General features: G+C 51.1%; 9 protein-coding genes across 11 annotated transcripts in view; 6 read left to right on the top strand and 3 right to left on the bottom strand.

Moving 5' to 3' along the window:
* Positions 1–4,888, top strand: part of LOC131208289 (uncharacterized) — a 6,732-nt gene extending 1,844 nt beyond the window's left edge. Inside the window, exons 2-5 of the mRNA XM_058200969.1 lie at positions 2,547–4,164; positions 4,235–4,414; positions 4,480–4,605; positions 4,681–4,888. Coding sequence (XP_058056952.1) covers positions 2,547–4,164; positions 4,235–4,414; positions 4,480–4,605; positions 4,681–4,832 — 2,076 coding nt within the window. The 3' untranslated portion in view covers positions 4,833–4,888. The remainder of the gene's footprint in view (positions 1–2,546; positions 4,165–4,234; positions 4,415–4,479; positions 4,606–4,680) is intronic.
* A 1,925-nt stretch (positions 4,889–6,813) lies between these two features.
* Positions 6,814–10,408, top strand: LOC131212282 (major facilitator superfamily domain-containing protein 6). The gene is made up of 10 exons (XM_058206084.1): positions 6,814–6,974; positions 7,040–7,303; positions 7,363–7,596; positions 7,670–7,805; positions 7,990–8,325; positions 8,389–8,550; positions 8,615–8,884; positions 8,952–9,048; positions 9,117–9,200; positions 9,267–10,408. Exons 1-10 carry the CDS (start codon positions 6,814–6,816, stop codon positions 9,698–9,700), a joined length of 2,178 nt encoding a protein of 725 aa, XP_058062067.1. The 3' UTR covers positions 9,701–10,408.
* Positions 10,409–12,515: 2,107 nt separating this feature from the next.
* LOC131211941 (glycerol-3-phosphate acyltransferase 3) lies at positions 12,516–23,596 on the top strand. 2 transcript variants are annotated; one of them, XM_058205630.1, is made up of 7 exons: positions 12,516–13,311; positions 17,560–18,207; positions 18,498–18,734; positions 20,225–20,458; positions 20,588–20,703; positions 20,766–20,906; positions 21,007–23,596. In XM_058205630.1, exons 1-7 carry the CDS (start codon positions 13,159–13,161, stop codon positions 21,302–21,304), a joined length of 1,827 nt encoding a protein of 608 aa, XP_058061613.1. In that variant the 5' UTR covers positions 12,516–13,158; the 3' UTR covers positions 21,305–23,596. The 2 variants fall into 2 exon arrangements, with proteins under 2 accessions (XP_058061613.1, XP_058061614.1); XM_058205631.1 differs by lacking the exon at positions 18,498–18,734.
* A 5,149-nt stretch (positions 23,597–28,745) lies between these two features.
* On the top strand, positions 28,746–34,655 carry LOC131208629 (uncharacterized). 2 transcript variants are annotated; one of them, XM_058201429.1, is made up of 4 exons: positions 28,746–28,813; positions 29,385–29,602; positions 33,525–33,645; positions 33,708–34,655. In XM_058201429.1, the coding sequence occupies exons 2-4, from the start codon at positions 29,443–29,445 to the stop codon at positions 33,904–33,906; spliced, it is 480 nt and encodes a 159-aa protein (XP_058057412.1). In that variant the 5' UTR covers positions 28,746–28,813; positions 29,385–29,442; the 3' UTR covers positions 33,907–34,655. The 2 variants fall into 2 exon arrangements, with proteins under 2 accessions (XP_058057412.1, XP_058057413.1); XM_058201430.1 differs by lacking the exon at positions 28,746–28,813 and adding an exon at positions 29,148–29,290.
* Positions 34,656–35,210: 555 nt separating this feature from the next.
* Positions 35,211–37,210, top strand: LOC131209877 (SAM50-like protein CG7639). The gene is made up of 6 exons (XM_058203029.1): positions 35,211–35,425; positions 35,482–35,651; positions 35,717–35,898; positions 35,967–36,105; positions 36,168–36,838; positions 36,924–37,210. The coding sequence occupies exons 1-6, from the start codon at positions 35,405–35,407 to the stop codon at positions 37,073–37,075; spliced, it is 1,335 nt and encodes a 444-aa protein (XP_058059012.1). The 5' UTR covers positions 35,211–35,404; the 3' UTR covers positions 37,076–37,210.
* A 108-nt stretch (positions 37,211–37,318) lies between these two features.
* On the bottom strand, positions 37,319–42,129 carry LOC131212881 (OTU domain-containing protein 5). The gene is made up of 8 exons (XM_058206945.1): positions 41,761–42,129; positions 41,488–41,573; positions 39,874–40,393; positions 39,640–39,796; positions 38,692–39,562; positions 38,495–38,610; positions 38,247–38,423; positions 37,319–38,180 (listed from the first exon to the last, which is right to left on the bottom strand). The coding sequence occupies exons 1-8, from the start codon at positions 41,899–41,901 to the stop codon at positions 38,032–38,034; spliced, it is 2,217 nt and encodes a 738-aa protein (XP_058062928.1). The 5' UTR covers positions 41,902–42,129; the 3' UTR covers positions 37,319–38,031.
* A 1,770-nt stretch (positions 42,130–43,899) lies between these two features.
* LOC131210707 (protein kish) lies at positions 43,900–44,589 on the bottom strand. The gene is made up of 3 exons (XM_058203988.1): positions 44,483–44,589; positions 44,305–44,414; positions 43,900–44,234 (listed from the first exon to the last, which is right to left on the bottom strand). The coding sequence occupies exons 1-3, from the start codon at positions 44,483–44,485 to the stop codon at positions 44,129–44,131; spliced, it is 219 nt and encodes a 72-aa protein (XP_058059971.1). The 5' UTR covers positions 44,486–44,589; the 3' UTR covers positions 43,900–44,128.
* Positions 44,590–44,887: 298 nt separating this feature from the next.
* LOC131208489 (U3 small nucleolar RNA-associated protein 15 homolog) lies at positions 44,888–46,749 on the top strand. The gene is made up of 2 exons (XM_058201264.1): positions 44,888–45,020; positions 45,087–46,749. Exons 1-2 carry the CDS (start codon positions 44,931–44,933, stop codon positions 46,569–46,571), a joined length of 1,575 nt encoding a protein of 524 aa, XP_058057247.1. The 5' UTR covers positions 44,888–44,930; the 3' UTR covers positions 46,572–46,749.
* LOC131208488 (uncharacterized) lies at positions 46,654–53,484 on the bottom strand. The gene is made up of 6 exons (XM_058201263.1): positions 53,169–53,484; positions 48,172–49,601; positions 48,052–48,112; positions 47,853–47,992; positions 47,504–47,778; positions 46,654–47,429 (listed from the first exon to the last, which is right to left on the bottom strand). Exons 2-6 carry the CDS (start codon positions 49,561–49,563, stop codon positions 47,279–47,281), a joined length of 2,019 nt encoding a protein of 672 aa, XP_058057246.1. The 5' UTR covers positions 49,564–49,601; positions 53,169–53,484; the 3' UTR covers positions 46,654–47,278.
* Positions 53,485–67,434: the final 13,950 nt, after the last annotated feature.

Below are 67,434 nucleotides of genomic sequence, written 5' to 3'. Positions count from 1 at the left end.
AGAAGCGCGGGTAGCTGATTGGAATGATCCCCGTACGATCCCTCGGGAGAGCTCGGGTTCGGGATGCGAACCCGTTCCGTTTTAGGCTAAATATAGACCGAGCCTGCCACCCGGTCTAACCACTTCTCCAGAATTCCTGGGCTGGACACGGCGTTCAACCCATCCCATAATTTGCTGCCCACTTTCTGCGTAATCGGCGCCTTGCGCAGCCACCCGGTCCGTGGAGTCCCGACCGCCCGGGGCAACCCCCGGAGTGCTATGACCCACCTGTGAGGGGCAACCACGCGTACGCCGCTTTCTATACACGTTCACGTTACGCGCAAGAGCGAGCTGACCTTGACTTTGAGACGGCATGCTGTAAGTGCGTACACTTGCTATCTGGCGGGCGAAGTGGCCGGTACACGACCGAGATGCGATTCACGCAATCTTCGGACAAGGTCCAGTCCCGCCCCTGGGCCCCCTGTCGGGTCTGTGCCGTTAGCAGTTTACGGCCGGCATGTTGCTGTAGCTCGCCGGTTGTCCGAAAGCCCTCATGTTCCAGCGAACATTAGCCGCGCCGAAGCCGAGGCACCGGCGCCAGATGCCAGGCGTGATTGAAATGCATAAAACGGTTTCGCTAACGACACGAACTAGTGGCCGGCTGGGTTGATGAAATTCCGATGGTTCCGGGCCTCGGCACCAGAATATGTTTCGGACGGGGTTGGGTTGGATGATTCTGCCCGCACCTGAATCGTTCCAGATCGTCGGTCCACGATCGCACGCCCCATGAGCAGGTGACTCACTCCCGCATGCTGATGGCTGGCATCACGTGTGTAGCAAGTTACCAGCTTTTCGGCCAGTTTTTCGAAAATCCCCACCAAATCATGGTCACCCGTTGGCGGACGGGGTAACTGGCCACGGAAGAGAAACTCCGGGCCCGTCAGTGGGTGTTAATGAGCAGAAACTAAGGCGACTTGGGGACCGGTTTCGTGCGACGATGATTCACCTTTTCGGGATCTGGCGTTTAGGACCATTTTCGGAGAATAAATCTTTACTCTTTGGAGCTACGTTACGGGCGAAAGCAGTGCAAAGGTGCAGTCTCCATCCGAACCCGCTGGAACTCATGATGGTCCGCATAAAGCGGGGGCCAACCGGAAGGCCCATTCCACTGCGACATAAAACGGTCGCGACTGCGTCAAAGCGGCGACCGTAACCGACCGTCACGCTGACGAATGGCGTGAAATTCCCCAAAAAAGGCCGCCAGTATAATGACTGGAGTGCAAATATCTCTTCTCTCTCTCTCTCCCGGGCTTAATCTGTTACCTTTGTGGTGATTGCGATAAGATAAGGGAACGAGCCCCAAAAATCGAAGCGTAACCACGTGGAAGAAGTACGTTGCAGAATGTAAGAGGTGGACATAGTCAGCAGTGGAAGGCCATCAGTCACCGGGTGTCAGGGAGTCCAGTTTCCACTGCTTAGTGCCGGTGGCCGATAAGTGGCCAAAACGGGATGAAGTAATCGTAGCCTCCCGGCGCCTGTGTGATTTAACGCACGGAACGCGTTGTCTCGTGACCGGGCTCAAGTTTCTCTGGGGCCGACGAACGTGAGGCGTGATAAATTAGCTGACATCAGGGACACCTGCAGATTCGCAGGGGTTGATTTCCGCACCAGGCTTGACGCGTTACTCACCTATTGGGTGGTCAAAATACGCATTTATCATCTTCGTTTGTCACAGTTATCAGTTATGTTTTCGGCGAAAACCAAGGCGTAATCACGCGTCGTGATCGGCACCGGACACTAGCCACGTGTTCGATTCATTGTGGAACACACTTATCGATGCAAGTGTTTAGAATTTATGGGACGAAAATGAAAAACGATTAAGCATTTTTTGTAATAATTAATAATCTATATATATATAAATGGTTGTTTGTCTGTCTGTACCTCTTTTTCTCCAAAACCACTGAACCAATCCGCGTGAAATTTTGCACAGCGTAGTTTTGTCACCCCGGATTGTGAATAGGAAAGTTTGACCCTCCCACACCTCCGGAAAGGGGGTGCTCCCATACAAACGTAACGTAACGTAACGTCTCATACGTAACGTCCCATTCCAACGTTTTCGAGCAAATCGAACCAAATTCGGTAGGCGGGGGTTTTAGGGGTGGGGAAATGTTCTGGTGAATGTTTGAAACCTCTCCCCTCTTTAGAAAGAAGGAGGAAAGGAAAGGAGTTAAACTCGGATAGTTTTCAAGCCATTTGAGCCCAGCCTGGTGCGAGTTTTGACATGTATCCAACGGGAATCGGGAAGGGAAGCCGATCATGTACGTCACCGGGAATCGCGATTGTCTGAAAAGGATTAGTAACGGGAAATGAAAAGGGAAGCTGATCGTACGAAACGGAGGAATAACGGGAGGCGGGAAGGGAAGCCGATCGGACGTCATCCTCCGGAAGTCCGATCCTCCGAAACGCCGGATAGTCGAGAAATGAGAATGAAATGAGGCTCTCTGGCACCTGCTAGTAGTTAATAAGAACCCTCCCGATTGCTCTTGATCCACCTGATCCTGCCACAGATGCCGCCACAAAACTCGATCGAGTTGACCACCAAACCGGACGCGGATGGGGCCAACGGTAAGCTGCTGCCGCCGGGCGGTGCCGACGCCACCGCCGGCAACGGGACGGCGAAGGGCGACGAGCCGCCACCGACGACGACCCTGATCGTGCCGCCGGACGGTGGCTGGGGCTGGCTCGTCATGGTGGCGTCCTTCTTCTGCAACGTCGTCGTCGACGGGATCGTGATGAACGTGGGCAGCTTCCTCGGCCCGATCCGGCTCGAGTTTGGCGTGAGCGAAGCGGAAGTTGCCCTCGTCAGTTCGCTGCTGAGCGGCTTCTATCTGCTGACCGGCCCCTTCGTCAGCGCCCTGGCCAATCGGTGGGGTTTCCGGATCGTCACGATAATCGGTGCGCTGGTGGCCGCTTTCGGATTCTTCGTCTCGCAGTACGCCACCAGCGTGGTGTTCCTGTACGTGACGTTCGGGTTCATCGGTGGCGTTGGCTTCTGCTTCATCTACGTCCCGTCCGTCATCACGGTGGGCTATTACTTCGAGAAGTGGCGTGCCGTGGCGACCGGAATCGCCCTGTGCGGGTCCGGTGTCGGGACGTTCATCTTTGCCCCGCTGAACGCGATGCTTATCGAGTCGCTCGGTTGGCGCGGTGCGCTGGTCGCCCAGGCTGGCATCATCCTGTCGTGCATCGCGTTCGGGGCTATCTTCCGCCCGATCCAGCCTACGGAGGTGACCGTCACGAAGGACGAGGACACACCGGCCGAGAAGGGCATCCGGTTGGGTGAGGGGTTGCCGGTGGTGTATACGAGGCCGTTGCCCGAGGGTCGCTACGCGTACTCGATGCCCAACAGTTCGCACAACACGTGGATGGGAGCGAACCCGAACTATCAGTACCCGACGGCGGCCGAGATCTTCCGGCAGGGAAGCGGCCACAACCTGGACCGACGGCCTTCGCACACGGCGGGCCAGCTGGTCAGCCACAACCTGCAGAGCACGACGAAGAAGCTGGAGAAGATCCAGAAGCGGCTCGCCGGCCAGATGACGCCGGACGATACGATCCACGCGCACGGCTTCGCCACGGCCCACCACGAGCTGAATCCGGTCGGCGAGGCGGACGAGGAGGACACGGAGAATGGCACGCTGCTGGCGGTGCCACCCGAGCAGACCACCGTCACCGTGACGACGGCCTCGGCCCGACGCCACACCGTTTCCGGTCGCCGGCCGAACGAAGCGGCCAGCTCCCGGCATGGCTCCCGCAGGACACTCCACGACGGCGCTCGGCCCATGTATCGGGATGACATCTTCTTCACCGGGTCGCTGGCCCGCATCCCGCAGTACCGCTCGCAGACCTCCCTCGGTTATCACCTGTCAGTGACCCACCTGCCCACGAAGGCCGACGTCGAGGAGGAGGTGGAGGAGCAGTGCATGATGTGCCCGGAGGCGGTCCGCCGGACGCTGGCCACCATGCTGGACATGTCGCTGCTCAAGTCGCCCTCCTTCATGATGCTGGCGTTCAGTGGGTTCCTCACGATGATGGGCTTCTTCGTGCCGTTCCTGTACGTGCGGCAGCGGGCCGTGGCCGGCGGGATGCCCGAGGACGTGTCCACCTTCATCGTGTCCGCCATCGGTAGGTAGGTCCGCTACCGACTTGAGGACACCGACTGACCCACGCCCCGGCCTTTCCCGGGTCTTTGCAGGTATCTCCAATACAATCGCTCGTGTCGTTTGTGGACTGCTGACTTCGTTCAAAAACGTTAACGCGCTGCACCTCAACAACGTGGCCATCACGCTCGGTGGCATCGCGACGATGGTGAGCGGTATCTACGTCACCGAAGCGTTCCAGTTCACGTACGCCGGTGTTTTCGGGATCGCCATCGGTAAGCTCGGTGAAACGGGGGGTCCTGTGGTGGTCATCGATTGATCGTTTTTTCCCCACATGCAGCATGCTTCTCGGCGCTGCGCTCGATTCTGGTGGTCGATCTGATGGGATTGGAGAAGCTTACCAACGCCTTCGGAATACTGTGCCTGTTCCAGGGCATTGCCGCCTTTCTGGGGGCTCCCATTGCCGGTAGGAACTTTTGGAACGGACCGCGGCCCGGGCTGTGGAACTTGAGCTCATGTCAGTGCTGTCTTTCCGTTTTAGGATACTTCACCGAGCTGACCGGGTCGTACAATGCTTCGTTCTACATCTGTGGTGCCCTCATCACACTGTCTGCCGTGCTCTGCTACCCGCTGAGCTACGTCAATCGATGGGAAAAGCAGCGAGCCGCCAAACTGGACTCCCAGAAGGTTTAGGCGAGCGGCGGCGAAGAATACATCGAATGGGGTTTGTGGCAGCTGGATCACCTATTAGACCCCTGTGCGTGCACGCGCCTCGAGACAAGGGGCCGTCAGCCAGATAGCTTCTACGCACGTGTGTAGCTTTGCTCAAAGGAATTGCGATTCGCTGCGCTGCTAGTGTTCCGAGCGCCGAATGGGCATCGAGTGCCTTTGAAGGACCAACTTTAACGTTAAGCACGTAGCAAGTAAGCTTATTATTGTGGAAATTATGATTTATTTGTTTGTCAAATCCTCGAACCTTGAATTGAGCAGAGGATCATTATTAGCCCTACCACGTCACCGTCGAATACGCAATACGCAGACTGAAACGTCCTCCCCTTAAGGTCTATCTCACGCAACGCATTGGATTCCTACTGGAAAGACTAAAGTACTATAAAGAAACACTAGAATAACACCGTCAGCAGTTCCTCCCTTTGCCATATCGAACACGAAAGACCATTGACCATTGGAACCTCACACGAAGAAGAAACCGTTGACATCCTTTTTGGATTAGTCGCCCCGACGCTACAAAAAAAGGATGGCCGTACGTTGCATGAAGAGAGAGAGTAATTTTAGGAATTGAGGTTAAAAGAATTTGAGCAACAATTAACTCCCCCACTAAGAAGCAAAAAACAATAAGAGAATAAATTATCTGTGATATCAGCATATATATATTAAATACTTTCATATGTTGTTGATATTAGCAAACGTTTCTGCAGTCTCTCCGGAAGGGCTGGTTCCGGCTTTACACCCAAAACAAGGCGCACATCAATAGACCAAAAGACCAAGCAAGGACTTAAAACAGAACTAGAGAACCTATTTCCAGGAAGCAATTAAGAAACACTAAACAATAATCGAAGCAATAAATCTAGTTAAGACTTTTGTGCCTATTTTCAAAACAGAGTTTTTTGTTTCTATTTCCGCTGCTGTCCTTTTTCAATTCTTCTTTAATTCTTCTTTAATTTCTATTTTTCTTTTTCTTTCTATTTCTTTAATTTCTTTAATTTCTATTTTTTACCACACGGTCGACTCTCCGTGCAATGCCTGTTGCATACATTCAGGAGCTTCTCGCTCAAGATGGCTGCGTTCTGAAGATGCTACTATTTTGAAATTAACGGTGGCAGTAAGTATCCCGCACAATTCGTATCCCGTGGCTTTCCGCCGATCCGATCCGTGTGACGGAATTTCGCCCCGACGGCGGCGCCATTGCGCAGGTCCTTCACCAGGCGGGCTCCCGCTCTCTCTCTCTTTCCGTGGATTGTGGATGAAGCTTGGATTGTGGTTGAATTTTTGCGGAACGTTATCGATTGTCTCCCGAATCGCGTGCCTGTGCGAGAGTGTGTTCGTTGACGGTGGAGCTATCGACGAGCACTCGCCAGTTGTGATCCGTGCCGTGGTTGTGCTTTTCCACTTGCGGGGAGTTCGCAATAGAGCAGGGAACTAGGTAGCTTTCGATTCCGCGCCCGAAATATAGTCAACCCAACGCTATCTCTTGAGTCCTTGAGGCGGGATAACGCAAAACGGTTCCGTTGTCGAGCGACTCAGTTGGTGTAGTGGTGACGGAAGACAGAACTAGGAAAATCCCACACAGGGTCGGCGGAGGACTCTACGGTGTCGGGATACGAGAGTTATGTCATTCATAAACGCAAAGTGCTTCTAGCCTGTGACGAGGGGCTTATTAGTAGTGCCACCGTGCCGCGAGTAAATCGATGCCCTTGTAGAGAGCGTACCGTGTGTAGGTGGGCTCTCGCGTACGCCAAGCGCCAACGAGCACGCCAACAGCTTGCACAGGAGAAAAGCGTTTCGAGTGCGTCGTCAGTCGTCACAAGAAAAGTGGGACCACCGAGTGATTAGATCGAACGGTCCGGTTTTAGGAGGTCAAGTTTCGGGCGAAAGCGTGGAAAAGCGTTATCGATCAGCTTGACAGGGAGTGCTGAGCGAGAGCAGGAAGCGCACAATGCAACCCTTTTCGAACGACTACGGTGGAGGCTATGGAGGCAACGGCTACGACCAGCAGCAGCAGCAGCAGCCCGGACAGGAAATCCCCATGTATCCGCAGGGTGGTACCGCTCGGCCGATGGTGGACCCGGAGGCGATGGGCGAGGTTGACCCCAATCAGTAAGCCCCGGGTGTTGTGGCCTCTCCTCCCGCAGCTCATGGCTTTTTCCGGCGTCCCGTTGTAGGTACCCGCAGGCAAAGGAATCGACGCACAAGATTCGCGGCAAATCGGACATCCTGGAGATGGTGTTTGGGTCGGTCGACCAGGAGTTGCTGCCCGTGAAGACGTTTTACTTCTTCTTCTACTCGGCCTTCGGCTCGCTGTTCCCGCTGATGGGTGTTTACTTCAAGCAGATGGGCATGAATCCGGGCCAGTGCGGGCTGCTCATCGGCACACGGCCCTTCGTGGAGTTCCTGTCGGCCCCGTTCTGGGGCAGCTATGCGGATCGGTAAGTGGCAGCGGACAGTGGCAGACGTGATCCACAACTGATCTCGCCTCTCGATTCAGCTGCAAAAAGGGCAAAATGCTGCTGCTGGCTTCGCTCGGAGCGTGGATCATCTTCACCTTGCCGCTGGGCTTCATTCAACCGCCGGCCACCAGCTGTATCGAGCGGAAGAATGCGACCGATTTTGAGCTCCGAACGCCTCAAGTACCGCGCATACTGAAGCGGTCCATCGACGAGAGCATCGAGCTGGAGATGGAGCTGGCCTGTGCGAATGGGAGCGAAAACCCGTACTCCAGGTGAGCTTAGCCAGGGGGTACGATTTTTGGCGAACCTGGGAACTCACGCGCGATTCTGATCCTTGATGGTTAGGGACAAACGAGCGGCACGACCGGTGGCGGCGGCCGGAGTATCGCCACTCGGCGTGAGCTACGCGAACAACTTCAACGAGAAGCTCCACAGAGACTGGGTTTCGCCACTGTTTTCATCGATCGTCTATCGCACGGCAGTAAGTGTCAAAGAAGAACTTCCGCTGATAGTGAACGTAGAATCCTAGTAGTCCAAGAAAAATGACCGGATGAAGACGAGAGAGCGTGAGACGGGAAGATTCTTCTCACTATGCATCCCAGCTCAGCTCTAAAGTAGTGCCTCCATTCTAAGTCTGTTTATTTTCTTTCATACGCCATGGCCAGGATATCCAAAAAGCGTTCTTCTTGCTGCTGCTCCTGGTCATCATAGGAGAGTTCTTCAGTGCCCCGGCCATAACGTTGGCCGATTCCGCCGTCATCACCATTCTGGGTGAGGATGCGGACCGCTACGGACATCAGCGGATGTTCGGCTCACTCGGATGGGGACTGGCCATGTTCTTTGTCGGCATCGCGCTCGACCACTCGACCGCCTTCCCTGACCACCCGTGCGGTCCGGAGAAGCAGGAGAAGAACTACACCATCTGCTTCGCCACGTTCTCGGTGCTGATGGGCGCGGCCCTCATTTCGGCCACCCAAATCCATTTCAAGTATGACTACTCGGTAAGTGCTGCGGCGATTGGATAGCGGCTCTGGGCGTCTTCAACACTTTCGCCTCCACCACAGGAAGCACAGGAGCAGCCACAAGCCGAGAAAGTTCCCCAAGAGCTGACGCGCGAAGAGCAGATGCAAGCCCAGCTGGCCCAACAGCTGCAACTGCCATCGTTGGCAGCCAGCGGTGGAGGGATGGCCAGCGCAGCACCACCACCGGCTGCTCTTGGTGCCCAGGTGCGACCCAGGTATGACCCTGTTCCAGTGGCAGTCCTTAACTTTTAACTTCTCCCCGTAACAGACGAAAATGTTCGCCCAAACAACGCGCGAAATGCCCGAATGGGTCACGGTGTTGAAACAGTTCAAGAACCTGAAGTGCGCCTCGTTCCTGTTCGTCGCTTGGTTCATGGGTTTTGGCATCGGACTGATCTTCACGTTCCTGTTCTGGCACCTGCAAGACTACGGTGGCTCGCCGACCCTCTTCGGGGTGGCCTCGGTCATCAATCACATCTCGGAAATCTTTGCCTACTTCTTCAGCTTCCGTCTGATCACGCAAATCGGCCACGTTAAGGTAACGGCTCGCGGGGTCCCACACGACGCAGAGTTTGGAGACTAATCTATGGCGCTCCGTTTCGCAGGTGCTCTGCCTCGGGTTGGTCGGTAACATTCTTCGGTTCCTGTACATCTCCTACCTGAAAAACCCCTGGTGGGTCCTGCCGTTTGAGTTCATGCAAGGTACCGCTCCGATCTGAGACAGTAAACGGGGCCCTATCGATCTGACCACTTTCTTTGCTATTGACCAGGAATCACTCACGCTGCGGTATGGGCGGCCTGCTGTTCCTACATCGCGCACAACACGCCACAGCATCTGCGATCTTCGGCACAAGGTATGATCGGCGTGCGCTGGGGAGTAGCGTAACTCGGCGTGATCGAGTGTTTCTCTGGTTTTGCAGGCGTCCTGCAGGGACTCCACCACGGGCTGGGCAGAGGCTGCGGGGCCGTTATCGGGGGAATGTTCGTGACGTACTTCGGCACCACGGCCACCTTCCGCGGGTACGGCATCATCTGCATTCTCGTGCTGGCTGCGTTCGTGTTCATCAACTTCTACCGCAAGGACGAAGGTTTCATCTCCGAGATTCCGACGACCGAGGATCCGCATCAGGTGGCGGAAGAGACGGCCCACCTGGCTCCACACGGCGTACCGAGCAATCCGATACCGCGGGCCCTCTCGAGCACCCGGCTGAACGAGATCGGTCAGCAGAACGTCGACAATGGGTACGGCACCTACCAAACTACCGGTGGTGCTCTGGACGTTCCCGGCGGAGCTCCAAAGAACCCTTTCGGGGCCTCGCAAGGTACTAACGTGTACGGCGGAAACCAGTACTAAACCTCAGATGGCCGACAGTGAGGCCACTGCTGAATATCAGCCGTGTGGCAGTGGCGACGTCTGCCAAGAAAAAGGATCAAAAATCGATCAAGAACCTAAACCAAAACAAAAAAAAAACAAAAACCGTGTAAATGAGCTCAATTGCATCCCATTCAGCCATTCCGGTCCAAGAGCAGAGCAGGACGTTACACGCTGCGCACTAGCAACGTCCGCGGCGGCCGTGAGGTTTACGGAGGCATAGCCTTGGTCGTGGGTCGGTTGCTGGCAGCGAATCATATTAGAGGTATCCCGGGGACGACAGATCCGTTGTAATGCGCCTCGTATCTCACTCGTTTAATCGATCCTACCCATCGATCACACCGACATCGACAGGTGTTGTAGTGTTGTTTAAGTTTAAGCTAGCTTGTCACTCTAGGTCCAGAGCTCCTCCTGAAAACGATCAGCAATCATTACGGCCCTGCGCGGTTTTCCTATCTCAGCATTTTAACCTAAAACCCTCTACTATCTTATCGCCACCACGCTGGCCGGGCACTTACCACTAGAGAGACACTAGGGCGCGGCGTTCAAGCATTACTCTACCTGTCAGCGTCTTTCTCTTCGTTGGTTGTTTTTGACCGTTGGAACTATATCACTAGAGCGCCAGCTTTCCGGACTGTTACTTAGGAGCTACACTTATCGTATCGCCCACTTTAGAGTCTATCAGAGAAAAAAAACACGAATCGATCGATGGATCGTGATCGTACTTTAAGTAGGAGCAACAGTACTACGCCAGATAACGTCCGGCAGCGAATCTAGAGTCTAGAAAAACATCGGAACAGGACTACACGGTCCCTTGCGGCAGGGAACCAACGGTGGCAATTTAGCGTTTAGGTAACTGTAGCTATGACGTTGTGGTTGTACGTGGGATCTCTCTCTCTCTGTATGTACCCAATCTATGTTCGTCTGTGTCGGTGTGTCCGTACGTGTACTCCCCCAAACAAGTGTTGAACGTGTAAAGGTTAACTAACATCCTAACGATCGATCGATCGATTGAACAACTCGCTGCGAACGGAACGCGATACGTGTTAACGGGCCAACTGTGTTGCACCTTAGTTTAGTTACTTAGTTACTTGCCACCGAAATCAAACGAAACGAACCGAAAACAGCCCATCCCACGAGGCACAACGAATAGCATCTTTAAGTTCGGGACCACCTTTTCCGGGAGGATTCGGTCGGCGGTAGTCGCAGTTCCTCGTTGAACCCTGTAGCAGTAGTTAGCTCCGTTCCCAAATACGTGGGTAGCGCTCGAGTTGCGCCTGTTTAAGTTCCGCGATTTGCCTTTTCGTATGAAAGCTCGACAGCAGCAACGCAACGATAGTAGCAAACATAACCGAACAATCTGATAGAACAGAAAAGGCAGTGGAAATTTACAAAATACACACGTACGCAAAAGCTTTATTAACTCTAGCCGAGAGACATCAGCAGCGCATATCAGTTTTCAACCTTACTACTTGAAAAGTATTTTATTCAGAGGAAACTATATTTAAAGCAACACGTTTGAAGCAGCGGTATCGGAGTTGATGGAACAAAATGTGGTGTGCGAAACAATGTGTAACGCGTTAAATAACGATACCGGTTACGGTCCAGCCCGTAGCTCCTTTGAATTCAATCACATTGCACATACCCAGAAAGAGAGAGACAGAGAGAGTATTTACTAAAGATTACAAAGTATGTATACACATTATAAGAAGAAAAACTTGCACTCACTATGGAGGGAAGAACTGTTATTATTTTCCAGTTTGGATTAGTTGTTTGTGCTTTGAGCATTGAAGAATTACGAGATACGTTAAAGCGATAGATTTCGGTGTTTCCTCGCGATAGCTTTATTTAGATTATTTCAACCGCGAAAAGTATTATACTCGTTTACCAGGTGTTTGGATTGATTCACGCATATGTTGCGCCATTCCTCTAGTTCTGTGTGTTGCGAACCACACCGTAAATCGAATTCCTGAATATACCTATAAATAACGATAACAACATCTACCGAAACTAATAATAACGATGCTGGTATTAAACTGACATATTCAGAAAAATCAAGAATCAGACAAACTAAATGAACGTAACCGTTGGCCCGATAGCGGAAGCCCATGATCAATGTACAGCACTTACTATTATTATTATGATTATGATTGTAGAATTAAGTGTAAGAACAAACCATACAACACAACGGTATCGTAAGAATTGCACCGCTAAACAAGCAAAACAACAATAATATGCTGTAAAGATGTATCTTTATTAAACAACAATCTCACCAACATCATGGGCAAATAAAAACAAACGTTAAATAAAACGTAGGCGCCCTTTCGTTGATTAACTGTGGAACTGAAATCGCCGATCGAGCACCGATCCTAACGGCTAATTACAATGATTAAGTTATGTGCGCCGTAATTTTAACCCATTTCCAATCCTCTGCCGTTTTCATTCATGCTATTGCTGCATTTTCGCGCTACGACGCAAAAGTTCGTTAAAAAACTTGGCGTCGCTTTGGCTGTCAGAGTAACGGAACTGTTGTTGTAGACGCCGAACTCACAGCCTGGCAGTTGCACCCGCAGCTGTCAACGCTCTTCCCTCGGATTCCGACGTTTGGTTCCTCGAAAAACCCGATCTAAGTAACGATTTCCCCCACTAACAACCCGATCATAGCAACATTTCCCCTCCGCGAAAAAAGAAGAAGAAGGCAGAAGAAGCAGATTTGACGTCCGGCGGAGGTGCGTAGTTTTCTTGTGTTTGTTTGTTGTGGCCCAGGCGAGCGACTTGTCGTGAAAGTGTCGTAACTGGCGTGCGTGAATTCTCTGTCCTGCGGTCGTGCGTTCGATGATATTCTTTGTCCTGCGGTCGTGTGATTTCTCTGTCCTGCGGCGGCCGTGCGTTTGATGATAGTTGCTGTCCCCACACGAGTGACCCAATACGTGCTAATGTAGGAGTTGTTGCTGCTGCTGCACTCGGCGTGCGCTGCTGACGACGATAATGGTGATGATGATGTCGGCAAACAACATTCAACCGACCGTCGTTTGAATGGCCGGGACGTGGAAAACCTCAAGGACGAGCACCCAGTGAGAAGCGTACGTCGTGTCGCAGGCCGATACCGCATGCATATTTTCCCCGCGTAACCTCGCCGGTGATGTTGAAAGTGAGAGGCAGCAAGTGTCGCAAAAGAACTGCTAATCCAAAGGCCACACGATAAAGGATTGATTAGTCCGTCGACAGCGCAACAACAACCGACAGCGCAGAGAGCCAACGGGGCAGAGAAGTGGAGGAAGAAATCAGAAAATCATAGTGACTGATTACGCAGTCGGTGACCGTCGCTGCGCTTCGAGGACGCTTCCAGAATATTACGTAGCCCCCCGGAAATCACGGGCGGAACAGCGAGAACGTAGGGCGGACTCGCAGCCGGAGCAGGACCCAGCAGCAGCGCCAGGATGGGTGGACTAATGGCGATTGGGTCCATCTTGTCGATGATAACGCTGACCCCGTTCTTTTTGGTCGTGTTTACCATTGTGTTTATGGCATCGATCGGGAAATCGTTCGGTGTCCGGCGTCTGTACGTGAGCCTGCTGGTGAAAATCTTCGAGGTGAGTCTTGCCACGTCTAAGACCCGCATTAGGATGCGTGCGTTACGAAATCCTTAACGCACCGGTGGAGATTGGCCGGCGGCAGTCTGCGCCCAGCGTGGGAGGATATGTCTGGAACGAAAATCGATAACCTCGTTTGTCTGCCCTAGACTGTCCTGTCGCCGTCTAGAGGAATCTTCATCCGATCGATAAATCTCTACTGTACGCCCTCCAGGAAGCCTTCAAAATACTCAAGCACAAGCTGTTGGATATGTTCAGACCCCGCCGACGCCTCTTGGATAAGCGTTTAATGATCACGCAATTAATTCAGCGGCAGTACCGAGTGAAGCGCACTTGGCAGCTCATTCCGCCCGTCGGGGTTTTTATTCTTATTTTAGTCGCGCTTTTGCTAGGGAAAAAAAAGGTCACATACCGGAGCGAACGAGTTGGATGGAAGGATAAGCGAAGGGGAGGTCCGGAAAGGGTTTATCCATCAATCCGTCGGTCGGCGTTTGATTCCATAATCGATAAGCGTACCATCATTACTGCGCCTCGCACCATGTGCGGCGGTCAGCAAGTTTTCGGGTTACTTTTTGCTTTGTATAGACGCAACAACAGTCTCACCGGGTGCACTATGGGCCTCGCAGTCGATCGAAATGTCCACAAAACACCCTGACACCACAAAGAGAACTACTCCTTTTTATGCGATCTACTACGGATCGATTGAGGCCACTAGTGGCCACGGTGTAATTTTCTTCAAAGTTGCAATAGCAACCATCATTTGGAAAGTTTCAGCAAACCTGCTGTACCGCAAACACAACTACAGTTACGGCACTACCGGAGGAATGCTTATTGGCACCGCCGAAAGGCCGCCAGGACGCGCATATAGCTGAATCATCATTGTGCCTTATCAAATTCGCTGCTGAGCCCACCGTTGCGTTGTTGTTTTGTGCCGTTCTGTCCTAATCGGGTTGCCACTTTTCGGCGTCATGGAGCTCAAACCCGTGCATTTTTTTTAGGTCGGCTTGTTATCGAGGACCGCATTTTAACTTGCTAATGAAGTTCAATCACGGTCTGGTGCTGCAGTGACCATGTTCGTGGCCACCTTCTGGGCGTTTGTGCGTTCAGAAGCATCAGCAATAAGCCTACCGCAACACGGCCATCGTACCTGCAGACACTGGTCGAACAGGCTCCGTTTGTTATCGTTATTTTGCTCAACGGAACAGGAAGCCGCTAATGCTGGCGTTGGTTAAGACCATACGATAATAGGGGTCACAGAATGGAGTTATTGAGATCCTGAAACACCTCTGACACACTGCGACTAACTTCCTGTGCAGGAAGCAACGCTCCCCGCTAATCTCGAGCGAGAGTGGTTCCGGTGCACTACGGTTCTGCCGGCCTGGGTCTATTATCTATAATGCTTGGCCGTGAAATAAAATAATCAACTGTAACCACGCGCACAAACGCTCCTCGTTCCGACCAGCCGGCCGTTGTGCGTGCGGGTTTCCTTGCGGTGTCCACACAGCGCACACGCCAGCGATGGACGGCGGTCAAGGACGCGTCGGCTCCGTCGTTCGTTCGTTGAGATTTCACCACAGCACTGCACTTCCAGTGTAGTGTATTTGCAGGGACGCCGGTGTATTAAGGACAAAGGCCCGAGACCCCAGTCCTTACTGACGGCCTTATACAGATAATGCTCCGAATGCGGCAGGATGATTGATACGATGCAACAAGCATCAGCTGAGCTGGTTTGCATCCAGACCCACCCTGGTCGCTTTAGTGATACGCGAATTCTACGAATCCGCATCGAGCGGTCGAGCCCCTCGTGTGTTTACAGCCGTAGCCAGTGAACCGAGAAAATCGGATGATCTAGTTGATGGCTCGTCGTACGTACGAACTGAAGGTTTTAAACACATTTTCTACGCGGAGCGCGCGACTCGGTTCGATTCGATGCATGGACGCGCTGAGTGGGGTGCATTTCCATTCCGAAACTCTCGTCGTGTGATGGCCATTTACCCGTTTTCAATGTGCGACCTTCTCGGCCGCGGAGTGGCGCCCGGTGATGGTCAACGTAGTGTGTGCCGCAAAGGGCACGTGCCACTTGACTTGTCGTTTGCTGGCGCTTTTGCTGCAAAATTCATGCATCGTTACGTAGAAGCGTTGCGCCATAAGGTTGCATTATTTTTAGGCTATGTTTGTCCAACACCCCTGGTGGTCACCTGGTGGGTCACCAATCGGGGATCCGTTGCGGTTTTTGGGTCGCCATTATTGTGTGGCCATTATCTTTCGGGTGCTTATCTTCGCACTCTATGGTGTGTACGCAAAATGCAACTCGTCTTCCAGGAGGAAGACGCGGCGTTAAACGATGGCATCACTGACCTGGAGTTGGGAGGGCTTCTATCAAGCCGGTGCGGCAACTGCGCGACTAATTTTTCTAGTTGCACTTTATTGGTCCCCTGCGGCGGCGGCGGCGGCAGCAACCCTTTGGACCCAATCGAGCGGCTGGCTTTTGCGTGGTACTTTATTTTCTGTTTCTGGAAACGACGGGAACTGTTAGTTAATCAACGGTCTGTGGCACGATAAGATAAATGGATAACGCTGTTCGAACTTTCGCCAGCCGACCTGTGTTTGCCGTTGTTCGTTATCGTCCTCGGTTTGCATTAAAGAAACGGGTCCCCTCCGCCCTGCACACGATTAATCGGAATTTTATTATGCCACACATGAAGCGGAACGCGAACGCTCAAATTAACTTACCTTATGTTGGGCGATGATTGGACGTTTTCTTTCGTTCGATAACAATCAATTGCGATAGCAGAAACTAATCTAAAGTCTCGAAAAAAATGGGAAAGCTTCTCGAACACCCACCCAAGATGTGCTGATATCGACGCTAGGCAACAATTTCGTCGGTTGCCCGTCGCGTTCGCAATACCGGGTAGTTTACCTTCCAATTACTTTATTTATTTGCTCGATTACCATCCCGATGCGCAATCAGCCTCAGCAACCGAACCGGGACTGCACACTCCACTCGAGTGCAACGACTGCCCCTCGATTTCAGACGAATCAATCTCAACGGAGTGGCACGGAAATGAACGTTAGACTCGAAACCTTATGAGAAAAAATCGCGCAGATCACTAGATCTGGTTGGGACGCGGTTGTCGGTTAATCGGAAAGCATTGAAAATTCGAACCAATTCCTTCAGGAATAGATGAAGATGTTTTTGCTGCAGCATGTCGCCCACGCGTTGGCCGAGGTCGCTTTTTCTAGTGAGCAATCCGTCACACCCTTTCTTTGTCACACAGCGCCTCCAAGTCACGTTTGTGTGCGTCGAAATCATTGTGAAAATACGACGACATCACTTACTCGAAGAGAACAAAGCAATCGGTCTGTAGAGATAAAAATGGATCTTATCCATGAAAACAGCACATTGACCCAAGAAGTTCGATTGGTCTTTCAGTGGTACTAATACTTACTTGAATTGAATAGTGTTACAAAGATTTCCCCTTAAAATTATTTTCTTGAAAATAACATTCTAGCTATGGCCGTAAATGGCACTCGATTTGTCGAATGTTTGTCCGGTTTTCGATGATTCGATGATGATTTGATGATTCGATGAGAAAAGAAACGAGACTATTAATGAGCTTCGTACGTTTCGTCATGCCAAACACCAAAAGGCACCATGAGTCGACGTTTTCTTGATTGTAGAATATTGCAGCCAGCAACCAGTTCGAGAGTAGCCTTCATTGCGCGCGAACAAATCTAATGTCGGGGTGCGTGGAGCACCGTGCGTTTTTCGGTCAACCGTTCGGTGGAACACCATGACCTAAACGACCGATTACGTACCCTTCGGCGTAGAAAAAGTCTCGCCACCTTGATTCTATCGTTGTGCATTTTTTTTTTATTAGATAGTGTCTTTAACATTCAGAAGACATGATCGATGACCTGCGTAAAATGATCTACGTAGGAATGTGCGATATTAACTCTGCAAAAAGTTACTAATTAACATTAACCACTTTTTGTAAATCATATTTTTCATGGTTCTTTATATCGTAACATGAATAAATGTAACACAGAGTCCTGATTCCGTAGAAACTTCATCGATAAAAGTAGCCCCGGAAAGTAGCCCATTTCATCATAGCAATCCAGGGGACTAAGAATCAAAGCGAACGCTGTCAGTCCCAAAGATTCTCTTCAGAGCATTCGCCGTTATTCTTTATTCAATTGTTAAAGACTATAAGACTCATAAAACTTGTTCATGCCATTTCTTTGTAGTTCGGTCGCCAGAACATCGAAAACGTGCGGCAACAGCAGTACGCAAACATAACACAATCGGAACCAGAAGAGGAACCCACCACTACTGGGAGCAGCACGGACGCGGGCGACAGCACCGGGAAAGTGAATGGAAACATTCCTAATGGTAGCAACAACGCGGCCAACCACGGCACGCGGCTAGCGAACGGTACCGATACACCACACATCGTGAACGGTGGCAATTCAGTCATTAGCCGGGCGGAATCGCTTATCCTTTCGCCGGAAGTAATCGATGATCCGCGCAGTAAAAGCACAGAACCGAGTGGGGACGGTGTCCACCACCAGCGACACCCGGCACAGTCCGGGAGCGATGGCGAGGAAGGAGAACACGAAGCCAGTGAGGTGGACTCGGAAGGCGAAGGACACGAGGCGGCAGGATTCAAGCTGTCGAACTGCCTCGACTATGTGAAGTCCGGCATGGAGGCCATCATCGAGGACGATGTTACGAGCCGCTTCCTGGCGGAGGAGCTGAAAAACTGGAACCTTTTGACGCGCACCAATCGCCATTACGAGTTCATCAGCTGGCGGTTGACGGTCATCTGGATGATTGGCTTCCTGATACGCTACTTCGTGCTGATGCCGATGCGGGTGCTAATCTGTTTCATTGGGGTAAGTTGAGGCGAACCGGAAGCCGGCGGAACCGACACTATCGGTTCAACGCGACTCTTCGTCGACAAAAATCGATGTTCGTGTTTGGTAGAAACGTCCCCGGCGATTCCTGTGGTGGTTCTATCGACATCGACCAAAGCGAATCGGAGCAAGGATGTGGTACTAATTGGTTCAACCTTTTCCTCTTGTGCGATGGGATGGTCTTCTTTCTCTTCTTCTCCTTTCTTCACTCTGAAAATGTTAAAACTCGGGAACGCGACTCAATTAAAATCGACGCTCCGCTCCGGAAGGTGGTATACTGTGTCATTGGCTTTGCGATCGTGGGCATGATTCCGATGTACGGGCCGCGCCGGCTGTTGAACGATATCGTGTTTAAGCACACGTTCCGTATGATCACCCGGTCGATCTCCGGCGTCGTACGGTTCCACAACACGCAGTACAAACCGAGGAACTGTGGCTTTTGTGTGGCCAACCACACGACCCCGATTGACATTGCGATTCTGTCGACGGATTGCACCTACTCGCTGGTGAGCCTTCAATCTCCAGAGTTCCACCCTATACTGAGTGGAGATCTCTGGAGCGTCCGTTGTCCGTGTCGTCCACTATTTCTCGTTGGGCCATATGTGGGATATGTCCCTCTGGTGCCATCAACTCCATTCTACTGTATATATTTCCATCGAATACGTGTTTTTCTCCTATTCGAGCTCTCCATTACCCGAATGGTTCATACATCGTTCCATCGCACCGCAGCAAGAAATCCATCATCGATTAGCAAACCGCTGGCCCCTGCCTGTCGGCCGGTTCATTTTTCTTCTGCTTCTCATCCGCCAGCGTTTGCATGTTGATTCGTGGCGCATGTTTTAACCGCCAGACTACTACTTATTTATTGCGAACTTCGAGGCTCCGAGTCCTCAGGCAGCAGCGAACTTGCTGTTGGAAGCTGGCGGCTCACAACGGTTGCGGCGTACTGGAGCGGGTCTTATCAGCTCAACTTTCGTTTGTTTCTGCCTTCTAAGCACATTTTTACGCGATAAGATAGACCGAAGATTACTGACGGGCGGCTCGGTGTCGTAATCGTGTTTAATCAGTAACGATGGCAACGGACGGCGCTCCTGTACGCCCACTGCGGTCAAATCGTACTGCTCAACGGGAGATTTGCTGTGCTGTGTTGCTAGCTCTGTACGGAGTCTGCAGTCTAAGCGTCTGGGGATGACTTAGCGTGGTGAATGACGTTGACTTAGAAACCTGAAGCTTCTCCTATAGCACATCTCAGGCGCTGATAGTAAGCAGACGCACTTGCTGATGGATTAAGATAGGTAATAATCCCGATGTCGTCACACGCGCGAACCATGGTCTTTTGCCTTTTGATAGTGACACGTTAAACTCTCACGACGGTGCACGTGTGAAGCTGAGTCAGGCGGCGGAATGATCACGAACGTTACACGTTTTCAATTTCGTTTATACGTTTCCGGCCAGAGTTCGGTTTGATAAGCATTGATAGTGGCTTAGTTGTAAAGCTGGAGCTGGCGCTCAGTGCTGGGTAAAGTCCGGTGTTTAGAATAACTGCTTAAAATAGATTGAGGTCTTTCATTCAAAAAAATATTTTACAGCAGTGTTTAAGAAGTTCATGAATGCTAGCCTAAATTACCGCTTCCACTAGACCCTGTGATCATTAAATGATACCCAAAGCCGTAGGATTGGATTCCCAGACGTTGTCATGTCATTTAAATTAGTAGTTTTTGTGCAACCAGATCTCTGTAGATTGCATTTTGTCGGTCAATCAACATCGCATATCTTACCCATCTGTCTTTGTCCCGTTTCGACAACATTCTGCTATCGAAGACCATACCATCGAGAGAGTGAATGATAAAAGGGAAAAAAAACTTGTATATGTCCTACATTGGGAGGGACGCGCCACCCTCTTGATTGTAAATAGACACCACAACCGACCACGTCACCCACCACATTCCTTCTCTCACACACGAACCGTTTCATCATTTCACCGTGTTACACGCAGGTCATTTGGTTGACGCTATGCACCGCCGTGGTCGGCTGCATACCGGAAGGGTCCATCAAGCGCACAATGGTCCGGACGGTGCTGATACAGTGTTTTGGCTTTCTCTCGAGCGCATTATCATCCGTCGTCAACTATCATAACATAGAAAATCGCCCATTGAATGGCATCTGCGTGGCAAACCATACCAGTCCGATCGATGTGTTAATGTTAATGTGTGACAATTGCTACTCGCTGGTAAGTGCACCGGTGAGAAGAAGCGATCACCAAGCGGGTTCGCTCTTCAGCTGCTAGCGATGTTCCTCACCGAGCCTTACTGGTAATCAGTAATATTAATATCTTATTTTTCTGTACGCATGCAACCAGATCGGCCAACGACATGGAGGATTTCTGGGAGTGCTTCAACGAGCACTGGCCCGTGCATCTCCCCACATCTGGTTCGAGCGGGCCGAGGCCAAAGATCGCATGTTTGTCGCGAAGAGGTAAGACATCCCCGTCGGCAGCGTATGATCCACTCACTCACGTCGATCGTTTGCTTTTCCAGGCTAAAGGAGCACGTCTCGGATCCGATCAATCCACCGATCTTGATCTTCCCCGAGGGAACCTGCATCAACAATACGTCGGTGATGCAGTTCAAGAAGGGCAGCTTCGAAGTCGGTGGTGTCATCTACCCAGTGGCCATCAAGTGAGTCCCTCCTCATCCAGCCGTTTGGCAGGCCGTTTTTTGGACGAGAGTCCCGATGAGGGCGGAAACTAACTCCCCCTTTTCTCGTTCGCCCGTTCAGATACGATCCACGCTTTGGCGACGCTTTCTGGAACAGCTCGCGCTTCTCGATGATGCAGTACCTCTTTCTGATGATGACTTCGTGGGCGATCGTGTGCGACGTTTGGTACCTGCCGCCGATGTACCGCGAGGAGGGCGAATCGGCGATCGATTTCGCGAACCGCGTCAAGAGCGTGATCGCCAAGCAGGGCGGCCTGGTCGATCTCGTGTGGGACGGCCAGCTGAAGCGCATGAAGCCAAAGAAGGAGTGGAAAGAGAAGCAGCAGGAGAAGTTCAGCAAACTGCTCAAAGGAGAATGACCGTCGGCCTAGCACCGGGCATCATCCGGTCACCGGGGGCGCGCTGCCTCCAGTGATCGGGCCGGTAGTTCGGCTGCAGCAGCTGCTACGAGGCAGCGGGTCCAAAATGCTGTGACAAAAGAACGACGGGAGGGCAGCCCGTAAACAGTCTCCGAGCCACCGATCCACGCCGGTGGGGGTGCGGACGTCGTCATCCCCTGGCTGACCTTAAAGCCCCTGGAAGCTTCCACCACTTCATAGCACGAATCCAACGGCAACTAACAGAGGCACACTAATACCACAGAACTATCAATACGGAACTACGCTTAAAGACGGTTAATGGGGTGCTGGGAGCTTGCGAGAGTGTGATATTGGTTCGCTTCGCTTTTGCTCATCGTTCTCATGTGCTTTTCCTAAAATCAATATCTTCTTTTACTTCGTTTGCATGCATTTTTCATAGTTCTCTTCTTTCTTGTCCTGGTTTTTGGTGTTAAATTTGATACGCGTTTTGGTAACATTGGGCCTTTCCCCCGATTTAAGTTCAATTTGTACTCTGAACCATTTAGAACGATAAGTTTACCTCCTTGGAACGCTGTGTTCACTATTGTTTAAGGGTTGAGCATTTGTGAAAAACAACAACGCATCGCTTTGCGTTACCCCTTCAAAAACAGTAGGGCACGTAGGGTGCCGATCGTTTGATCGTTTCCATTTTACCCTCATTTAGGTGTAGTATTTTGAGTGTGGCATGCATTTTTCTTCTTCCTACTACTTCGTTTCTAATTCTGTTCTTCGACTTGCGAGCGAAGAGAGTGTGTGTTGTACAGTAAAATGCTAAGAAAGGAACAGCTTATAGATAGGACATCGTGTACAAGATCAGTTCAGCGCGCCAAAGACACCGAGCAGAACGTAAGACAAGAGGTGGCACACTGGAATGGCATAACAGACAATGTGTATTTCATAAGACTGAAGCGAAAGCGCGATGATGACGCGGAAAATGAGACGCTGATTGTAAAATAATGCGGGCATCGGCAAGAATTCAGATGCGGTGCCGTGGGCGTGATCCTTTGTTGTGTGCATTGAAGGCTGTACAGGAATGTTACCGGTTACTACTATATCATACTATATACAATCACCATCTAATCAAACCTGCGGATGAACAAATACGCAATGATGTCAAACCTTACCCGAGGAATCGTTAAACTTATTGCTAAACAGCTGACAAAGAAAACACAACCAATGGCGCAATATGTCTGTCGAAATGGAGCTTATGGAACAATACAATTACCCAAACACTTACACTGCTCACATAACGGTCCCCCACAATCTGAAATTGGAAGCAGCTAGAGCGTTCGTGCCACGAATGCGCCTTCCCTGCCTTTCTATACGAGTATCGTTCATAACCGTTCTTCAATGGTGCCAATCCCGCGAACCAAAGCGCCAAAAGAGAGAAGCTAGAGGACAAGTAAGAGTGTGGGTGGGTGTAGATGTAAGCGCTCTTGATCCATCTTCAATTCCTATGTACAGAGTGTGTGACAACGCCGGGCTAATAGTAGCGTAGTTTAAGGGTAACTCAAAGATTTCTACATATACCTGCGCCAGAACGCCGCCTAACGGCAGGGATTTGGCTCCAGCGAAGAGGCAAAAACATTTAAACCATAAATGTATTAAATTACCAATAAAGAGAGGAATCAGCACCAGCACACCGGCGGTTAGAAGAAATAGTCAATAACCAAAAACCCATGAAACGAAATAAACTAAAAGACAGATCCAAACAGTAATAGTACCAATTACCAAATACAGTTAATATGCACGCGCACGTGCGAGGGATAAAAATGCCAGACAATTTTACTATACTGTTTGCGTGTGTACAGGACGACGGTGAGAAAGCAAAAGGCAGCTAATTCCCGACCACAATCCCATATTGGACAGCATCGCGCACGCCGCAATAGTTAACGCGCAGCGTAGCGATAGTTTATCCACAGTTTATGACCGGCCGCAACTGCGCCATTGTTCAGTGTTTAGGAACTAGAGCAAAGAACCAGTAACACATGCACATGTTTTCTTATCCGATCCCAACAGAGAAGCTGAAGACCGATGGTTTCGTAAAATCGCCGTGAGCAGCACTACGCAGTGGAAGGGAGCTACTGGTATCTGGGTGGGATAGTAGGACATTTATATGGGCACAATGGGGTAACGCTAATACTAATGTCAATGATATTTATGATAATATGTAGTACGCATGTAATTTAACAAACATGGCTAGGGATCGAAAGAGCACTGGGAAAGGGATGGAAAAGTGTAAATGTGAATAAACAGGCGTCAGGACCCTTTCTTTTTCCCGTTTTGTTACAAACTGTGGTTCGATGTGTTGCTGCTGGCACTGAAAGAAAGGCTTTTCTTGGATCGTAAATGTCCAACTTTTGCTGGTTTTGTAAAATTTCTACTCTCGAATGTATCATTATTCACAGTCAAGCTGTGATTAGATTCTTCAGTTCTTCTGTAATCTAGATTGATATTTGAACTGGCTTTGCCTGACTCGAACGAGTAATTGCCAGAGCCACTATGCGATGAGTCTCCACCGCCGTTTTACTAATAAAGACGCTAAAAACAAAAAACCTTCCATATTCGAAAATGACCAACGGTTTTCGAGCACGAATATCATCAAACCGTGGCTGCGTTCTGGCATGTGCGTAGCCATTAACTCTGCACGCAGCCTCAGTATCGCAAACTCGGCCGCATGAAGCCAAAGGGAAAATGGAAGGTTTGAAATATCTCGCTTACCCAACGCATTTGGGCTTTTTTAGTCTTTATGTCTTTATTTTGAATTATTCGAAACCAACGTGATCTCGGCAGTCCCCTGATCTATTTGGCAGATTCAAAAGCATTTATCGTGGAACATTTTAACAGAATTGTTGCTCGGATAAAGGTTTTTGGGCCACAAAGCAAGATCGGTTCAAATTTCTTTTCGAAATTCATGGAGTAAATTAAACGGCGCTGGTAATCCTATGAAATGACATTTTGTGGGTTATAGGCTTACTGCCCACAAACAAGTGTAAGCTTCATCAACCATAAAGTTTCGGTGATAATTACTATGATCTCTAATGGCACACGGCCCCGGGGCGTTCATTCTACCCCTACCAATAATAAAACCGATCCGGTCAGACCCATAATGAAACCGATATGGCGGCGCATCTGGATGCAATAGGAATGAGATTTCCTGTAAACCGTTGGCGATGGGAAGGAGTCAGGAACGGAATCGTCATCGACCATATTTCGTGGAACAAGTTATTGACATTGTTATTGCCAGTTATTGGCGACCACTTTCGGGGTGGTTCGCACCTTTCGGTGCGATCGGCGAGACGGCCGGTTTGGTCATCTTTCATTGACGCACGGCTTTACAAAACCAGTCTCAAATCTGCTTCTGGTTGCGAATGCGTTGTTGGCATTTAAAGTGAGACATTCACAAGTCCACAGCAGCAGACTGCTTTTGGGATAGTACCGGGAATCCCACGACACACGCGAGTTGAAGGAAGAAGAAGAACGAACGGGCCGGTCTTGCGGGGGTTTGGCTCCGATGTTTTGATGGGGTTTTCCTGTCCCTGAACCAACCGGCGCACTCTCCGCGCGATCGGACCACGTGAATCGATCTTTGCGTGTTGTGCGCGCGCGCCCAGTTGCCATTGAGCAATGTTGTGGCCGTGGCGCGTTTCTTAGTTCTGACGCATATTATAGTGTCTCTCGTGCGCTGCAGTCCGCTGCTTGGAGCATGCATCACTGCGCGACATAACGAGCCCCATCAAAAGCCACATCCGACACGACAAACGCACACCAGACGCTGGCCAGATAATGGCTCCGGAGACTCTCTTCAGAATGCGAAAATCCGTTGACATAATGTTGCCACACTTCCGTTGTAGCAAAGCTGTCATCGACCAAATTCTAGGGTACGGCACGACCCACTTTGAAGCGATGGATGATGGCTAACTGACCTTCAGCACCGCAACGGAAACGAAGGGGAAAACCCACAAAAATCTTTCTGAATCGGGTAACGTGTGTTTTCCAACCTTTTCTCGACATCGACGCCATGTAACAAAACTTTGTTCGCGTGGAAAAGTTTGCACTCTACTTTCATCGCTCCACTCTCCACCTAAAGGTCAACCGTTGGGAAGGGTTTCCCGGGGACGCCCTCGGATTCGCTTGCGGCACGGGGAAAATTCGCCCTCCAGAAGAGATTTTCGCTCAGCTTACTTCCGCGTCGCCCGAGCCTCGGTTCAATTCGCAAAGCTTCCCCCTTCGAACGGCTGCCCCGTTTCCGGTTTGTTTCAATTAAAATTCAAGGGTTTTACGAGGCCCCGTGGAACACCCAATTCAAGAGCTCCACTTGTGTTGGCGGTGTGTTTGTTTGAAAGTAGCGGAAAGTAGCCGCTTTCAACGCCTGGAAGAGCGCTTGCCAAACGATCGGAGAACGAAATCCCTCGCCAATTGAAGCCATTGAATGCAAAATTCGCATTGTTTGGGGGGGGGGGCCGGTGGATTTCGCGTCCCCGCGTCGTTAATCTTAGATGACTTTAGCCGGCCCCTCAAGTGGGGCGTTTCCCAAGTTTTCCCTATTGCATCGCATTTCACTTCACATCTTCGCCCGATGCCATTCTTCTTTCGTTTATGTGTTTTCCCTCCGTGTGCGAAAAGAAGAAAAGTGGTGGCCGGGGCAAAAAAAGGCAAATAATTAATTATGCTAAGCAGCAACGTACCCGATCGCGTGCCAGGGCGTGCGGAAAAACTCGCACGCGCAAATGAGGCACAGGGCCATTGAAATTACTACGATCCGAAGCCGCTGGAACGCTCTTTCGGAACAATAGCCTCGGAACCTCGGCACCGGATCGGAACCGGAACTTTATTTGCTTATGGCGCGGCGGCTAGAAGTCTGTGGTGCGGATCTGCAATCGAATGTTTCGAATAGTTCGCAAGCGCGGAATGCAATGTTCGGCCGACCAGACCGCAAGTGAGCGGAATGGTAAAACGGTCAGCGAATGAAACAAGACAAACATACTAAATTGAAACCGAAAACAGATTAGTGACATTATTTAGATTAACCTTCTGGGGCCTTGGGGGAGCCATTGACTGATCACCGTTTTTGCTTGACTTCCTTCAAAACGCTGTTCACGTGCACCCGCAAACCAATGATTAATCAAACACAGCACAAATCTAATCTTGATTCGCTGGCCGGTGGGTTTTTGCGAGCCTATTCAATGCCATCCCCGAGCTAATGCGCTGATCAGTCTCTAGCTCTCCGAACATAGCCTCACACAGCGGTGGTAGAGGAACGCGCCTCGAAGATCACTCGTGAACCGTCGTCGCTACCATCATTTCACCTTCACGCCCATTACTGACCGTCTCGAGCATCAGAAGTTCCCACCCGTTCGCCCCATCGCCCCTCTTTCGGGTTCCACTTGGGGCAATATCAACAGACGCACGCGAAACAAAAAAACCCAAACCCTATCAAACAATGGCGCCGCGTAGCCACGTGGAGCCAACACGTGGCACTTCCAGGCAGGCTCCCGGGTGTGGTACAAAATGGGTCAGTTGATAGTGAACGATCGGTACCTACTACTACCCACTTCTTTGTGGCCAGAAACGGGAAGAATTTTCAAACCGCGACCGTTACACGGCGGAAATTTTGATAAAGCACAATGCCCTGCTAAAACCCACCGCAGGGCACGTAAGTTCCAGATCTCGAGCGTGCCGCCGGTCATTCGGCACGTTTGGAGACACAAAGACACTTGCTTCTCGTGCGTGACCCGGGATCCTGAGGCGGCGGCGCAAACACGAAACAAAGTACGGCGCGATCGATCCGACGGGAAGGCGACCAGAAAACAACCGCACAAATCGGCACCTAAGACACGGACATGGTGGCCATTGCGTGTGTGTGGGTGTGTCAACAACGGCGCAACAACACGGCCACAGTCGGTGCGCGATTTCAACGAGTCTAATGGTTGCCGATCCACTGCATGGTTTGGCCGTCAGCCAGCCTAACCCGATCCTTTGGCGAGGCCCGACAAGTAATCTTACCTTCGGCAGGAGAGCAACGGCTAAACGTTGAACGTTTATTGCAATTAAATTGAACGATATATATTTAATAATTTCTGAAAAGCGTTATAATCACCCTGCACAGGAGCCCTTTTAAATGAAACGGTTTTCATCAAACTCACATACATGGCCAGGTGGCAATATTATTTTGTTTATTTAGTTGAAGACAGTCAATGGCCATGAAGACGCCCAGCTGTCTCTTAAATTAAGTATCATACGCAAAGTAATCGTTATCGAAAGCACAGAACCGAGAGAGCCGATTAAATAAGCTAGTCTATCGATTGAATTCTGACTTCCGATCGTTTCCACAGCTTTTTGAAGGAGAACGGACTGCTGAATAAACATTTATTTAATTAACGAGGGAGCTCCACCGTCATGTTTGGAGGATTAGCTTTCTGATTACGGCGGACGTTTTATCAGCCCAATCATGTTTTGCAGCTATTGAACAGAGTATCGAAAGGAAGCACGGAAGCGTTCAACTAATCGGAAAGTCCTGACGTGCCGATCTATTTGCTCCTATTGCTTAGACTTTAGCTAGAATCCTAAAAATAATAATCATGTTCTGGAGCAGAAAATCAACCTAAAAAAGCAATTCTCCAACCGATCGAACAAGTCGACGATTCAATCCACGTAGCGTCACAGGCCGTAAAGGAAGCGAACGTGTCTCTCGCAATCCCCACACAGCCACAGCCTCTGTGGATCTTTCTCGAACAAATCCGATCGCGCCTCGATCGGGCTGGGAGGAGGGCTCCGAAGCGGACGCGTTGCGTCGCCTGCGTGTGCATTCGGGGGGTTGAAGTCGAAGACCACTTTCCACTCCTTTTACCACCCACCGCACTCGATCACCGGCAGACAACCATGAATCCACCCGGCAGTCTAGTTGTTAGCAAACACCTGGAGGCCGCCAGGCGAACCGATGCATAGTATGCAAAAAGGGCAGCCCGGGTCGGGTTTGGCAGGTCTCACGGACCGGATGAGCCGATCGTGGACCGAAATTAAGGTCCCATTGCGCCCTGCCAAAAAGGAAGGAAGGACGCACTGCGAAGAGTGCTCTCCGATCGGTCCACAATAATAGCGAAAAGAGCAACCGCTTCAACCGCAAGATGGCAATCGATGGCCAGTGCCGTGCGTTGGTGTGTGTCCGATGACTTTCACTGGCGAGGGCGCGATCCTCGCGCCGACCTGCGCCATGTTCGAGCAATGGCGCGCCCGCCAAGTAATTATTATTATTATTCTTCGGCTCGGTCGTCTCGCTCGCACGCATCCGACGTGAGTCACTCTCCGCGCTCCGGCGGGTCTCCGAGCCACCTCCACCACCCTCACCAGCGGGCGATGGCGCAGAAAAGCCAGAAATAGCGAATCGCGCGCACTTCCAGCGCCATTCGATACCTGAGCCCCGAGTCTGGCGGACCGACCTAACAGCCTTTCCAGCATCAGCGACACCAGGTCAGTACCCGTGTGTGCCTGTCCGAACCCTCGGTAGTGTAACATGCGAAATGGTGTGTCCCGTGTCCCGTGGCCTGATGATGATGTGCTCCACTCGCGTTCATCATTCTGTTGTTGTGTCGGCCGCGTTGAGTGTTGCGTTGATTAATTTTTATTAGAAAATTGTGTCGGCATTGTTGTCGGTGGTCTGCGCGCTTCCTGGGTCTCCCGGGGCGACCTCCTGGAGCGTCCCAACAACTGCCCCCCCGCCCGGCCCGGGAATCTTCCGCGCGGGGCCAAACAACAAACTAATCGAGTACAATGAGTGACACCATTTCTTTCGATCCGGTCCGGGCGCACGTGGGGCCACTACTACCACGGCGGGCGTCGAAACAGTCGTCGACCTGCGATCCGTGTTAGTGGACAGAGGTCCTTCTTTCGGGCGAGTAGTGAGAGAATAGCACAGAAGAGTGGTATCCCAGAGTGTGCGTCTAGCGTGTGAGGATCGCGCCCATTTGGGGGGTGCCAGGAAGTCCCCGGTAGCTGTCAGTTCTCACGCCTATTCCTGTGTGTTTCCACTCTGTCGTTATAGGCTTCATCGCATCCACTCCTAGAGGTTCTCCGCGAGACGACGAAAAACCAAGCTCACGATGCGTTCGTTCACCGTCATCTGCCTGGCCGTGCTGGCCGTGTCCTTCTGCTGCGTGGCTCAGGCTGCGGACGAAGCGGCCGCCAAACCGACCGCTGCCGCTGCCACCGGCGAAACCACCAAAACCTACAAGCGACTCATTCCGGCGGACGTGCTGCGTGGTAAGTGACCGCGCGCGTACAGTCGTAATTTGGAGTGAGCCCATCGATCCGATTTCTTCAGCCTCGCCCGCCATTACTCGATGTGGCCGCCAAGAACGAGCCGAGCCGATCTTGGCTCACCCGTCCACAAAAGAGGGTTGGGGCAGAGGAACCCGCCATTGTTTCCAGCAGACGGAACACGCGGAATGTGATGTCACGGTGATGCAACGGCCAATTCGATGGGGCTGTTGCTACGTATGTGCAGTGGACCACAATGCCAACTGGCCTGGCCTAAGTGCCGCCAGATCAGCTTCTCGAAGCTTTCCGAGGCCCCCCGGCAGCAGCGACCACACCTTGGGCAACGTGGACCCCGGAGACGCGGGCTCCCTCTCTCGCTCTCTCTTAGGATGGTGGGTTAGCTAACTCTGGGGGTTCTCTTTGGTCAGATCGGTGGAACCGCGTTCCGTGTTCCGGCACCGAGCGTGTTGGGGAAGCTCAGCATTTTGGTCGCCGATTAGCACCTCGGCCGTGTTCCTATTGCCAGCTGTAATTGAATGGGGAAGGGACCCTGTCGCGGTGTCCCCGTTTCTCCGGGACAGACACCGCCGGGTCCGCGCAACCGTTGCGAGTGATTGAGCAATCCAGCCAATGGCACGCACGCACGCGGACGGGCTCGGTGTTTCAAGTAACCGCGCCCCACACACCAACCCTTTCCTCAAATTGGGCCACCCCGGTACGGAGCGAAAATGCATTCCGAACCGGTTGTGGCAACCGGCTGGGCCAGGGCCGCGGGGGGGGGCAGCAGCAGTCTCTCCGTTCTATTCGGTCCGCGACTGGATCTGCATCCGTAAGTCGAGCCACTCTCCGCCGGCAACACCTCGGGAGTGGCCACTACTACTGCTACTAGTAGTAGTAGCGGCCGGCCAGTTGCAGTTGGCATTGAATGACCGACCGACCGACCGGTTATGTCTTTGGCTGTGTTATCCCTTCCTTTCGATTTCGATGACGAACCAGTTTGCGTGCCCCACCCGGCCCGTGGTGCTCTGGTTTTGGAAGAAGGAAGGGCTACTCCGCGACGACGACGGTTGATTAATGTGGAGCTGCGGCGGACAGTCGCGGCGTACGCACGCTGGAGGTTAATTGATTCTTAGGCCGTCCACGCCGACACACGCCTCTCTTTTTTTTGCTCTTTCGAACGCCACTGTGTCACCTTGAGTGGCTCAACATCGCAGTGTCGCGGCAAATGGAACTGATTAGCTCGGTTTCGGCGCCTCTAAGACAAGGCCGATTCGATTGCCACCAGTCGGTTCTGAGGGTTCGATGTTTTTGCGATGTTTCTGCGATGTTTTGTTGGTCTCGTGATTTAAATTCACCACCGACCGGATGCTGGAGCTCCCGAGTGCTGCGCTGAACCTGTGTACCCGTGATTATGTACCAAACGGGTCATGCTTCCGTTTCCGCTTCGCATGCGCCATTGTGCACTCTGTATATTTTGTGGGACCGATCTCTCGGGAGGGCCTGTGGCCGTGTGGCCTGGAGAGGTTGAACTGAACTGTTTGTTATGCTTCATGCGCCGGAGCATAACCGTTACGGTTTGACACTGAAACTAAAGGCCGTCGGATCGAGCCCTATTTTTGTTTTTTTTGGGGGGCTGGCCTTTTGAGTTTTACGGTTAACGGGGCAGTTCGCGTGTATCTCGTGTTTTCTAGCACACGCAGTCAATTCACGTTTGTTGATCGTAAGTCATGCATTTTCGGTGTTTAATAATAGGCTTTTAAGGGAAGGCTTTGTGGGCTTTTTTTTTAGTCATAAAGAAATAAAATGGACATTCACGGCCTTCATTTTCGAACGGCATCGAGGCGCAAGATGCACATCCACAAGTTCTTTTCCGGCCGCCCAATCACTTTACGGTGAGGATTTTAATTTTTACTGTCCAATTTGTGAAATCAATCATGCGATGGAAACGAAGGGGCTGTGTTAAAGTAACACGTACTACGCTGGCTCCGTAGTTCATCGAGCACAGTTTCTCTTGGCCTTGCCCGGTTCCTACAATGCGATGTCGGTTCGAGCTTTGATTGATAAAAAATCGTAAATTTACGATAGCGCGCCTAGTACCCTTCACGTAGCCAAGCACTGTGTGATGTTGGGACCGCCGATCGCAATCTTGGGTGCATCGAGGTTCATAGAGTGCTGCATAGAAAAACAAACGGAACGCCATTACGCGGCGCTCATTAACATTGGCTGGACACACAAAGCAAAGCCAAGGGGAACACGGCACAGAGTAGGAATAAATCTATTATTCTTGCCATACCCAATGACACAGAGCGCGGCCTAGTGCCACTGTCAAGGCAACGAAGCTAGGCGTTCTCTGTGGCTGGAAGCCGTTCTCCGTCGCGCGATAGCGATCAAACCGTGCCAAGCGCGCTAATTTATGATTCCGAGCGTGAAAAGCGTTAATTCGAGCGAATGGACGAAAGGTGACTCATCACCCGGGTCCGTTCTTAGAACGGGTTGGGAGGGAGGTTTATGTAACGAAGGAGTGAAAGGAGACCCCGATGTGATTGTCATTTCAAATTGCTTCCTGGGGGTGACTTTGAGCATTACCCGGGGCTAGGTGAATGATGTAGCGCGACGGACTGCCTGGTAATGTTAGTGGATAAATTACGTAGCGAGAGGTGCAAAGGATGTACCATTATTCGCGTGCAATAATTTAAACCCACGAGCGCCACGTGCAACACGTGTGACATTTCGCACGCCGGTGGGTAGTGAACGTATTTTATATTTTCACATCCTGCGCCGCGTTTTGGAAGCGCCTGGAACGTTCGCGATCGGCGTTCACGCTCGCGCAAAGTAAATGTCGCTCGCGGGCCCCCCGAAGGTGCGATCGAACGAAGAAACCGGGAAGTGATCGGAACTTCGAGAAGAAGTTGTGAGCACAAGGTGAAAGAAACGATTACAGATGCCGGCCGTGCCGTGGCCGGGCTGGCGTGGCGTCGCGTTATGCAATCCATTCTGCTCCGCTAACCCCCCAGTTACCGAAGACAATCCATAAAAAGAGCCCACTTCCATAAATGTTCCGGACAAGGAGAAAATCAATAAATTACCGACGACGACGACGGTAAGCCGTCTGTTGCTTTCTTGGGCTCCTACTGGCCTCGGCAAATCGGGCAGCGGACCGAATAAGGGTGATTCATCGGCGCAAAAAATGACTTATGCGTCTGCGTCGGAACAGGCGTTAATAATATTGCAAAATAAACGAATGAATCAGATAAAAGACTTGGCCGCGAGTGACAAACCCTCGTTTTTTTTATGTGCCACACGTTACGTCAGATAGTGTTGCGAAATGTACAAGTTCCGAGCTGAAGCCGAGTGGGTGGACACCGGAAAAGGTGCGAGGTGCGTTGGGTGGAAGCTCATACGCACGCTCAGGCTCCCAAGATACTGCCATTGTTCGTCGTCGCCGAAATACGCGGAGGATGAAGGTTATGGTTGACGGAGCCTTTGGAGACCTTCCTTCCGATGGGGTTTTGGGAAACCTGGACCTTTTCCGTGCCCAGGTTTCGGGGGCCCGTCCACCCGTCCTTGGTTTCTTTTTGAAAATCCGTCTCCCGGGGCGGTGGTGATGTGATCATCGAAGCAAACCAGTTCGCATTTCATTAGTATACACGGGCCATCAAGAAGAACGAGCAGTTTGGCGTTCCCTGGTTGTTTAGCGTGTGGTTGTTAAACGGGCCGTGAATGTTGGCCCAAAGGGTAAGAGCCTGGCGGTGAAGAGCACACAGACAGAACCGATCCATTATTCATTCGGTGTGAATTTTAATTCCGGATAACATAACAAATGAATCTCAATTCTGGGGAAACTTTCGGAATGAAGATCCTACTCCTGGGGACTTTGCACAACGTTACTATTGTTTTTAATTCGTATTGCTCACTATCGTTCTAGACTTCCCCGGTATGTGCTTCGCGTCGACAAAGTGTGCCACCTTCGAGCCCGGCCAAGCGTGGGAACTGAGCCCGTTCTGTGGTCGATCCACCTGCGTCCTGTCCGATGACGCCCAGCCACGGTAAGTTACTGGGGAGATCTCTAGAATGTCGCGAATACTGATTGCTCCGTCCATCTGTGTAGCCTGCTGGAGCTGGTTGAGGACTGCGGACCGCTGCCGCTGGCCAACGACAAGTGCAAGTTGGACACCGAGAAGACCAACAAAACCGCTCCGTTCCCGGCCTGCTGCCCAACCTTCGTCTGCGAGGAGGGCGCGAAGCTCGAATACCCAGAGGTCAAGTCGGGCCCGGAAGAGGGCTCGGAGGCGCCAGCCAAAAACTAAACGCTCCGCAGCGTCATCTCTTAACTCATCAGCTCTAGAGTGGCACGGCAGCGGCCGCTCATATCCTAAGAATTAGATCGTGAAACAAAAAGACACTAAACCTTAGCAGAAACAACAAAACAGCACATGAGAAACGCCCCGACGACCGTGCGAGTACTTCTTGAACTACTCCTCTTATACTTTTTTTGTTTACTAGACCCACTCTCACCCAAGGCTCGCGTACCCAATGTCGGTTCGAGCTCTTTCACGTCTCGCCCCTCGAACAGTATATGAACAATTAGTCAAGTTTGTGATATTAGACGTATATATTTATCTGGAGAGGAAGTAACAGCAAAATCAACGCAACCACCCCGGCAGACTGTGTAATGGCAGATCGGAATTGGCACAGAGCCGCGAACGCGAAGAAGCAGCCAGAACGCCAGGGACAGAACAGGACAGGACCAGAGAATACTTAGCCGACACGGACACGTGCGTTAAGTGTTTTTAGCTTTTATGTTTTGTGTAGCGCTCTGTAGATTGTTCTTTACGCACTGTTACAACATTACGCCATGAACAACAGAAATCCGATCCCATCTCTCTTTCTCCCATGCGCATTCCGTCTCATTCCACACGCGATCCGGTGCAGACGATCACTTTACGTACGACAGAAACAAAACAACAACAAAAACCATCCGCTACTGTTTTAAGTTTCGTAATTTTCGGTTTTCGACGTATCTTTTTCAAATAAAAACCATTCAATGAACTACGTATCCGCACGGTTTTATGTATTTTGAGGATCCGCAACCAGGGGCTTGTATCGCCATTTTATTCTCATCGCTCGGTTATTCGGCGTTTCAGAGGTTCGGACTTCCTGGTCTGATCGATGAGTTTGGATTGCTTGAAAACTAGTGTTTTTGCGGCTCCAGAAAACCAATGTATTTCGGGTCGTCTGTGCGCATGTTTTGATGTTTTCAAATATCCGTAGCCTTTCAAATGTATATTAAATAGTTTCAGTAGTCTCCATTTCAAACAGAGCCTTCACTTGGCAACCGATATTAATTGGTGCCAAAACAGCTAAACATTAAGACGTTGTGCGGTACATAGTTTTAGGAATGTACCTCCTTGGCGCTTACATGTTTCTATCACCCTATGTAAAGATATTTTGCTCTTAAATTATTTCAAATTCAAATAAACTCGATTCGAGGCCAACATCAAGCACACACTGTTGCGGGATACAACTTCAGAAACAGCTGATGCTGTCAAACAGACACTGACAGCTCTGTCCGCTAGCGGCAATTCCCACAACATTCGCGGTCCAACCCAACGCAATCCGATGAACCCATTAGGAAATGCTTGTTTGTTGTGACCGCCGCCGAAAGAGCGCCGTATCGGACCGATTTTTTTGCAGGCCGCTGGCAGTAACTAGCTCACACCGTCGGTGTGCAACCCTCGAACCGAAAGTGGCCACCAGTGGAACTTTTGCGTGTCTTTCTGACCGGTAATATTACATAACGCAGACATGGGAGGCAATCCATCGAAGGTAAGGCATCCGGTAAGGGTCCCGTTGTGCCGCCAGCTATCATTTGCTCCCTTCAGGCAGAACCCACGTCGAAGGGCCGGGAACCGGATTTTACACGCTTCAAGGCGCGGGTCGACCACGTGAAGATCGGTGGCCTCTGCCGAACGCGGGATGACTATGTGCAGCGAGCCGCTCGACATCTGTTCAATGCGCGAAACTTTCAAGAAGTTATCATCGAAACGGCAAAGTAAGTGTAGCCGTCGTCCACCGTGGCCATAAGGTGTTCGCTAATCTGTCCTCTTTACCACGCAGCGTCAAGGACGAGCTTCTGCGCTTGGGAATCTACAAAAATCTCCGCATCAAGATCGACACCAGCAAAGGGAAAGAAGCGACAGAATATGGGTATAGCGTGGCCTTCGAAGGTGACGAGTTGTCCCGCATCACCGGTAGCGTTGGTGTCGAGGTTGGCCAAAATGATGGCGCTGCGACGACGGGTAAGAGAAATGACCGTCATCGGTGTTGGTAAGAAAGGACCGCGCTAAATATTGATCTAATTGTGCAGAGCTGGTAACACCGAACATTTTCGGACGCGGCGAGAAGCTGAGCCTCAACTACAGCCACAGTTATGTGCGCAACAGTGTGCTAAATTTGAGGTTTACCAAACCGTATTTACACACATCCGTCGGTGACTACGATCCGGAGTAAGTGCAGGGGACCTGTGAATGTTTGGAACGTGTTTTACCTTCTGTTCTCATCCGCACAGGACGTCGATTACGTTATTCAAAAATTCCTCCCCTTCGCAGTGGTCCAAATACCGGACCGAGGACACCGGAATGCTGCTGGATTTTTCGTTCTCGCTGCCTGCGCTCAGCTTTAGCAACAGCTTACAGTACGAGCTCGGGATAAAGGAGCTGTTTGCGATGGACAAGCAGACGCCCTTCTTCGTGCGCGAACACAATGGTCCGAGGCTTGTCTCGACCTTCCGCTACATCGGTCAGTTCGAGGGACGGGACGACAACGTGTTTCCGTCGACCGGTGCGTTCGTGAAGGGCACGATGGAACTGATTGGTAGTCGACTGTCGCAGACCGGCATCGTCCGGCAGGATGTTCACGCCGAGCTAAACGTGCCCCTGTTTCTCGGTCTGTCGGTGCAGCTCTGTGGCCGTGCCGGTCTCACGATGTACGACCGGAAGAAGGAAACGTTGCCCATCAACCAGCTGTTCTTCCCTGGTGGGCCACAAACGCTGCGTGGTTTCGAGATAGCCGGTGCTTGCCCACGGCGTGATGGCGTTGCCGCCGGTTGCCAATCGTACTGGGCGACCGGGTTGCACCTGTGGGCCCCGCTTCCGTTCAATCAGTACTTCGGTGGCTTCGGAAACCTCTTCCGGACGCACGCTTTCTATAATCTCGGCACGTGCGACACCTTCACGACCGGTAAAAAGAAAGCCCCGACAGATTCGTTCGTTCGTGCCGTTAACCGTTCTTAACCACTTTTCTATCCATCTTCCATCCTCCACAGATAAACTTCGCAGCTCAGCCGGGGTCGGAATCGCGTTCCGGATGGGCCAGAAGGCACGCATCGAGTTCAACTACTGCCAACCACTGTCCTACGAAGCGGGCGACCGTTTGGTGAAGGGTTTCCAGTTCGGCATCGGCTACGAGTTCCTGTAGAGAGATCTCGCCACGGGAAGATGCGTTACGTTAGTTCACCCTCCCCGCAGTGCTTAATAATCCGAAACGTATTTTTTCAATGCATTTGCTTTCTGTTGCCTTCCGGACGAGTCAGTATCATTAAGTTATAAATGAATAAAGAGAGAATATGAAATTACCAAAAGCGGCCAACTTTGTATTAACACAACGCACACACGCAGACACTGGAATGTTTGTTTTTCAATTTTATTTCATTACTCTGTAGATATTATTATCAATGTTATTTTGAAATTTCCATGCTTTTGCTTTGTTGCCCCACTTGGTTGTGTTTTTAGTTATTAAATTTTGAATATTGTATCATCATAGTTCGGGTGCAGCGCGTGAATGATTTAGTATTTAGTAACAACTTCGCGCCCGTCTACTAGTGGCCTGTGGTGATGCGTCGCCCGCCTCTGTGTCTCTCGCTCTGTGTACCGGATGCTGACCAGCTACCTAAACTTTAGCACACACTATTTGTTTTGTTGTCTATTGCCTGTTAATCGGCCCGCGGTACTAGGGCACACACACTACGACGACGACGTTATAAGCTTAAGCCGTTTCCTATTCATGGTTAAAATACCATGACCCGATTATCAGTGCCGCTCGTAAGCGGGGCTTTGGTCGCGGGGCGAAGGTTTTGTGTAAAAATCCGTTCCAAAGTGAATTGGCCTCTTATGCGCCACCCGATTCCTAATCCTACACGTATAATAACACGCACGTCACACATCAAAAGGACGCCTTTCAAACCCAAATGCCGAGCAAACGCAAACTGGGAGGGGGATTGCGTGCAAATAAGAGACGAAGAAATTTAACCGATCGTAGCATTATCCTCTAGAGATCCTATCCACTAGTACACTGATGTGCAGAACTCGCTTCCTGCCCATTCTCTCTCGGCTTATGTGTGTTTGTGTATGTACCTATAAACTGTTTCACCAGCTTCACGGTGACGGTGAGTCGTACTCCTCATCCGTTGTACCGTACTTGTCCTCCAGGGAAGCCTTGGAACCATCGGTGCGCTTCACAAAATCCATTGCCGATTCTTCCAGTGCTTTCTGGATCATTTCTCGTTCCGAGAGCTGACCGAAACCTGCAAAAAAAACCAACCCGGAGTAGATCGAAGCGCTGCGGAACCGTGGAAATGGTCAGTACTCACTACCATCATCGGTGTACGAGGATTCCAGCAACGATTGATAGAACTCCGAAACGGGTGTTTCATCACGAGGAAGCTGCTGACCATTGGTTGCGCTGCTGCCCACGTTTTCACTGCTGTCCTTTGCTGGGGCTGGGGTCGTCGACGAACCAGCCGTGGATGGGCTGGTTACGGGTGCGTCTAGAAGGACCAACGTGGAAATTTAGAAATCCATACAGTTAGGCAAATACCAAGTGTGTCCACGAACTTACCATCTTCTAGAGGGCTGACGGAACGTGGACGTGGTGAACTGCCCGGGGCACTCGCTGTTCGATTGCTGTTCGATTTGGGTTTTTTCGTTTCGCTGTAATTAGACATGACATCGGTCCTGTGAAAGGGAAACGCCAGAAATCTCTTTAAAGCCACGGACAGACTGGCATCCCCTGCAAGCCTGGGTCAGGATACATACGGTGCGTTAAGAATGCGCTTTTTTCTCCGATTGCACTCGACGCTAGTGGTGTTGCTGGCGGCCGTATTACTCGTGGGACTGTTAGTATTGATAGTGCTGCTGGTGCTGGTGCTGGTGGTGCCAGTAGTGATGGTGGCGGCGTTGGTGGTGATGGTACTACTATTGGTTCCTGCCGTTTTGTAATAGTACTGCTGTTGTACGGAAAAGGACGAAGCGCCGGACTGGGAGCTGCACTGAGGCGGCGAGGGAGGAGAACAATCCAGCTCAAACGAACTGTTTTTGGAGCTGGATGATCCCGCGCTACTGTTAAGCATCGCTGTTCCCTCGTAGGCTGCCAGTGTCGACTGCTGGCCAGTGGATGATGCACGCATTTCGAGCACAAACGAGGACGTCTGTTGCTGGCTGAGCCCATGGCCGGAAAACGACGAACCACTCGCTCCCGCTGCCATCATCTCGGTGGAGGTGATGGTGCTGGTGCTTTTGTTCTGACTGCTGCCACCAACGCCACCAGCACCACCTCCGCCGGCACCGCCGGTGTTACTATTGCGCATATTATCACGACACCACTGAAGGTACGATTCGCGGGCGATCTGCTCTTCGATCGCTTCGTTGGTCGCCTCCCAGTCAGTGGTTTTCAGTTTGTCCTCGAACATGGTTTTCTCGATCTCGAGCTCTTCACTCATGCGTACTGCATCGTCCACCTGCTTGATGTCCAGCTCGTCGGGCCGGTAGCCGGCTAATCCCAGGCCCACACCGACGGACGCTTTATACGGATTGACTATGGCATTGTAGTGCGAACCGCGCTGATATGAAAGCCGTAGCGGTTCATTGCCGTTGTTGATTTGATCCGAATTGAAAATATTAATCGGTTCTGAAAGCACAACCAAAGCCCACCAAACTGTAATGCATTTGCCCCAACTGGCGGTTCATGCACAAAAAGACACTTACCTATTTGATAGCAGTACAGCTCCACGGAGCGATTGTACATTTCGGACATTGCTTGGATTTCTATGTGATTGCCGTGCACGTGGTTGGCCCGTTTTCGCTTGACGTAGTCAGCAATGTCCTCGGTAACAAACTGTGCGAAATATTCACGATTTTGATACTGCAAACAGAAGCAACACAGAACGGATATGTAAATAACGGGACAAGTGTGACCTGAAGTTGGGGTGAATTAATTACTATGTAGTTCATCGTTTGGTGACGGATCTCCTCGTGCATGCCCTGGTCACCGTAGATTTGCAGCGAAATCGCCCGAAATAGACAGGCACCGTCCTCTTCCATCTCGTGCAGAATGAAGCCTCGCTCAGAAAGGTCCTTAGCGAACGTTTCGTCCCGTTTTTTCCACTCGTCCGGTGTCAGCTGAGCGTCCTTTGGGCCGATATGTTCGTCGCCACTGTTGTACCCGGACAGTGCCTCCTCGATGACGGAACTGAGACTGATTGTGCCAGCTCCGGCCGCACTGTTACTCACTCCGGGCAGCCCACTCAGGGAACCACCGACTGAACCCGTCGTTAGTGTGCTTTTCGGCGAACGACCACCAACTGCTGTCCCGGCCAGCGGGCTCGAGCAGGAGGATGCCGACTGTTTCTTGCCACTGACCGACGGAAGCCCATGGTGGTGGTAGCTGGGCGAACCGGTCGCCTTGTCACGCTCGCGGCTCTCTCGTTTGTGATAATGGTCGCGCTTCAAGCGACCGAGGCTGGTGAAAGAAATCATAAAGAAGAAGTAGGGAAGTAATCGAAGATCTATCGATCAATAATTGTCTATAAGGCCACAACAAAACTCCTAGAGCGGTTGTAAAGTGCAGGTGCAAACTACCAAACGCTTGCGCAACACCATTATGGCCAAACATCCGCTTTACCGAGGAAAATCAATATAATCAAATGGTGTAATCTTCACCAAGTTCTGAGGTGCTTGTAGCAAAAAGAGGTCCATCGAAAAGGAGTCAACGCATCCAAGAGGGGGAAGGTTTTTGTTTACTTTCGTCGTTTGTTGTACGTTCCTTGACGTTTGCCTGACAGTACCTGCTACTCAATGCATTTGTTGCTTGCTGCGTCCGAGTGCACTGTGGTAGCAACACTAGCAACAACAGCTAATGATCTCACTGCTCGGGATCGATCGGCGCGTGAGGCGATCCGAAGAAACAAGAGTAAACAAAGAACCGTTTGCCGTTCCGGTGCACCAGCTAGAGCGCCTAGCGCGACGAAACAGACCACTGCTATAAATAGTGTATCCAATAATACACTTTCAAGCCGACGAATTAGAATGGTGCAGCTGTAGAACCAGACAAAACCTGTCGTTCCAGAGCAGGTCCCGGAGTCCGGAGAGGCATTGCACAGAATCAGATTTGATCGGGTTTCGGGTCCTTCTGCCACACTTGTTCGCGAGAGTTAATGCCTGCCACACTTGTTAATTCGTGCTGTGGGCACACACCAGCGCACCACAATGCGGACGGGTCGGAATGTCGCAAAGATGGCGGATGCCAACGAAAGAGACGGACAGCGGTACACACACCGTAAAGGATTCGTTCTATCATGAAATCTACAGGGCGCACCAGATTCGGCTTAATGACTCGATGACGCCACTATGGGCAGTTCCAGAGGTTATGTGACTCGACCGATTCCGAAGACCCTCTTTGGATGGTGCGTTGCAGCGAGAAATGGATCATGACGAACACCACAATCAAAGTGGGTCGCGGAATGGGTCTCTCTTTTCACCTCAGCACAATTTCACCGCCTGCTCCGCTATCTCCTATTGGCAACACACGAGCAACCGCACGGAGAGGGATCTTACTTTTTGTGGGGGCTCCTGCGATGACGCACTACACTGTCGTTGTCGAAGCTGTGAGGCGTGTGCACCCTTATGTCCCTCGGTAGGGCCTGCGAAAAACGAACACAGAACACCGTAATGAATGTCTGCGAAACTTCTTCCATTGGGGTGGCAGGCCTCGCCCATATTGCGGTCCGACCACGCGAGTGAACCGTCCCCTGGGAGGGCAGCGGAACAACGGGGTGGCTGGAAGGGTTATGGGAAAGGCACCACCTGATTTTCGCTGTCCAGCATTACTTGCGACTCCGATGACGACAGCTGATTGAGCACCACATTTCGATGTGCCGTCCGAACACCTCCACTGCCGTGGGCCTGCGAAGTGCCCTCCTGCGTTTCCTCCTTTGCACTTTTCTGATTAACCACTGGCTTGATAGTCATCGCGGAGAAGATTTTCACACCATGCAAAGCCGTTCACTTGTCTTCACGCTACTGCGGAATTCCACAAACTCGCTTTTCACTACGCTACACGAGTGCACCGTACTGCGAAACACACTTTTCTACCTAGCGCACTCGGATATTTTTCTCCACTGACTTCCTGTTCGTATCGAACAAAACGTACATGCTCTGTCCGTATCATACGACGAAAGCTGCTGCTGTTGCCCACGGGCACGGGTTGGCACGGTGATGGGTGACGACGACGGAGCGGAAGCGGACAACGACGACACAGAAAAAAAGCACCACTGGAAAAGAGCAATACTACACACCAAGGGCACAATATTATTGTTTAGCAGAGCAGCAGGCAGCTGAGCTGTCATTGTGTGTTGTACACGCACCAGGTTCAGTGGAGCTAGTGGAGCGTTTATAATGCATAGTTGGAAAAAGGCGGATACATATGCAGGCTGAATTCTGTCCCCTTTTATTATGGATTATCCAGTGCTCTGATGTGACATACGCATTATTTTTAGATTTCATGTAATTAATAGCGAACTGTTTTTGTAAAACTTATCGTCTTTCTGGGCGGTATATTGATAAAAATAGTTTTCAATCCACTAGAATCGACAGGGACCTAAAGATTGACTGACATTCCGAAGGAAGGGTTTGTTTACATCGGCTTTAAAGCTAAGCATGCAAAAATTGTGCGATTCCTAGTTCTATGAACAAAATCAACTGGCTCTAAGCTCTCGGCGGCAACTGGCCTGGTCATCAACGGTTCTGGAAATCCACGATACAATCCGATCCAGAGATACAAAACTACGTTGAAGCCACACGGTACCGCACAATGGAGGTGACCTGTAAACGTTCTCGAATCGATTGGGTTGTAGCTTCATGTCATAGTTATTCCAATGGCTCCATACCGATATTGTGCTTGTTCCGCGATAAATACGACAAAGTAATGGGGGCCGTCGATGCCAACGGTGCCTACAGGCCAACCCAGCATCCGACGTGAGTGCTGATTTGACGAAGGTAAGGCGTCGAGGAACGGTTGCCCCGGTTATGGTATTATTGAAATGTTCTCCATTTTCCCTTTGTAGCGTAATCTCGAACCCCAGGAAACAACCACTACTGAGCGGAGAGTGAAAAAGGCGAAGGAAAATCTGTAAATCGCTTGTCTGAAGCTGTTTTAGTCGATCGATTCCCTGGTGGCCGAAGTCAAGCAAAACGATGGTCCGAGGAAGAGCAGACCGAACTTGTTCGACACTTAGTGACCTCCGGTATAATGTCTAATGTACTGTGAGGCACCGGCACCCCTGCTACAGTAGATCATGAAAACCCTGCTAATCCGTGTGGTGGTGTGTCATCCTTCCTGGTAGCCGCCTGCACTACCTCCGAGTCCAAGCGCTACGAACAACGATTGTAGGGTGCAAATGGGAGTTGCTGATGAGTTGCGACAGCATTTCAACAGACGATGGAGATAGCTGGTTCTTGGCACTGGACTCCCGAAGTGGCGTTAGAGCAATGAAGTTTCTGGTTGCCTCGGAAAACCCCTTCGTAGTGCATGGCTGTTCCCTTGTCGAACGAACGGCAGTCTTTAAGCATACAATCTCCGTGCCCGCTGAATTGAACGCCTTCGATACAGAAACAAAAACAAGCTAGAGAAGGCAAGAAAATATCAGTTAGAGCATATGATTTGTAAACTTACTGTAGTTTCGTTTGGCAGGCAGGTATGGCACAGTATTCACGCCTTTGCCTGAATCTTTTGCGAAGCGCGCAACAGGTATTGTTGATAAAAAGTTGTTAAGGAAGTTATTAATTATTCATGGAAATTGTAAATTGTAGAACAAAATTAACAAGATTGAGAAAATATATCCCGTCGGCTTGTGCTGCTATGTGAGCAATGCTTAACGCTTTATGAGTAATCACTTTTAATGTACTGAGTCAACTAAATACTATTGGTTCTTGTATTTTTCTTGTATGCTTATGAAAGTTTATGTTTTGATGCTCACGGTAGTGGTCGTTTAGTAAATTAAATGTTTTATCGTTTATTAGCTTATGCAAATGTTTGAATTTCCCACAAATATCTTTTTTCGCTCTGTATCGCTGAGAGACATGCAATAGAAGGAATCATGCCAATGGTATCCTAGATGGCAAATCAATACCATGCAAATATGACCCATTGTTATCCGTACTTCTCGTAAGATATACTCCTTTTAATACTTTATCATCGCTAGGACCAAAATAGTAACGAGAAAGCCATTGCCAAGCACCCAACCGATATGTAGGGAGATTTCCGCTCCCCAACTCGTGCAAACTTCCAACACAGGCCAAGCATTCTGAAACGGTGAACGAGAAATCACGTAAATGGCGTGTACGAACGGATTTGGGGTCTTCTGTGATGCTTACCCCGTCTTGTTGCGGTCAACCAAACTCGGGAACAGTGATCGAAGGTAGGTGCAAGTACAAACCATCAACAGTAGCAAGGACAGCAGGCTTTGGAAGTTGAAAAGCGCACTCTAAACGGGCAAAATGGGCAAACCTCATTCAACTATTTCAAGACGGCTAACAAGCGCTAAGAACTCACCATTTTGTTACTTTTTAAGCAACAATAATCCTTTTGTTAAAGAACTCCTTCACCGCAAACTCCTGCTTCGAGTCACGCAAATGACGTGTTTACAATTTTTGACAGCTTGCAATAGAAGACTGCGAGCGTTTAGGAGTGAGCATCCAACGGGTAAAGTCGCTTTTCTTCGAAACTGAAAATATTTAGTAAATTTGTTTCCTCAAGTATGGTGGTTTAATGTTCAAATGATTACAATTCATTGTTTTATTTGCTTCAAATACTGTCGAACTTAAAAGGTAGAAAGCATTTTTTCTTGAAAAACGTTCATCGTTGCTAAGTGTCAAAGAGAGTGTACGTAGCCCTGCTGTGTGTATCCTACATTCTCGATAACAACAAATCTTCTCCACGTGCGTCGAAGCGGCAAAACGTTTGTGCTGATCGAAGAGAATTTCAAAACGATCAGCAGAAAATGGCTCAGTTTAGGAAAACAGACACAAAAATCTACTCCAAAACCGCCACGGTTCTCTCGCCGGACACAATCTACTGGAAGAAACTTGGGGTAAGAAAAAGAAACTGATTTGAGGGTCGCTAAATAAATGTAAACTTGGCTCTGATTCCGGAACAGGTCCCATCGTTGGTGAAGGAATTTGGCGCCGTCGACTACATCGATTTCAGTCCGGTGGAACCTTACCTATTTGCCGTGACTGCTTCAGTTCGCGTGCAAATTTACAACCCCATTACGAAACTGGTAGTGAAAAACATTACCAAGTTCCAGGAAGGTGCACACGGCGGTTCGTTTCGTAAGGATGGCAACCTGCTTGTAGCCGGTGACGATTTAGGCAAGGTGCGATTGTTCGACGTGTCCACAAAAACGTTCCTGCGATTCTTCGAGGGCCACAAGGCACCGGTCCACAGGACGTTCTTCACTTCGGACGGCCATCACGTGGCGAGCTTTTCGGACGATCGAACGGTATGCCACTGGGACATTGCAACCGAGGAACGACTGCACACTTTCGCCGAGCATTCCGACTATGTGCGTGCAGGTTGCACCAGCCCGGTGAGCCAAAACATCATACTCTCCGGAGGCTACGACCGTAAAATTAACATGTACGACACAAGAATGAAGGAATGCGCTTTGTCAGTCGATCACGGCCACCCGGTAGAGTCGGTGGTGTTTCTGCCCAGTGGTGGTATTTTCATCAGTGCCGGTGGTACTTCGGTGAATGTGTACGATGCCCTCGCTGGGGGCCGCAAACTCGCACAGCTATCCCAGCACCATAAAACGGTCACTTGCCTGCAACTGGCCAGCGATGGGAAGCGATTGTTCTCCGGTAGCTTAGATCGTCACGTGAAGGTGTACGACATTGCTACCTACCAGGTAGTACACACGATCGACAGTTCGAACGCGATCCTGAGTCTCGGCATCTCGAAGAACGACGATACGTTGGTGACGGGCATGGTTGACGGTTTGTTAGCGATCTATCGCCGCGAAGTGGACCCACGGGATAAGGATGAAAAGGAGGACAAAGGCGGTCGTTCACTCCGCAACAGGTATCATCAAATCTTTACGTCCACCGACGAGCAGCTGGAAGAAATTAAGCACGAACGGATCGAAACACACGACCGGATGTTGCGAAAGTACGAGTACGCAAAGGCGCTAGACGCAGTGATGGTTCCGACGATGGTGAGCAAATGGCCGGAGAAGACGGTCGCCCTGCTGAAGGAACTGATACGGCGGAAAGGCCTTCACCGGGCGTTGGCCGACCGAAACCACAATTTCCTGACGACGTTCATACACTTTATCACACGACACATCGGAGATCATCGGTTTACGCCAACACTGGTCGATGCGGCCAACGTGCTGCTGGATCAGTACGAGGATAAGTTCGACGAGTTTACCGGGACCGTGGTTGGCAAGAGTTTCATGACACTGGCGGCCAAGCTCAAGGACGAAGAACAGCTCGTGGAAGAGTTTCTCAATGTGCAAGGAATGCTGGACATGATATCCGTTGCCGCTGACGTAACGGAGGCGCACAGCCCTGCCGATGGCAGTTCAGCGTACGACGCATCCATGAACGCCCAGAACCAAACGGTGATATCGATCGAATGATTGACCGGTCTGCTGGTAACCCATCGTATCAGGTACGCTGAATAAACTTTCCAACATCATAGACCCCAACATTCAAGGCGTAAATCGTTCAATTATTATTTAGTTAAACTTTCAGTTTTTTTGCAACAAATATACGCTTTAACGGGGAATGCGAGCAACGTTCGAGAGCATGCGTGTCAGTGCGTTTGGAATGATCGATTTTTGTTCAATTTTTGTGTTGTTCTCCAATCATTTTCAGTAGTTATAGCGGGTTTCGAAAAATAGAGATAACAATTTGCTGTATTATCGTGTTTATCACCAGAGAGAGCGTTGATTGATTGTTTGATAGTAGAGAAAGAGAGAGAGAGAGGGAGAAAGAGCGAAATACGATTGTGGATGAAGATAATCTGTCCACGGGCCCCATGATCGCGGTGGGTAATGGTGAGCGCTACGTGCCAGCAGCCCGATGTACCACGCCGAGAGGAAGTGGAGCTTTCCTTTACATGCCTATGCTACACGGTGTTGCAGCTGGATCGTAACTTTGTGCACCGCAAGCCCTCACTGTGTGTGTTAAATGTACTTTGTGTATCTGCCGTTACAGTTATTGGGTCCATTTGTTTTGTGATTTGTGGTTTTCGGTTACTGTTTGGTTAATGCATTCATAATTTCAGCGCGCGCTCTATACTTAAGCCTGCCTCTTCGTCTGTTTAGTGTCTTGTCTGAGTCGTTCAGTGATAACGATATGCTGAAACGGTGTGCGTAGCCTCTCCACTACGAACTGGCCGTGCCTGGTGCGGTGTCGGTTGCTGACAGCTCGTCTTCCAGTGATAGCTTTTGCGCTGCCGTTCGGCATGAATGATCGTCTGCTCCTTGGCACAACTGGAAAACGAGAGGCGATGCATTTCAGTGTGAGCAACACAGAACTCGCGATCCTCAGAATAGTAGTAACCTACAGATATCGTGAAAGATCCTCAATGTCGATCAACGTTGCGTCCTGGCTGATGTGCAGCTCGTCGCGTTCCATCAACAGCTCCACCAGTTCTTCATTGAGCACTTCCGCGTGGCACTGTAGCTCGATCAGGATGGTCTGCAGTTGGGCCACGTTCAATCGCGTAAGATAGTAGCGCGACAGGCGCCGTTTGTCTGCGGCCAACGCGAGTCCCGCTTTCTCGACGGCCGCATGGATCACCTTCGTCACCGGGGACAGTTCTAAACTTCGTTTTTCGAACTACCGGCGGGGAGGTAAGGATGAAAACCAAACTTGAATTCGAACCCATTCGAAAGGATTGCAGCGATACGTACCTCCATTTGCATATGAGCCATGTCCTTCGCTTGACACAGGGCCATTCGCGCCTCGATCTGTAACTTGGCCTGTTTGGTGAAAAAGTCGCACGCGACGATCTCCTGTGGCTCCGGTCTGCAGAATGGATTCACTTTCGGAACTACGGTGCGAAAGCGTGTGTTAGTGTTTTCGAGTGTTACCAGCTCTGGTCGAAATTACCTTTCTGATATTGCCTTATAGGATACATCTGTGTCTCTGCGATGGGTTGATCATCACTTCCCTAAAACAGAGATAACCAAAATAACATCAAGGCGATCGTAAATACTCCACACCACTTACAGTCTCCTGTTTGCCTGTCCGTACCGACACGTTGCACGGCTTCTCCGAAGCAGTTTCTATCGTCGATCGATAGTTTCCTCCAACAGATTGCCAGCTGTTTGTCGCCCCAAAACATGTCTGCGAGGCTGGTGTTTGAGCAAAGTCATCCACATTATTGTTACCAAACGGCTCGCAGTCCCTCGGGATGCTGTGGCAGCTCTGTCCGGGAACGGGGACCGGAGCACTGGTAGACGTCGCGTAGTGCTGCGGCATGCTTGGATACCGCTTTGCAGGCGAATGGTCGCGTCGCGATCGCGTAATCTGGACGGTTTGATGTGAGCAATCGTCCACCAGATGGTACTGTACTTCGCCCGGGCTCGAACCCTCGCTTCCGGTGCTGTCAGGTGTCAAGGCTTCGTTCCCCGGTGGCGATGGGCAGCGGCTTTCAGGGGCCTCACGGGATCCATACGGTCGGTACCCAAACTCACCCTCATCGTCGTCATCATCATCATCGTCCGTGTCCTGATCGTACCCGTCCGAGAGGGTGCCGTCGCTAGCGGAGTCATAGCAGCGGGACTCATCTTCCAGCATAATGTCGGTGGGCGAAAGGGTCACATTGCGCAGGAAGTGGCTGTTGCAGCTTTCGCTGTTTGAGCTCGTGCCGGTCGGTGCCAGTTCAACCGCCGGGGATGGTGGTGTTCGGTTTCCTTCGGCATCAGCTTCATGCTCCGGTTCAGTGTCGGTTTTTCCCGTTACTCCATCTTCGACCACAGACTGATCTTCCGGATCGTCCAGATCGTGCTTCATCTGCTCATTTTTCTTATTCTGCAACTCTAGCAGTTGTTGCTGCTGTTCGGGGATCAAATCGGGACGTCGTGCGTTCGATTGCTCCGTAGGCAGAGCGTTCGTCGAACCGATTGTAGCTATCGACCGGTGCGGGTCGTAGCTGTGCTGAAGCACTATATCCGGCGGCGTGCAGGCGTACGTTCCGGTTATGTACGCATCCAGCTTCTCATCCGCCACAATCGTCGTGCCGGTGATCGATGCTGAGCAGACGTCGTGTCCTGTTGAAAGCTGACGCAATCTCTCAGGGCGTCGAACAGGGCTGGAGTACAGGGCCTCCCTGTTGGAAGGGCTGGACAATGTCGGCGGGGGCACGGGGATGCCTTCGACGGCGTCTAGACCACTCCCGTCGCACGTGTTACCATTTTCGTCGTCCTCCGTGTGGTCTCGCCGCCGTGGCTGCTGCCGTAGCTCGTTATCGTCCGATTCCGACACGCAGGAATCCTCCTCGTCGTCCGACGGATTTTCCGAGCTGTAGTAGAAGTTGAGCTCTTCGTTCAGCGTGTACGCCAACGACTGGAAGCCCGGGTAGTTGGGATTGATGATGCCCTTGCGAATTCTGGTGCACATCGCTGGACCGCGGGCAGTGGAATTCGTTTGACCTTTTGCTGGCGAACGAAAAAGGGCAACGGACAGAGAGTTAATGGGGTAATGCTTCTAGTGATGATTACATTGCATCACGAGCCCAAGCCCCTGGGATTCGTAGGTGCCATCGGTATGCAAAAAAGGCTTCCTAAAAGTGCGTCATGGGTCCGGTGGATAAAAATGCCTTACGACCCAATCAACGCGAGTGCGGGATAGACGCGATTAAGGAGCAGCACTAGAAACCGAGCATCTGACATTATTGAACATTCCGGCCGCGCCTTTATTTTGTCGGAATGGCGCCATCACCATCGGAATGGTTCTCATTACTCCTCAAGGACGTTCTTGCTGATGTCCTTCGTTATGAAACTCCACGCAGTTTTGGGATATTTGAAGCAATAAACCTTCGCTTTAGGGTAATCCATTTTCGTTAAAAATGAAATGTATATTTTCTTTTTATGCTTCTGTTAATAAAATGGTGAACGAAACTCTTCCTTTATCCAGATTACAGAACCAAGCGTTCGTCTGGGACGATCTCTCGTGAGAAGAGACCCGCGAAGACACCCCGCGGTTTCCTCTTGCTAAAACATTAATTGCATGACGAACATATTTTGCCTCACAATTCTGTCCCATGCTCGGTGCGCTGCTTAACCTCAATCTGCTGCCCTTGACAAACGTTCTCTTCCGGTGCACAGCCCACCCATTATTTATCGTTCGCATATGTCTTGAAAACGACGGTCAACAATGGCGTGATGTTGAGCGAAATTTAATTTCCATGAGTGACCTTGCCGCGAGAAGCATAAATTTCAGCCCACGCGCGCACCCAACATCCCACCGATCCTTAGCTTCAGGCACACCGGGGTTCCACTGGAAGCGGGAGGCCGAATAGTAAATCTGCCACAACAATAGCCCACCGCCAAAGCACAACAATGGCGACAGGCAAAATTAATATGCCGCAACCACCGTCGGCCGAGAAGCTTTTATTCTTTTCGATTTTCCGCCTGAGGACATCTCCTCCGGGGGCCCTATTTCTTTTCATTTTATTGAAGGGCCCACTAATTCCGGCCCACGTACACCGCCTCCGTAATCTTATTAATTAGAAGTCGCCTGGCCCTCCTTGGCGCTCCGGTTGAAATGGCCCAACTTTTCCACCGCTTCTAAAGGGTGGCCGATTGCGCCCAGGCTATGCAAATGCGGGTCGGCAAAATTTCGTTCCACAACGGCGAAACCCCCGCTAGTAAGCGGATAACAGCGGTCCAAAATAAAGAACCGACGATCGCCTTCTCGCGATTGAGGGCAATAAATTGTGTGCCGAGCCGCCCGGGCCAGAAGCGTAAATCAGTAGAATCATCTCGCGCCTTGAGGGTCCCGCGGAGGGCATTAAAGGCATTAAAGGTGTAGCGGAAAATTGGACGCCCATAGGTCGCCGGTCGCCTGAACGGTCGGTCGTCCTTTGGGCCGCCATTAAAAGCAGGTGCAAAAACCGGAATCGGATGACAAACGGGAGACCCAAAGGCAGAAGCGTTGGGTGCAAACGAAGAATTACAATCCCATTACCTGCCGGGGGTTCGGCTGTTGAATTATTCAGCCCCCGAAGACGAAACTCGCCGGAAGATTCCTAGAATGAAGCTTTGGCCCACACACCCAACGCAACACACAACAATTGCACCGGGCGGGAGTGGGCGATAATAACATTTCATTCCCATGGCCATTCCGAAGTCCGTTCCGACTTCGGTCACCGAGTGGGAGGTGTGCCAAAAATTTGCGAACGGATGTTGCGCCCGATCCGCGCATGTCGGTGTGCATGTGTGTGTTGCGCATTGCTCGTGCCCTCGACCTTCGGCAAAGGAACATTTGAGGCTACCCTCGGGGAGCCTTTTTCTCTGTTGTGCCTGTGCTTTGGATAAAACATTACGACACAACTCAGGGATAGCACGCTTAGCGGCTCTGGGGTCATCCTCCTCGGATTAGGGAACACGTGTGCTGAATGACGCGCCAGAGCGAGTTACAGTGTGGGGCAAAACGTTTGCACATATTAATAAAGCTGTTCGTCGAAGGATCAAGATCACTCGGATTCGAGTTGGATTAATTCATACGTAAGGAAGCTGTCAAAATGGGATAAAAGAGGCATTTCCTTTGATGACAAAACATTAAAGACATTGGGTAACAACGTCCAAGGCTTTCCAAACCAATCGATCCTTATTGCGGATATCTTCCAGATCATATCCGGTTCGCTTCACAGTCTCTCTATGGTTCTCAGTATGTTTCAGGATTGAGGAGGCTTGCGAATAGTATGGCTGACACACAGGCACAGCACCATGGTTCTGAGCCTTCCACCGTGACGAATTATAAATTGTTTATCGTCGATCGAGCTTATGGAAGATTTACATGATCATTCAATATCGGTTTGCCATTTTTTTTGTCCACTACTGTATGGACGCATTAGCAGGCGAGCGAGAGAGACAGAGAGAGCGAGAAAGCTCTTTTATTCAAGATTTGCGGCAAGATTTTTGCGGCGCTTCCACGTGGGGTGCGCAAAAGCTGCACAGCGGTGCTGGCGTGGTGACCTTGAAAACAAATAAAACAATATCTTGTAGCAATCAAATCACGTAAACTTATTGGGCAAACAAGCAACCCAACTCCATCGTTCTCACACCCACACCCCCCCTCCAATCCGAAGGCCACATAAATATCGATTTAATCGCGTCAAGCTTTGGGTTTAAAAATAGCTGCCACTCCAACGCACACACTCGCACGCACGCACGCGAACCGGAACGGTCTGGCTGGCCGAGGAAGTGGAAAATTCCACCCCATTTTGATGGAAAATCTCTCGCCCTGTTTCTTTCTCTCTTTCTCTCTCTCATTCGGGACCTTTTTGTGTTTCGCTCGATCTCATTCTCTCTCTCACTCTCTCTCCGTCTCTCTCTAATAGCTTGCGTAAAATGAAAAAGTCCGATGGAAAATTAAGCACTATGGCTGATTGTGGTGATAATTGGGGGGCCGCGGCACGGCCCCCTTCCGGTTGACGCACGAGGGCTCAACATAATCAATTTTCTAATTTCGTCAGACCCGGTGCGGGGAACATAAAAACCGGAAATAATTCCCCATTTCGGTGATGGTGAAAGAAGACGATAGCGTTTCCGCAGTGGCCGCCGGTGCGGCCACAATCACAGCACGAGCGATCTTGTGAATAAAATTTAAGTGACAAAAAATGACCGCACCGAAACCGGAAGACGTCCGCGGGAAACTGCCCCCTGGAATGATTGTAACAGGGTCAAGAGGATGTGGTGTGATAAAAATAATCGACCATAGCGCCGACCGACACCGACCGGCCATGCGCACGGAAAGGTGAATGGGCTTCCATGGCCACTCCGGTATCGCGTCTTCTTGACCGAGGCTTCTTGCTTCCGGTGTGAGGCGTGCAGCGACACGCGGTTTCGTGCGATGCCGTAACTCTGCCGTCCCGCGGGACGCCTCGTGAGCCAGGTTGGGTTGGGCAGAATTGGTTCTTTCCCGGTTTGCGTTTCTTTCGCAACGACGACATCATTCCGGTTGGCAGCAGGTATTATGGCACCTTCCTTCCTTGCGCTTACCTTGCCGAGAGTGGGCACGAATCGGGGGCGGGTTCACCAGCCTATCCCGGGGCCGGGACGGCAGCTTGCCGATCGATAACTTCACCGGACACTCAACACACCAACACGCTAAATCGCAACGTTTTTAGCGCCCTCAAGGGGGGCTTTGTTCCAGGACGGAACAAAGGTCTACAGCACCTAAGGTCCACAGTACCGTTTCTTGGAAATGGAACGACCACTGCTGCGTCTTGATTTGTGTTTTGCCCGAGGATGCCCGGGAAGCCGCGTGACACGAAATACGGGACGTGCAGCAAAAACTCGCCGCCCGCAACTCACATTTTGCACACACCCGCACGCACGCACGCACGTTCACCTTTTGGGGTCGGGGCAAAGCTACGCTGTTGCTGGTGCTGCTGCTGCTGGCACTGCCTTTTGGGAACCGTTTCGAACCGTGACGATGGTCGTGGGTCGACTGAATCCACCGGTCATGGTGCGCATGCCCCACAGAGCATCGTTCGCCGTAGGTGGCCCAAAACACGGGTGGCCCAAAAGCGTGTGGCCCAAGGACTCCGAGTGGCCTGCCAAGTAGTGCTGTTGTGTTGATGTTTTTTTGGCGCTGCCAGCGCCAGCGCTTTTAACTCTTCGATGTGCAGTGCAGATTGGAAGGAGCGATTTGATAATCTCTTAAATAATTTGCTCCTAGGAAAGACAATCCTATAAGTGAAAATTATGAAAGTCTGTGGACAGTAGAGTTGGATGGTCAAAGCGTACCAAATCTACAGAGCAATACTTTGGAAGGAAGAAATTAACAATTCTTATTCTCCATCTTTCTCCACAGGAAGCTCGGTATCGAACCTGGTAACGAATCGGGACGTCGGTTTAAGCCATTGAAAAGTCGATTGATCCTGAACTTTTTCCAAAAGAAGAAGAAACTACAGACCAGACAGGTTGTCGAAATGAACAGTTCGCTAAAAATCAGTAAAGCAGTAAATCGCTAAAGTAGCAATATTATAAAACAAAGTTAAAAACAATAAATATAATGATGCAATATTTTTGAAATCCCAATACAAAAGTGCTTAAACTTGAACCAGTCTCCAGTTTATAACTCGGTCATTTTTGTTTCGGATGACAAACAAGAGCTTGTGTAACCGCGAGGTTTAAAACTTGAGATTCGACTGTTAAAAAGATGCCACTACCTGTCAATTTGAACCTTTTAGGTTTGCTTTTTTGGCAACATTACCCCATTACCTGCTACAGAATCGCATCAAATACTTGACGGGGCTTGTTATTAAAATATCGCAGTGCTTTAAGCTGTTTAAAAATGTAAAAATGGCGATTTTGACTTAAGAAGCAAAGAGCGTGCGAGGACCACTGACCCTGGCGCCTCCATGACCCGAACAAAGCAAAACTGGTTCAGGATTCGATCAAATAAATTGGATGGGAGCTGCTATCGCACCGCCTTATTCGCCAGACTTGGACCGTTACGAATGCAATTCTTTTTCCTCGATGGGACACGTTTTTGCTGAGCGGCACTTCAATCCCTACGAGGAAGTCGAAATTGGATGACATGAAATGAAACATTTGATTTCTTTGCAAAGCGTCCGAATCTCAAGTTTTAAACCTGCGTACGTCTCCTTTAAAAGCTCACGCTCATCCTGTCGGCCTTACACTTACGACCCTGCAGTGTAAATTCCTGCATGGAAACCCGGGCGCTTACATTGCTCCCGTAGCGCTACACTGTGCACCTCAAACCACCCGGTGGGAGCTTTCGTGTCTCGCAAAAAATACCACCCAATAAGTGAGCGAGTGAGAGAGGGAGAGAGAGAGCGGGCCCCGACCTTGGTGAGAGAGCGCACGGCGGAGCGAAAGCTTCGCTCCGGAAGGAAAGCTTTCCTTTCATCCTTCCTTTCTGACGGCTCGCTCCAGGATTTTGTAATCAAAGGTTGCTTTTGTTTTTTGGTGTGCTCCTGTCACAATCTACTATCAACCTTCGACTCTCCGAATCCGAGTGTGTCACGCTCTCCCATTTCGTGCGCACTCTCTCTCTCTCTCTTCCCGGTTCTCTCTGGCTCGGTGGCACTCTCTGGTTCCGTTTTTTTGCGGAGTGGCCATGGCACAGGATGTAGCGCTCGCAGCATCCCGCACTCAGTCAGTGCTGCTATCGGACGATCGAATGTCAAGCGGGCTCGGTCGGAGTACGGTCGCGAGCGCACCATCCGGCACCCGTTTCGGTTTGGCTCCGCTGCTCTGGACTCGCGTGGAGGCGCCCATCTGCTGGCTGGCTGGTGGTGGCGCTGCTGCAGCCGCCCCCCGTGGTCGTTCCTCGGTGGCCCTCGGACCCGCTCAGGGCCCGCGTGCGCCCTTATCACGGTCGCGCATGTAATTGTGTGTGGTGTGCGGAAAAATCGTGACTCTGTGCTGCCTCGCGAAGGATACCAGTGCCGCCCCCCCCGTGTGCCCCTGTTTGTATGTGTGTGCGTTGTAACGAAATAATTCCGTGCATTCTGGTGCTGCCGTAGACGTCTGGGCGAAGGAATTTGTGCTATTCCGAGCTCCAAGGTGTGTTGTGTTCCAGCAGCAGCAGGTTGCGGTTCGCCACACACGCCGAAAAGGCGACGAAACGGATCACACAGAAGACCAGAAGCATCGTCACACGCGGAAGGAGAACGCGAAGGAGTCAGAGAGCGAGAGCGAGAGAGAGAAGGAGCGAAAGGAAACAGAAGGTTCATTTCCGGTACGGAGCTCGATTGTTCATGTTCAGGTCTATTGTTTCGCACACTCCACATGCTTTGATGCTTTGGTTGTCGCTTGTCCTCCAGCGGAGCGAACGTGTGCGTTTGCCGTTCCGGTGCGGAGCGTCACGTGGGCCACGCGCGCGCCAACCAACGGCTGCATTTGACTGCTGGGTAGCGGCCCCGCCAATCCACCCGGTCCGGCATCCGGTGGGCAACTTCTGGGCAGCTGGCAGGCTGGCTGGCAGGCTGGCTGGGCCCTTCGGCCGACCGGAGCGTGACTGTTGGGTTTGTTGAGAAATCAAAAATGAACCCTCGTCACACACAGAGGCACTGCGAGACGTGGAGAGACATACACATGGAGGGCTCACTCATTTCGCAATCCCTGCCCAGGATTTTTGTTTTATTCAACACTGAGGCTCCGATCCGTCCAAAGGGTCCAAGGGAAGGGCCCTGTCTCTGTGGCGGTGGTTTTGGTCCATGCTGTAAATAACGTATCGATCTGCACTCTCGCACCCTTCGCACGATTCGCACACGCTGTGGCCAGAAGGCATTCCCGCCGTCCACGTCGGAGACGTCTTGTGGCGACGAGAGGTACCGTTCCGTTTCGAGTGAGCGAGTGAGTGAGCGAGACCTGACACCAGTCAACCCGAACGCTTCGCCAACTTCGAACCTGCGTCCGTCAGCAAAGTCCTGTTACCGATCCAAGGGCGGAGGATAAGATTCGGTGGGACGCTGCGGTGCGTATCGGGCACTGCTTTCATCAGGCTGCGCACCCAGACTCGTCAAGGACAGAATATTGAGCAGCAGCAGCAGCTTGAGTTTGGGACCGATCGATAGTGTAGGGCAATGTCGTTTGCACCAAGCTTAACCCGCAAGCATTCGGTTGTTGGCTCCTCCTTATTGAATCGTCTGGTTCGCAGCCTGCACTATGTTAACGGCCCCAATCGAGGGGAATACTCGGGGAATGCGAATGTAAATCAGAAACAGTGGTCCATGTGAGGCAAAGGATACTTGCAACGCTACGAACTGGAAACTTTAATCTAGAAAATGAGATAAAAGCCTGTTGGTGGTGAGTGAAAGCCTCGAGTGACCTTCGCAGTGGCTCCTTGAGGCAGAGGAATGCGTTGTAGATGGAATGAAAGAATCGGACCGATGGCGACTTGCTAACCGCTTTCAGTTCAGTTCAATCCACTTCAGTGTGTTATCTTGAAGAAGCTTATTTGATGCGTTAACAGTTGTCGTGGTGTAAATTAATGAATCCAACTTCTGAGGAGCATTCCAGGAGGACAACCTGTAGCCCAACATGCCGTGGAGTCATGCTTTCCGCTTTGTTACGTGCGCCATATTGTCCAACCGATTCAAGGCGAGATTTATATACGATCACTTCCGTTTTATTGCGCTATGATATTGATGGTCTGGGACCTCCGGGCATCTTTAACCGATGTTTTCGTATCAAGCACTACTTTCGTTAATGTGTGTACCCAATCCACAAGGCCAAGGCCCACGGGTGAAGAAGAAGTCGGTAGGTGTCAAGAGCCGTTGCCCGGCGCGAAAACTAACCTCACAAAACCTCGGTCAACCCGGCCGCGAACGGATCCTGGGGAAGATTGGAGCCGAAGACCGCCGAAAACTTTATCCCAAACAGACATAATGAATCGCTTCACTTCGCTCTGTGGAGTAGTTTTGCGCCGTCTCCACTTAGTTAGCGGTTCGTCCCCGCCACGGACGGACGGGGCTTAAGTGAAGCTGTTTGGGCCCGAGCTTCGGGAGCGTCCATTAATTCGCTTATGCTGCCTTCGCCTTTGGGGCAGAGCGACAGAGGGTGGAGCGAAAAGGAAAGGGCAAACGATTTGTTTGCTAATTCGATTGATTGCGATTCCGATTCCGTGGGTGAGCCACGGGCCCATTACCTGGCCGGGCCGGCGCCGGATCTCCAGTGTGGCCTCTTCAGTGCGCCAATAAAAGGGCGAGCAAATATCGCATTCAGTGCGCGCGCTTTTGCGGTTTTGTTTCGTCCAGCCTCTCCACTTTCCTGAGCCCATCTGCGTTGATCGTCACGTTCGTCCCGGTGCGGTGCGCCGGAGCCTCTCCGCGGAGGCGTTATCGTCCATCACAGCGGCCTCCGGGCCAAAGTGCCTTGGCCGGGGTTCGAGTGCGGGCGAAAAACATTTCGCAGAAAAAAACCCATTAATTGTTTACCTTGTTTCTATCCTCGCTCGGTCCTGTGTACACAGCAGCCGGCTGGCCACTTCTGGAAGAGCCGATCCTTCGCCGTGGGGGTACCAAAGCCAACCCCACGTCCGCTCGACGAAAGTCGAAAGCCAAAAGCCAACCACCAGAACCGACTCACCGGGAGAAGGAAAAACATTAAACAAAAAAAAACGTGGCCCCACGACAAATGGAAGTGGAAGAAGTGGAAGAAGAGGAAAGGACAACAGCAAACGGGGCGAACATAACCAAACAAACCTGTGTGAGTCATTTGTGGATAAAAGAAAATGGCCTCCTCGGCACTACGCTAAACTAACTAAGCTCCGCCGTTAATGAGATGGTCGGGCTTCTTGGCGCTACTCCAGCGCCGTTGCCCCAATATTTCCGTTTTTTGGTCGGCATTTGGCGTTTCTGTTGTTGTTATTGTTGTTGCCTCTCGGAAAGGTATCTCGGCGGCTTGAGGTATTCCGCCCGGTGACCCCACTTGAACCCCGGCGAGCATATGCTCGCGCTCGCCCGTAATGTGATATTCCGTATTCCGAACCTGACCGTAATGAAGCGAACGGCCGGTCCAGCTCCAAGTTTCCCCCCTTTGGCCAGTCGATCGGTTTTCGATCCGTTCCGGGACGGAACTCGCCTCCCGCCGGCCAGAGTCTAATGGGGTCAAGCGGACCCGCAGGCCATTAGTTTGTGAGTTGTTTTGGGGGACGTGGACGTGCGAGGGTCTACGTAATGGCCACCGGAGAATGTAGTTTGTTGTTTTTTTCTCCCTGCGCTCTGCTGGTGTCCCTCTCCGTCCATCGATGATTTTTGGCAATGATGGACATAAAAATTGGACCCACGGAAGGGCAGACCGAGAATGGGACACACACGGCAGTGGGCGCCCCATCCTCAGATCGGGCCCAGTTGCCGGGTCATGCTTGAGTTGCTGGGTCACGTCTCCCAGCGGCCATTGTCGAGTCGAGGGTACAGTTGAGTCCGTTTTAGTCCCTTTTCCGTTTGCGTTTGATGCCCTGTGGCCCGTGAAGCCCGAGGAAGCACCCTGTACGAAGCAGCCTTGTGGTTGACCTTGCCCGGTGGTTGCTGGCGTCGGGCTCGTCGCCATTTTCTGGTCCATTTCAGGCACCTCTCCCTGGACCCTGGACTGGTGGCAATGGGCTGGGATGTAAAAAGCCATCGAAAGTGTGCGCGAGCGGAGTGGGTTAGTTGTGTGCAGTAAGAAAATGGCCGATCGGCACTGGTGTCAACACCGAGGGCCGGAAGGTCCTTTCTCGGACGGGAAGGGGCGAAAAAAACGAGGTGTTTCGTTCCGTTTTTTCATTACGTCTATGTGATACGATCGATGTGCACGTGGCGAACTGTGGAACGGGCGCCATTGTGATTGTTGCCCATCCGGCCCACGGTGTCAACGTCATCGCCATCGGCAAGGCGATGCCACCGCAGCACGACGAAGCGAGGGCCATCCTCGGTCCTAGCCCAGCTTAAGTGGTGCCGCCGACGTCGTCCTGCGGCGCGCACTCCATAAAAGCCGTGATTCGCACGGCCAGGTCGGTCGGTCAGGAGCGTGCAGCAGCAGGATGGGGCTGCTGGTGGCGGTTTGCAATCTCCACGCCGACCGGAGCGAGCGACGAGGGCACTGCAATCTACACGGAACGATCCGGACATGTCATCTATCTTCCCGTCAGCATCTAATCATCATTTTTCTTCTTTCGAAGCCCCGTTAACGGGGCGCCCGGCGGTGGTGGCGAGTAGAAGCATAAATAACGCGAAAAACCGAACGCCTGGCCCCCCCCCCGGGCGAGTCCCAAACTTCACGCGGAACCGCGGCCCGCCGGAGCGGTAATTGGGAAGTAACAGGGCGACGGCCACATCAACAAGCGCACACAGGGCCTTTGGTTCGGGGCTGCTTTCTTCTTCTTCCGCTGCTGCCTGCCGCCGCCTATCTGCGATGAGGCGATGAGCGATGAAACATTGTCCGCTTTACGAGCTGATTAGTGACACGTCAGCGTCATATGACGCCGAGGAGCCTCCCGGGCAGCGCAAACTTGGCACTTCCATCAAGCTGCTGCTATCGCTCATCCACTTGTGCTCCAACTGGGATGGGATGGAAATGAATTTTCACTCCCCAAAGCGGTGGCCAGTTTTCAATTAGAATAGAACGATGCATCCTGTCGCGAACTGGGTAAGCGTTAACCGGCGGCGGGCACAGGACCACCACCACCGTCCACTAAACTATTTGACAGCGCTGGGTTGTTCATTAAATTCGGAGCCTCGATAATAAAATTGGTTTGGAACACACTTTATTATCAGTATGGCCTTCCTGAATATCAATTTTGTAAATTCCATCCCTGAAGTGAAAAAAACTGGAAAGCTTTCAAAATACGCTTTCCCAGCTATTATAACAACATCATTTGATGAAAAACGCTTTTCACCAGGGGCCAAATCTAGTGAATACGATGGATGCGGTGAATAGGATGGATTCGAACTTTAATTCAAGGATTTTTGCCATTTCCAAAATGCTCTTGTGACAGAGTGCATTGCCCTGATGAAAGAGGATGTATTTCTTCTTCAAACCAGGTCCTTTTTCACGAATTTTCTCTTTCAGATGGTCTAAAAGGTTACAAAAATAATCAAAATTTATTGTTTTACCAGTTTGCAACTAATCGGCTAACAAAATTTCATTCCCACAAAGCTGATGTTTACACCATTTCCGTCGATTTCTGGACGAGTTCGTTTCGGAGTCGAAGAATCAGGTTCACACCACTCTTTAGCCTCTTGTTTTGATTCAGGATCATAGTGATAAGCCCAAGTGTCAGTTTAGTCAGTCAGTTAAGCCCAACAGTTTTATATTGCTCAATGCGATGACTGGGCTTTATACTAAATATCCTTCAGTGATTCGATGATTTTCAAATTCGATATCCTGTATCTTTTCTACGATTTCAGGTGTTGTGTCTGTTCTCTGACGTTTTTGACATGGATCGTTCTGAAGACTACTACGACCACGTTTAGACTCAGAAACCCGCCTTTTAAACCCTTAATTAAAGATGAAGAGTTTTTATGCACTTCCAACATTCCTTCATAATTTTCCTTTGCTTTTAAACCTTCCAAAAATAAAAATTCAACCTCTGTACGGTACTTGATTTTTTCCGTTGTAAAAAATACCCGTGACCCGTCGATACTAAATGGCTTGTAAATTAAGTTATCGATTGAAATGAAACTTCACAAACTTTCATATGAAGGGTGTACCGATGTAACAAAAAAAATGACACCGGCCTTTGCTATCGAGGCTCCGAATATAAAGAACAACCCAGTATTTGAGCGACTCATTTACTGGCCGACTAATTGCCGACATTGCCAGGATGTGCCCGTTGGGTCTAACGAGAGAAATACATTGTTGGACAGTCGGTGATCTTCGACAGTTATGTTACCGCTTTTCCAGCACAGCAAAACAAGTGTTTTCCCGGCCGCGAACCGAGGGGATCCAGCTTTTGACAGCATCTCCCGGCGCACCGTGGCACCTTGAGTGGTGCTCGACACTCTCGACCCGACACTGTGTTTCTATCACTCATCCAACGGGGAACGGGATGATAATTTACGCAACTACTCCAACGGCCCCGCCGTGTGTTTCGCTTTATTTTGTTGCACCCTGTGTGCGCGTGGTGTACCGTTTCTCGTTCTAGGTGCCGGCGGCTTAATGTGTCAGGATGCTTCAAAAGTGAGCAAAGTAAACTCCACACGCTCCCGACCGGGTCTGTAGGGCGTCCGCTGACGTAAACTTTGGGAGAATGTTTTAAATCGGTTTTCTTTCGGCACTCGCGGCCTGTCTCGGCCCGGCCCGTGCTCGTCTGTCATCCTTCATCTTTCATTAGACCATTAATCTGGCATTTGGTGCCGCGCCAGGAATCCGATGCCTACGTGGCGGCGGCAACATTTGTCGAAAAGTTTCCACTGCGTGTCGCCACAAATCGCCGGCCGCGGGCAGGGCTCCTCCGGTGATTTGTTTTCCTATCCGAGCCTCACCAGTCCATCCTATCGGTCCACCAATGGGGTGGCCCAAAAAAAAAGAATACGTTCCCATTCCGGCACGCCACCAATCCCTGGATGAACAAATCACCCGAACACGCCACTGTCCGCCTTTTGTACGCACTTTTACTGCCTCTGAGTGCTTCATTAGCATAAAAGCACCGTGACGGCGGATGGATGGGTGGGGCGAAGGAAACCGGGCCCCGGCTCCGGTATCCGGTTATCCGTGCCAGCTGACGGCGCCCTGGCCAGGCGATGGCGCTGCCGGCTCGGGTAATAAATGTGCAACGCTAATGAAAAGCAACAGCGCCACGCGGTCCGAGCCCTGAGATGGTGGGGCTCAGCAGCCTTCGCTCGCTATGGCAACCGATGGCTTGAGCATAAAAAGGGCCGCGCCCGCTACACAACACGGTGCGGCGGCAAAGCTCCGAGATCCGTTTGGAATTAACGCGCTGGAAGCATAGCTTTGAATTTTTTCGTGAGAATCGGTCGCCATTTTTAGGGTAAGCTCATAGGTGCATTTTCCGTCGAAAAATTGTAGACAGCATGAAGTGAAGTTATAACAAATTAATAAACTTATGCCGATAGGATGAATTGCATCTATAGCATCCATCGCGTTACTTACTTCCTTACTTATTCGAAGCCTACAATACAGTCTGTACTTCTGGGCGACCTAAGAAGGCTTTGCAGGCTGATTCGTCGTCTGCCATTCTCATGACATGACTAGCCCTCTGGATCTTAGCGAGGCGTATACACTGCACTACAGTAAGGTCGCCTTGCAGTTCGGGGCCAAAAGATAGTATGAGCCCAATGTCCAATAGGCACGGAAAGCTTTAACATAGAGCAAAACGTTTTCAGACATTTGCAGATCAAAAAGGGTCCGGATTCTTATCGAATTGTCCCATCGCTACACGGAGCACGGTGATGGGAAGGCGTTAAACGCAAACTGGCCCAAAATACCGTAATTCTAGAGTTGTCAATTTGTGACAAGAAAAGAGGTTTCTGCTTTATTCTGTTCACCATATTCGCTTGAATGAGCACCACGGGAACTTGGGCTGTTTCCAAACCACCAAAAGCTGCAATCAAAGACATCGAAACGAGACCTTGACGAGAGGCGTCGCTGAGCTGGAGAAGACAACGAGCTGAGACTGAAAGTGTTCTGTACAAAGACAGCACAGAGACGTGCCAAGAAAGCGGGTTCCTGTCGGTTCATGGGACCCTCGGGTCTCGAAACCTTCCGGCCGCACTACGGTAGGCTCGGTTCAGTGCAAAAGAAACCATGGAGCCCGAACAAAACCAAACAGACACACACCGGAAACCCTGTGTTCACATCCTCGCCGTGTGTCTCGGTATTATTTATTCCTGGCGAACAGGGTGTCCTTCTTCGGGGGGGTGGAACGGTTTTCTATTATGCCGCAAGTTGGCTGCCATTTCGGGGTTCTGTGTTTCAGCCTGTCTTCGGGCCGCTTGGCGCTTTCGAGCGGTACGCATTTTCCTGCAGGCGATCCGGCAGTCCGTGGTCCCCCGGGAATTTCTCCGGGTGGCGATGCTTGGTCCAGCGCCCCTCCGGGAAGCTGATGGTTATTTGAATAATTATCATAGTATTTATTTTCCCTATTTCCATGCTAATACGGCCGGCAGGGCCGATGTTGTGGTTTTCCTTACGTCCTTTTTCCCGTTTCATGATTCGTGCAATTGTCGGTCGGTCCGTGGGTCTTAAACTGTCTACCCGTAATAAAACGCAAAACACCAACTCGCCATCGTGGCCGAGAATGGTTTTGCCAATTTTTCACCCACTTATCGTGCCGGGTTCACCGTCACACCGGCATTAATTAGCAGGCAACCGGAAGCGGGTGCACTGGACCAAGCGAAAAACCCAGTGCCCGAGTTTGGAGGGTTTAGAAAACTCGGAAAAGCGCTCAGCTCGAAAACATGAGCGCAGTCCGGAATGTAATGCAAAGTTGTGAAGTTTCAAAGTTTTTAAGGCTCTTAAGTGCCGGCCAAAGATGTTGGCCACCATAGCACATAGAACCAAAAAAAAAAAGTACACAAATTTGGTACGTCAGAAAGCCATTCTTTTGCAGCCGCGCGCCTGCACAACTTCAAAACTCCCCGACTCCGTGCGTGGCCCCGTATTGTTTTAATTGTCCCGTTTGAAATCGGTGCCCCCGGTCGCCGGGTGTTTGGGCCGACCGGCTGACGCTGCAATATTTTCCCGCATCAAAATGTACGTATTTGCCGTCGGTCCGTACGCGTTGGCCGCGTGGCTCACTGCCGATTGCTGTTTTATGTTTCAATCGGATCGCGGCCGCCGTGGGTTTCGATTCGCGTCAGCCGCGCGGCGCGGCGATGACGGTGACGGCAAAGCAAACATACAAACACGGATAACACGGTAAACGGATTTCGGGAAGCGCCGGTGCCATGACAGTCGAGCTGTTTCCGGTGATACGACAAGCACCGGCAACATCCGCCGGCAACGGGATTTACCGGGCAAGGCACGCGCCCCCTCCTGTCGTGTTTGTGAAAGTTGCCCGCTGATGACGGGAAACGTTCTCTACACAATTCGCAAAATCCGACCCCACTTCGCCAGCGGTCGTCCGGTCCGGTGCCGTCGATAAAAAGTGTGGGCACTGAAAATTTAGCATAAACTGCACGAAACTGGTGCCGACTGTTACAGCAGCAGCAGCAAGCAAAGTGGAGCGAACTCCCCAAATGAAATCGGCGAGTACCAAAACCAAAAATATAATCGTCAAAAAGTACTGGCCAAACCCCTCTCCCGCACTGCGGCCTCCAGTTCCGTTCCCAGTACGCGGCACCAGGCGTCTCCATCGTGGGGGTTGGTGAAAAATTAAAATATTTCTCAACAATGAATAATGCCATCAAAAGTCACGGATCGCGATTGGGAGCGGGGCAGTGGGCACGAAAGTGGCTCCGACCGCTACCGACTTTCGAAAACATAATTCGCTCGCCTCGCGTCTCCTTCTTCGCCCCTCCCTTTCCGGGGGCGCGCTCGGGCGCCGATGTAGCCACTTAATATTTACTGCCACCAAATCTTGCCACCCATAATTCACTTTGTGGCCCCGGACCGATCCGGGTATCGAGTGGTGGTCCGTCTCGGGGCGCGCGTTTAAAACATTCCTCAATTATCCCTTCGCCGCTTCGCGCACACTCTCGCTCGCCTCCGGCACGGCGTCACATAAAACAACGGCAAGACACGGCGACGGTGGACGGCGATAAGAAGGGCGTGGTGGGCCCACAAACACACAGGAAAACGACGAAACACACCACCGGGAAGACAGGGCCGACAAAGGAATTGAATTAAATTTCCACTTATCACCGAGGTCAGCAGCGCGCGCGCCCGGACCGAGGAGTGGATCACCAGGCGCCTCCACTAGGTAGCGAGCAACGAAAGCGATCCGAACGCACCGGGAAGAAAATTCAAATTCCGCTACCAGCCACGAGAGAGAGAGAGAGAGAGAGAGAGAGAGAGAGAGAGGGGCCGTTCGGTTCACCTGTGCCCCTTTTCTGGTTCCTTCCGCGTGTGTCGAAGGTGTCCTTTTTCCACCTCGGGCTGTACTTTTTTATCATTTTCCACCATTGTCCCGTTACGAGCATCGTCTCCATCTACTCGCTGCCCACTCTCTCTCTCTCTCTCTCTCTCTCTCTTCCTCTCTCTCGCTCACTCGGTCACTTTCTTTGCCGAGGAGGAATTTTTGCCATGCTTAGGAATGGCGCAAACAGACGCTCCCGGCGCTGGTCGACTTCTCGACCCGTCCGAGCGATCCGTCCGAGTGATCCGTCCGCACAGGTTGTTTGTGTTGAAAAAGCTATTCAAAGCGATTTCTTCTGTTGTTTCAAATATTTACTTCATTCTATTAGTTCTTGTTCATCCTCCGGCCACGGGACGCGGCACGGCACGCGGTAGGTATGTGGCTTCTGGCCACTCCGGTCGCTCCCCGGGCCGTGTGTAAATTCACATGCAAATTCACAAAATAAGCTCGCACTCGGACCACAACGCAGGACCGGCCGGACCAGGGGAAGTTGTTTTCGTGTGACCCCAGCCTTTCGCGGAGGTCCTGTCTCTCTCTCTCTCTCTCTCTCTTTCTCTCGCTCTCTCTCTGTCTCGGGCGGAGAGAAGTTGATTTTGATGGCAATTCGTAATCATGGAACCGTATTTGCCATCCCTGGCCGGAAGCCCTTAGTGGCAGGTGACATCGGTGTGACAATCGGTCGGTGCGCCCTTGGTCCTTGTTTGTTTTTCTTTCCCTTTTTTTTGGTGTCATTTCCATTTTCTCGGCACAAATTATAACGGCAGGCAGGCAGGCAGGCAGTCGAGTGTTTCACCTGCCGGGGGTCCACAGCTAATGAATACAGCTTCCCTTCAAAGTATCGCTCGCCCGGTTCGGTTTTCCTGTCCGTTTGTTACTGTTTGCGGCCACCTCTGCCTGTGGGGCCTGTGGATGCTGTTTGGAATGACAAAAGTTTCTGAGAAACTATAATGAAATCAAAGTTAGCCCCTCCGGGGAACCCCGTAATTTGGGGTGAGCGGGCAAACCTTCTTGGTCGAGAGAAAAGGAGAGACAAAAAAAGTGAAAACAAACAGAGAGACAAGGTCTAAGCAGGTCCCCGATGTAGGTGGTGGACACTTTGCATGAACAAATTTTTGTGACCAAACCCGGAGTGCTCGAAGGAAGGCAACGCACATACACATTTTGCTGGAAACTTTTCGCCTGCGTTCCGATGGACGTCTCTGGTGTTTTCCCAGTCCGTGGGGAAAACCCCGTGCGACCGGACACGCCCGGCACGGACAAATCACGGCAAGGCAGCCCCGGAGTGGTCCCCGGACTAACACATGCACTGCATGCGGAGAAGTTTCTGCGTTTACGAATTGAATTTAATGGACTTCGGGAGTTCGGGCATCACCTCAACAGAGGGAGAGTGAGACAGATAGAGAGGTAGAGGGAGCGCACTGTTTAAGTAGGTTTTTATTTAATTTTCCCTCCGGGCGGTCGGTCGAAAAGCGAAATAAATGGGGAGTTTTTGGGGGAGTGGGACCGAGTGCCCAGCATTCCGGCTTCCGATGGCAGCCAGACCGGACATGAGTTAATGTGATTCGTAAAGTTCGAATTTGCATTCCGACCGGGTCCGGGCCCACCGAAAGTAATTAAGACCCAGTTATGATGCTCGGTAATTGATATGCCATAATGGTTGGATTCTTTCGCACTGAACCTGGTCGAGGACCTTTTTAATTGATATTCACGGTTTCCAATGCACGACATTAGAAATCGATGGCGAGTCGAAGAGCATAAAACGGGGGAAAG

This window comes from Anopheles bellator, chromosome 2, assembly GCF_943735745.2.
Source record: "Anopheles bellator chromosome 2, idAnoBellAS_SP24_06.2, whole genome shotgun sequence".
NCBI lineage: Eukaryota > Metazoa > Arthropoda > Insecta > Diptera > Culicidae > Anopheles > Anopheles bellator.
Note: the sequence above shows the minus strand (reverse complement) of the source record. Positions and strands in the feature narration are given on the sequence as shown.

Coding starts and splice junctions, on each gene's coding strand:
- LOC131208488 (XM_058201263.1), bottom strand. CDS start 49,563: ATGTGCACCAGAATTCGCAAGGGCATCATCAATCCCAACTACCCGGGC. Junction 48,113..48,171: donor GGACAGGCAAACAGGAGACT/GTAAGTGGTGTG, acceptor TCTCTGTTTTAG/GGAAGTGATGATCAACCCAT. Junction 47,779..47,852: donor TGGCTCATATGCAAATGGAG/GTACGTATCGCT, acceptor CCCCGCCGGTAG/TTCGAAAAACGAAGTTTAGA.
- LOC131212881 (XM_058206945.1), bottom strand. CDS start 41,901: ATGACTATCAAGCCAGTGGTTAATCAGAAAAGTGCAAAGGAGGAAACG. Junction 39,563..39,639: donor GCTGTACTGCTATCAAATAG/GTAAGTGTCTTT, acceptor TTGTGCTTTCAG/AACCGATTAATATTTTCAAT. Junction 38,611..38,691: donor AAGCGCATTCTTAACGCACC/GTATGTATCCTG, acceptor TCCCTTTCACAG/GACCGATGTCATGTCTAATT.
- LOC131211941 (XM_058205630.1), top strand. CDS start 13,159: ATGGGTGGACTAATGGCGATTGGGTCCATCTTGTCGATGATAACGCTG. Junction 18,208..18,497: donor TGCTAATCTGTTTCATTGGG/GTAAGTTGAGGC, acceptor CCGCTCCGGAAG/GTGGTATACTGTGTCATTGG. Junction 20,907..21,006: donor ATCTACCCAGTGGCCATCAA/GTGAGTCCCTCC, acceptor TCGCCCGTTCAG/ATACGATCCACGCTTTGGCG.
- LOC131208629 (XM_058201429.1), top strand. CDS start 29,443: ATGCGTTCGTTCACCGTCATCTGCCTGGCCGTGCTGGCCGTGTCCTTC. Junction 29,603..33,524: donor TCCGGCGGACGTGCTGCGTG/GTAAGTGACCGC, acceptor CTATCGTTCTAG/ACTTCCCCGGTATGTGCTTC. Junction 33,646..33,707: donor TCCGATGACGCCCAGCCACG/GTAAGTTACTGG, acceptor CCATCTGTGTAG/CCTGCTGGAGCTGGTTGAGG.
- LOC131210707 (XM_058203988.1), bottom strand. Junction 44,235..44,304: donor GTTGACCGCAACAAGACGGG/GTAAGCATCACA, acceptor TCACCGTTTCAG/AATGCTTGGCCTGTGTTGGA.
- LOC131208489 (XM_058201264.1), top strand. CDS start 44,931: ATGGCTCAGTTTAGGAAAACAGACACAAAAATCTACTCCAAAACCGCC. Junction 45,021..45,086: donor TCTACTGGAAGAAACTTGGG/GTAAGAAAAAGA, acceptor ATTCCGGAACAG/GTCCCATCGTTGGTGAAGGA.
- LOC131212282 (XM_058206084.1), top strand. CDS start 6,814: ATGCAACCCTTTTCGAACGACTACGGTGGAGGCTATGGAGGCAACGGC. Junction 7,597..7,669: donor AGCGAAAACCCGTACTCCAG/GTGAGCTTAGCC, acceptor CTTGATGGTTAG/GGACAAACGAGCGGCACGAC. Junction 8,551..8,614: donor CGGCTGCTCTTGGTGCCCAG/GTGCGACCCAGG, acceptor TCCCCGTAACAG/ACGAAAATGTTCGCCCAAAC.
- LOC131209877 (XM_058203029.1), top strand. CDS start 35,405: ATGGGAGGCAATCCATCGAAG. Junction 35,426..35,481: donor TGGGAGGCAATCCATCGAAG/GTAAGGCATCCG, acceptor TGCTCCCTTCAG/GCAGAACCCACGTCGAAGGG. Junction 36,839..36,923: donor GTGCGACACCTTCACGACCG/GTAAAAAGAAAG, acceptor CATCCTCCACAG/ATAAACTTCGCAGCTCAGCC.